The sequence below is a fragment of the Phalangium opilio genome, unplaced genomic scaffold, assembly GCF_054372755.1.
Source record: "Phalangium opilio isolate 3A_F unplaced genomic scaffold, DU_Popi_V2 ptg000060l_1, whole genome shotgun sequence".
Taxonomy (NCBI): Eukaryota; Metazoa; Arthropoda; class Arachnida; order Opiliones; family Phalangiidae; genus Phalangium; species Phalangium opilio.
In genome coordinates, this window is record NW_028324177.1 from 5,247,676 (window position 1) to 5,319,764 (window position 72,089).

The 72,089-nt window shown below is 38.1% G+C and overlaps 4 protein-coding genes across 5 annotated transcripts; 3 read left to right on the forward strand and 1 right to left on the reverse strand.

The window, feature by feature from the left end:
• Window positions 1–7,622: 7,622 nt before the first annotated feature.
• On the forward strand, window positions 7,623–31,562 carry LOC149666732 (uncharacterized). 2 transcript variants are annotated; one of them, XM_089841557.1, is made up of 3 exons: window positions 7,623–7,848; window positions 14,249–15,526; window positions 28,668–31,562. In XM_089841557.1, the coding sequence occupies exon 3, from the start codon at window positions 30,345–30,347 to the stop codon at window positions 30,864–30,866; it is 522 nt and encodes a 173-aa protein (XP_089697683.1). In that variant the 5' UTR covers window positions 7,623–7,848; window positions 14,249–15,526; window positions 28,668–30,344; the 3' UTR covers window positions 30,867–31,562. The 2 variants fall into 2 exon arrangements, with proteins under 2 accessions (XP_089697683.1, XP_089697682.1); XM_089841556.1 differs by having other exon boundaries at window positions 7,624–7,848.
• Window positions 31,563–31,655: 93 nt separating this feature from the next.
• Window positions 31,656–46,385, reverse strand: LOC149666733 (NFX1-type zinc finger-containing protein 1-like). The gene is made up of 9 exons (XM_089841553.1): window positions 46,108–46,385; window positions 42,169–42,759; window positions 41,076–41,701; window positions 39,996–40,564; window positions 39,636–39,911; window positions 37,753–38,351; window positions 34,668–37,109; window positions 33,948–34,505; window positions 31,656–32,661 (listed from the first exon to the last, which is right to left on the reverse strand). The coding sequence occupies exons 2-9, from the start codon at window positions 42,738–42,740 to the stop codon at window positions 32,124–32,126; spliced, it is 6,180 nt and encodes a 2,059-aa protein (XP_089697679.1). The 5' UTR covers window positions 42,741–42,759; window positions 46,108–46,385; the 3' UTR covers window positions 31,656–32,123.
• A 314-nt stretch (window positions 46,386–46,699) lies between these two features.
• LOC149666734 (uncharacterized) lies at window positions 46,700–49,193 on the forward strand. Its single transcript, XM_089841458.1, has 2 exons — window positions 46,700–48,680; window positions 48,763–49,193. Exon 1 carries the CDS (start codon window positions 46,700–46,702, stop codon window positions 47,456–47,458), a length of 759 nt encoding a protein of 252 aa, XP_089697584.1. The 3' UTR covers window positions 47,459–48,680; window positions 48,763–49,193.
• Window positions 49,194–49,521: 328 nt separating this feature from the next.
• LOC149666735 (uncharacterized) lies at window positions 49,522–50,335 on the forward strand. The gene is made up of 2 exons (XM_089841560.1): window positions 49,522–49,873; window positions 49,944–50,335. Exons 1-2 carry the CDS (start codon window positions 49,818–49,820, stop codon window positions 50,281–50,283), a joined length of 396 nt encoding a protein of 131 aa, XP_089697686.1. The 5' UTR covers window positions 49,522–49,817; the 3' UTR covers window positions 50,284–50,335.
• Window positions 50,336–72,089: the final 21,754 nt, after the last annotated feature.

The window sequence follows — 72,089 nt, forward strand, 5'->3', positions numbered from 1 at the left end:
ATTTGTTCTATGATAGGGGAAGCAGCATCTGGGAATAAAATTTTGTTTCAGGTTGCCATTATATCTTAAGTAGTAGTAATAGTTAATTGGCTATAGGTATGGTCCTCTGGAGGAAGGGGGTTATTCCACTCAATAGAAGAGGGTATATGGGATGAAAACAAGATTAATCGTTGGGATACTAAGCTTTCTCAAATGATAAAAATGAACAAAATTAAGGCAATAGTTGAAAGTATAGAGCCCAGGGAAGAAATTACGTTCCATGAAGTATAGGCATCTGGGTAATCCGAGTATCGTCGAGGTATTCCATTTAAACCTAAGAAGTGTTGGGGAAAAAATGTTAAATTAACTCCCAAAAATATAATTATAAAATGTGTTTTTAGTCATCGGGGGTTTATTGCGACTCCTAAAAATAGGGGGAATCAATGTGTGATACCCCCAATAATAGCAAATACCGCCCCTATAGATAAAACATAATGAAAATGAGCAACTACATAGTAGGTGTCATGAAGCACAATATCTAATGATGAGTTAGCTAAGATCACACCTGTTAATCCCCCAATAGTAAATAAGAATACAAATCCTAAAGCTCAATATAATGATGGATCTATATTTAGCTTTGCACCATGAATTGTGGCTAGTCATCTAAAAATCTTAATACCTGTTGGTACTGCAATAATTATTGTGGCTGCTGTAAAGTAAGCTCGTGTATCGACATCTATTCCTACTGTGAATATGTGGTGGGCTCATACAACAAAACCTAATACCCCAATTGCTAATATAGCATATATTATTCCTAAAGTTCCAAAAGGTTCTTTTTTCCTGTTTGGTGACTAATAATATGAGAGATTATTCCAAATCCAGGTAGTATAAGAATATAAACTTCTGGGTGCCCAAAAAATCAAAATAAATGCTGTAAAGAATAGGGTCTCCCCCTTCTGCGGGATCGAAGAAGGATGTATTAAAATTCCGATCTGTAAGAAGTATTGTGATAGCACCTGCTAAAACAGGCAAAGATAGAAGAAGTAAAATAGCTGTAATTTTTACTGATCAAACAAAAAGAGGTATTCCTTCTATAATTATTCCTTGTGTTCGTATATTGATAATTGTATTAATAAAATTGATAGCTCCTAGAATTGAGGATACACCTGCTAAGTGTAATGAAAAAATAGTTAAATCCACAGATGCTCCTGTATGAGCAATATTTCTTGATAAGGGGGGGTATACTGTTCATCCTGGTCCTGCCCCGTTTTCTACAATTGTTAATGATAGTAAGAGTAAAAAAGATGGGGGGAGTAACCAAAATCTTATATTATTAAGTCGGGGAAAAGCTATATCAGGGGCTCTTAGTATTAGGGGGACTAATCAGTTACCAAACCCCCCAATTATAATGGGTATTACTATAAAGAAAATTATAACAAAGGCATGAGCAGTTACAATAACATTATAAATTTGATCATCATTTATTATTGATCCTGGTTGTCCTAACTCGGCTCGGATTAATATACTAAGGGCTGTTCCAATTATTGCAGCCCATATCCCAAAAATTATGTATATTGTACCAATATCTTTATGGTTAGTAGAGAATATTCATAGCGGTAAAATGTCTGATAGATAAGAGATAAATTGTAAATTTATTTATGGCTTTAAAAGCCTTTTACTAAAAGTTTTGGCTTTATATTTTATTTAGAATTTAAAATTGCAAATTTTAAGGAGAGTTTTCTAAAGCTTAAAAAAATTTATTTTAAACTTTGAAGGTTTATAGTTTAGTTTAACTTAAAGCTTTAGTAAAATATGTTGATTACTGGCCCTCTTAATAAAATAATAATAAAATAAGGGGAGTATCTTGAGGAAATTTGAAAAATATTTTTTGTGAGAAAGAATTTAGTATTAGGGCTACATAGCTCAAGCGAATGTAGAAGAATAAATTTATTATAGCTCTTATAATAAGAATTATACTTAGGATTATTCAATTTAATTTGATTAATATTGATAGGACTATTAGCTTGGGGTAAAACACTAGTAAGGGGGGTATCCCTCCTATATTCAATATTAGAGTATAAATTAAGATTTTATTTTTTTTGTTGTAAATAAAGTAGTATTGATTGAGTTTATTTTTAAGGCCTTTATGGTTATAGAAGCAAAGATTAAGGATAAAGAATAAATTAAGAAATATATTATAACTATATTAGTTCTACATATTGTAGCACTAATTAGTCATCCTATATGTGCAATTGAAGAGAAAGCTAATATTTTCTTTGCTCTTGTTTGAAACAGCCCCCCAAATGACCCCCAAATAGTAGAGCTAATTAAGGTTAAGATAATTAGGCTGGATATTTTATTATGAATATTAAGAATTATTAAGGGTGCAAACTTTTGCCATGTTAAAAGTAATGTTATTATGTTCCAAGAAATATTTTCAGTGATAGAGGGCACTCAAAAATGAAAAGGTGCTGCCCCTAGTTTAGTTAAAAGAGCAATTGTGATAATATCTGTTCTTAGTATAAAAAAATTGTTTTGAATTGAAAATAAAAGTAGAGCAGAAGAACTAATTGATTGAATAGTAAAATACTTTAGTGCTCTTTCTGATGTTAAAATATTTTTTTTGTTAATAATTAAAGGAATGAACCCAATGATATTTATTTCTATTCCTAATCAAATTGGAAACCATGAGGTAGCTCTAATTGAAATTAGAGTACCTAATAATATTATTATAATAAAAGATAAAGATGAAGGTTTTATTAACATTTAAAAAAGGAGGTGTTCTCATCTTTAGGGTATGGGCCTAAAAGCTTTAATTAGCTTACTTTTTTAGTTTAGACTATTTATAAGTTTTAAGTTATTAGGTTAATATATTTTTAGTCATAACGTGTTTTATTTTTAGTCCTAAACAGTTTAATTTAGGCTTATATTCTTATTATTATTTTAAAGTTTTATCTAAAGTTTAGAGATAGTAAATTAATGAGGCCTTGGTTTTATATATTAAATGAATTATATGTAGATTAAATAATTAAATACCGGCGAAAAACGTGCCAGCCGCCGCGGTTAGACGAGAGGTGTAAAATAAGATTATTTTTGAGGTAAGAAATTTTATGTGTTTTAGTAAGTATTATTTTTATTTAGGTAAAATTTATAATTGTTTTATTTTACTAAAAAGTTTCTTGAAAGATTAGGTTTAAAAACTAGGATTAGATACCCTATTATTCTAATTTATTAAATCCCTTAAAGGATTAAACTAGGTAAATAAAATTAAAAATTTTGGCGGTGTTTTAACCAAGCAGAGGAACTTGCCCTTTAATTGATACCCCCCATAAAATCTTATTTTAGCTAATGTTCATATACCGTTGTTGTCAGTTTACTTTTTAAGAAAAATTGAGTTTTCAAAATAATTGTTTAATTATGACTTCAAATCAAGGTGTGGTAAATGCTAAAAGTTGAGGTGAGTTACATTAATTAAACTTGTGGATTAATTTTAATGAAATTAAATTATAAAAGTGGATTTGCTAGTAAATTACGAATAACATGCTTATTTGAAATAGGCTATAAAACATGTACATATCGCCCGTCACTCTGGTTCTTAAAGCTAGATAAGTCGTAACAAAGTAAGTTTAAGGGAACTTGAATCTAGATTAGCAAAATGAAGCTTTTATAGCAATTTATTTACACTAAGGAGATCTTCTTATTAAGAGGCATTTTGATTAGGTTAGTTTATTAATTAGGTTTTGTAGTTTTATTATTAAAAATATTTATTTTAAATACTTATTATTATTAAAGAAAAATTTTATTTGCTTGTTCTGTGAGGGAAAATAATTTTATGGTTATAGAATAAATGAAATGTAGTACCTTTTGTATCAGGGAATTTTAATATTTAAAATGTTTTTTTTTCCCGAAAAAATAAGAGTTATATAAATTTAATTAAAAAGTTAACTGTGACAAAAGTTAATTAAATTTTTATATAGTAGTGAGATGTTATCCGTTTTTTTTGATATCTGGTTTCTTTAAAAATTATTTTAGACAGGTGTTTAGATTTTATTATTTTTAAATATTTAATTTATTAGGGCTAAGCTTAGTATTTTAATAATTATATAACAATATTAATTATGGATATGTAGGCTTTAAAGTGGCTATTTGTTTAATAACATATGTTTATTAAATTTATATTAATTAAATAAAAAGAAGGTTAAAAAATTTAAAAATTTTTTTATAATGAGATTATTAGTAGAAAAATATTTAAGGGATTTTTAATAAGTTTAAAAGGTACCTTTTAAATAAAATTATATTTTTTTAAAGAACTTGGCAAAATATTTTTTCGACTGTTTATCAAAAACATTTTTTTAAGATATTAAATTAAAATAAGCCCTGCTCTATGATATTATTATTTATTAAATAGCCGCAGTATACTGACTGTGCAAAGGTAGCATAATCATTTGGTCCTTAATTGGGATCTTGTATGAAGGGGTTAACGAAAATTAGCTGTCTTAAAAAAATACTTTGAATTTTAATTTTTTGTAATAATGCAAAAATTTATTTAAGGGACGATAAGACCCTATAAAGCTTTATTTTAAGTAAAATCTAGTTTTAGGCATATTATTTTTTACTAAAAATTTTACTGGGGTGGTATGTTAAAGTTAAAAACTAATATATTTTAAAATTTTTGATCCAATTTTATTGAGAAGAAGATTAAGTTACTTTAGGGATAACAGCATAATCCATTTAGGGAGTTCAAATCGAAGAATGGGATTATGACCTCGATGTTGAATTAAAATTTCTTTAGGGTGCAGGAGCTTTAAAAGATAGTCTGTTCGACTAGTAATATTTTACATGATTTGAGTTCAAACCGGTGTAAGCCAGGTTGGTTTCTATCTTTAGTTAATTATTCATGGGTTAAATTAGTACGAAAGGATTTTTTAATCAAAATTATTTTAAAAAATTTTTATAATAAAAAAGTACCTTATAAAAAATAAAGGGTGGCTATGATAAAGCTAACAAAGTTTTACTCTTTTTTAGTCTCCATTTTGTCAGATTGATTGAGTTAAATTTAGAATTTAATTAGGGGTGAAATTTATAAAGCCCAAATGGGATCCTTGAAAAATGTTATCTTTGATAGTATACATTTTATTGTAAATAAAACTTATTTAAAATAAACTTTAATGTTTTTTAAGTATACCATGTTCACATGAAAATTAAACAAATTCCTTAGATAAAATATAAATTAACCCAAAAATTAAAAGTAGGCATTCTGACATTTCTAAAAATTGTCCTGAGGCTCTCCTTATTATAAATAAATACATTGTCATATTTAATACTAATTCAAAAGTTTACGTTATGACATTAAAATATTATTTATGTCTTTTACCCCTTAATTTTTAAGGGTTTTAAAAAAAAATTAAGGGTGTAAAAACTTCTTTTATTTTTAAACTATCTATTTATCTTTTATATTAAAGTGTATTAATAACGTGTGTTTATTAATTTGTAAAAATTATTATTGTAAAAAAATAAGGAATAATATATAATAAATCAAAGTTATTAAAATGAAATTTAAGGGATATAGGGCTGTTAGGGCCTGGCCCTAAGTTTTGGTGTTTTAGCACATTAAAATGAAATTTAAGGGATATAGGGCTGTTAGGGCCTGGCCCTAAGTTTTGGTGTTTTAGCACATTATTTTTTGAAAGTAAAAGAAATAAATTTACTTATTAGACTTAGTAGAAATTGAATAAGAATACTTAATTAATGTGGCAGATTAAGTGCGATGAATTTAAGCTTCATTAATAGAAGTTTTTCTCTTTAATAATAGTGTTATTGAGTTATGTATTTTTATTAGTTTGTATGTTAATTGGAGTAGCTTTTTATACTTTATTAGAGCGAAAAATTCTAGGGTATATCCAAATTCGAAAAGGTCCAAATAAAGTAGGGTTTATAGGATTATTACAACCATTTGCTGATGGTTTAAAGTTAATAGTTAAAGAGCAGGTATGACCTTATTTAAGAAATAAGGGTTTATTCTACTTAAGACCTATTTTAGGTTTATTTTTGGCTTTTATTTATTATAGTTTATTTTTATTTATTTGGGAGGGTTTTAATCTAGTTTGAGGAGTGGTTTTATTTTTAGTTATTTCTAGTCTAGGAGTTTATCCTCTATTAGGTTGTGGTTGGAGAAGAAATTCAGTCTATGCAATGCTAGGCTGTTATCGTGCTGTAGCCCAGACGGTTTCCTATGAAGTTAGATTAGCTTTAATTTTATTATCTCTAGTAATTTTACCTGGGGATTATAATCTCTTTACTTTTGATTCTTTTGGGTCTAGTAAGTTTGTGTTATATTTCTTATTATTATTCATTTGAGTAATTTCTTGTTTAGCTGAGACTAACCGTAGCCCCTTTGATTTTGCTGAAGGGGAATCAGAGCTTGTATCTGGTTTTAATATTGAATATGGCGCAGGAGGCTTTGCTTTAATTTTTATTGCAGAATATTCTAATATTATTTTTATGTGTATTTTTACTCTTTATTTATTTTTTGTTTTAAATTTAAGTTTTTCTTTATTAGTCTTATTTTTAATATTTGTTTTTTTATGAGTGCGTGGTTCTTTCCCTCGTTTCCGTTATGATAAGTTGATGATGCTAGCATGAAAGAGATTTTTACCCTTGGTTTTAGGTTTTTTCTTATTTGTGTTTGGGGTAGTATTAGTCTAGTTTCAAATTTTGAAAATCGTTAGGTGTTAACCTATTTAATGCTTTCAAAACAAATGCTTAAAATTAGCTAAACGATTAAATTTTTTTGATTAGGTTGTCTTGCATTAAGGCAAGCAAAGGGTTAACAATAAAATAAGAAAAATATAATCCCGTAAGAACTTGCCCTATTATTAGGTATGGATCTTCAACAGGGGAAGCTCCAATTCAGGTTAACAAAATTAGGATGTTAGCTCATGACCAAAATAGAATTTGGTTTAGAGGGTAAAACTGTAGTGTTTGAAAATTTCTTTTTATTAAAGGTATAACTATTAGGATAGCAATAGATAATACTAAAGCTAAGACACCCCCTAGTTTATTAGGAATAGATCGCAAGATTGCGTAGGGGAATAAGAAGTATCATTCTGGTTGGATATGTAAAGGGGTTACTAAGCTATTTGCAGGGTTGAAATTTTCAGGATCCCCTAGAAGGTTAGGAGAAATTAAAACTAGGGAGATGAATAAAGTTAGTACGATTGAGTATCCTAAAACATCTTTAATAGTGAAGTAGGGGTGGAAAGGGATTTTGTCAATATTTCTTTTTAAACCTAAGGGATTATTAGAACCATTCTGGTGAAGAAAAACGATATGAATAAAGATTATTGCTGCTAAGATAAAAGGAAGTATAAAATGTAGAGTGAAGAATCGTGTTAGAGTGGGGTTATCAACTGAGAAACCCCCTCATAACCATGTAACTAAGCTTCTTCCGATATAAGGAATGGCAGAGAATAGGTTAGTAATTACTGTGGCCCCCCAAAAAGATATTTGTCCCCAAGGTAACACATAACCTAGGAATGCTGTAGCCATTAAAATGAATAGGATAATAACTCCTGTTATTCAAACAGTAGAAGACTTATAAGACCCATAATGTAACATGGCTGCCAGACTCATGTAGTTTCTACTCCTTGAGTCTGGCAGGGTGTTCTACCTCCATGTTGCATGACCCTCCTCCCTTCTTAATCTCTGTGATAAAACAGTCACTAGTCAGCTCTCAACTAGAGAGGTTGATTCTTTTTTTGTAATACTGTCGAGAGTACGGTAAACTTGTAAAGTCGGGTAAATCCCTTTTTTCTTTTGGAGTTCAATAATAAAATTAAGAAGACTTGTCTTCTAGCTTGAATTATTAAAGTAAGTTGTCTTTATTTCTTTTTATGGCCCTCGGGAGTCTTTCTCCCTTAGTTAAATTATTCTACGGAGGGTTACATAAAATTGGCGCCCGAACAGGGACCCGACTAAGCCTCGGTCAGTCCCACAGAAATACTGTTTATCATTGTCGGTTAGGATATCCGCCCCCCATGTGGCTCTAAGCCTTGGCTTCCACATTGATAGATAGTTAATAAGATAATTGTATTAAATTAAATCTAACTTAATCAGAATTAAATTAAATAACAAATTGAAAATAAAATTATCTTAGTAATAAAATCATTGAATTTAGATGACTTACTATTTATATTGTATAAATTTGACCTAACTTGATTGATGTAAATTGTTTTGATTACTGTAAACTAATTAAATAAATCATGGCTTACTCGGACGCTAACAATCAAACATGGAGATCGCCTCAGACATCTGAGGATGAGGACGAGAATTTAATCTTAGGGAAAAGGGAAGATAAATCAAAAGAAGATCTGGTTGCGTCTATGGAAGACGACGGCGACATGCTAGCACCGCCTGAAACAGATGATACCTTGGAGGACTTTAACCGGAAGCTTCGTATTGAGGAAGAGAGAGACGAAGAAGATTCAAAAAAGAGAGCTGCAGCCTCTTCAGAACCTAACTTCTCTCCTTACTTACTATTCCCTCATAAGAGTATTCCTGCCCCTAAGGGATGTTTAACTCCCTCTAATTTCCCTCCTCAAACTGGGATAAATTCCCTTGATCCTCCTAAATCAGAGTCCACAATTGTTAAGCCTAAAATTAGTTCTGCTAATGTTTTGCCTAAACCAGAAACTAGAACTATCCAATATTCTCCGTCCCGACAAATTCCTCAATTAGGACCAGACACTCCCGAAGAGGAATTAAAAGCTTTTATATTGCCCTTGCTCCAAACACTGGCAGATAATTCAACCCAAAATGTAGCAATACAAAAAGTTCTTGCTACTAGTTTTGATAGGTTAGTTAAGGATTTACCCATGTTAATAAATAGAGGTTCAACTCCTCAAACGGGAAAAGCCCCTATTGAACCGCCAGAAAGGTTAGCCTTTATGGGATCGTCTAACGATAATGCCGCTGAATTTTTAGCTGCTTTTGAGGATTATGCTAAATTTCACAAGCTATCAAATGAAGAAAGATTAGCTGCTTCGCTTTTCTTTTTAATAGGACGTGCCTTGTATTGGTACAGGGATTTAGTCCGTCAATATGACGAAATGTGTAGCTTAAGACCTTCCCATCCTCATTTAACTTGGAATACGTTTAAGAGACATTTTAAGGTTCAGTTTAGAGATTCCGAAGCTGATTCTAAACTTAAGATAGAAATTAACCATAGAAGTCAGAAGGATAAGGAGTCGGTGGAGGATTTCTTCGGGGAAGTAATGAAGCTGAATCTAGGGATGACCCATCCCCTTTCCGAGAAGGAGTTAGTTCCAATTATTAAGAGCAACTTGAAAGATGAACTTAGAACTCCCCTCCTTTTCTTACAATTTACCACTATGGAACAGTTAAGGAATTCCTGTAAAACCATAGAAAAGGATATTGAAGTCAGGAAAAAGAATGCTGAGAAAAGGGAAAAGAGGAAATCTCCCCCAAAACCTAAGGTTAAAGCTGAGTCCTCTTGCCCAGCCAATAAAGGCTCAGCCCATAGTCAGTGTTCCCCCGGGCATTGTCAAAGCCCTTGTCCTACTTCCCCATCACATCCTAAATGGGAATATCCCTTGAAACCCTTAGACTCTAGGTCTCAAGCTAGATCTCAAAACTTTTCAAATAGAGGTCAAAGATCTTATAATAGATATTATAATCAGAGATCTAAATCTCCAGGTCGTCAGTTGGCCTTGTCTTACCCCTCTACACGCACGATCACCTGTTACAGTTGTCAGGAACCTGGTCATCTTGCACCCGATTGTCCAAATAAAAATATGATCCAGTCGGGGGAAGCCCAGACGGGAGAGGTCCCTCGTGGTCCCTCTCCCGGTGCCCAATAAACTCTCCTAATAAGAAGCGTGTCGCGTTTCCCTTGAGGATTGAATCCGTCCGGAAGGGTTCAGTCTATAAAAGGGTTACTATTCCCGTTACTTTTGAACACGCGACAGTTCACGCTAAATTAGATAGCGGGGCCGATGCCTCTTTTGTTAGTCTTGACCAGTTTACAAAAAATTTGTAAACATAGAAATTCTTCAGAATTACCTGAAGATGAAGAATTAGATTGTGTAGTTTGGGGCGACGGTCGTTATACGTTCACAAAAGGTTCTCACGAGTTAGAATTTACTCTTAAGTCAATTGACAGTGAGAAACAATTCAAATTTAAATTTTACATAGTTCCTTCCCTAAATAGTGACTTCATATTGGGTCAAGATTTTCTTGAGGAAAATAGGGTCAAGTTAGATTTTGAGTCAGCTCAATGTTTAGTGGGTAACTTAAGGATCCCTTTTTCATTACCATCTGAAAAGGATCCTATAGATAAGGAGATTGTAAATAGTACTAGGGACGCAGTTTCCGCAGCCCCTATTTCTGAGGAACAGCGTCATCAACTAGAAACCCTTTTATTAAAATTTCCAGAGTTGTTTTCTGATAAAGTAGGAAGAACAGGACTAGTCTTCCACGAAATTCATACGGGTACTAGTCCGCCCATAAAATCCCAGCCTTATCGAGTTAATGACCAGAAAAGGAAAATTATTGAACAACATGTAAAGGAAATGTTAGATGACGGGATAATCAGACCTTCAGTTTCTCCTTGGGCTTCGCCCGTAGTTTTAGTTGATCAAACAAAACGGGGTAAACCCTATCGGTTTTGTATTGATTACAGAAAACTTAATCAGGTTACCATTAAGGACCCTTATCCTTTACCTAATATAGAGGACATGTTAGCTAGGGTTGGAAGACCTAAATATATAACAGCACTTGACCTTAAATCAGGGTATTGGCAAGTGGAAATGCACCCTAAAAGTAGAGAAAAAACTGCTTTTGTGACTCATATGGGAAAGTATGAGTTTAATGTACTTCCTTTTGGGCTTTGTAACGCCCCTAGCTCCTTTCAGCGTCTAATCGACGAGATTTTTAGGGACGCAGATTACTTCCAATTAATCGATTATCTAGATGATTTAATCTCGCTTAGCGAAGATTGGGACCAACACTTAACGTGTTTAGAATATGTCCTCAATAGATTAAAGGAAGCGGGTCTCACCCTACAGTTAAAAAAATGTCGTTTCGCTCAAAAAGAAGCTACCATATTTGGTCACATTGTAAATGAAAAAGGGGTGCATATAGATCCTTCTAAGATAGAAGCCATTCAAAAATTTCCTCCTCCTAAAAATATTAAGGAAGTTCAAAGATTTTTAGGGATGGCAGGTTGGCACAACCGTTTTATTAATCACTACTCTCAAATAGTAGCACCCATTAATAGACTTAAACGGAAGGATCAAAAATTTGTTTGGGGATTCGAACAGCAACAGGCGTTCGAAAAAATTAAGGAAGCCATTTGTAAGGCTCACCCCTTAGCTTTATTTAGAAGGGATTCCCCGTGCATCTTAACTACCGATGCTAGTGATGCAGGGTTAGGTGCCCTTCTTTCCCAATTACAGGATAATATAGAAGTCCCTATAGCTTATGCTAGTACAGGGCTTAAAGATGCAGAAACGAGGTACTCAACTAGTGAGAAAGAGTGTTTAGCCATATGTTGGGCAGTTAAAAAGTTTAGGCCCTTTTTAGAAGGTCGTAAATTCACTGTCCTCACGGACCATCAGGCTTTACAATGGTTGTTTAACATTAGGGAACCAAATTCTCGGCTAGTTAAATGGGCTATGTACCTTCAAACCTTTGACTTTACTATTAAACATAAGAAAGGAGTAGAGAACGTAGTAGCAGACGCTTTATCGAGAGCTCCGATAAATGTCTTAAGTATCCATCTTAGTTCCTCTACTTCCAATACTACTAGTAATTTGGATCCAACTAGTAGTAGTACTAGTCAAAATTCTACCGGTAGTAGTAATAGTACAACATCCTCTAGGGACACTGTTGAAGGCCAATTACGTCCCCCAGGTCCTAGAGCCCTATATTCAGTCTTCACCATAGAAGACGTAAGAAAGTCTCAGAGGGAAGATCCTTTCGCTTCCCCAATTATTAATTCCTTGCAAGGACCTAACCGAGTTAGGAATAAAATGTTTGAAATAAAGAATGATCTTCTTTATAGAAGACCATACAGGAATCATCCTGAAAAGATTTATTTACCTCCTCGATTAAGGCTAGAAGCTATGAGGTTGTTACACGACCACCCTTTATCAGCTCACAGGGGCAAAGATAAGACCCTTAGTAAGGTTACTTATAGATATTGGTGGCCCACTGTAATTAGTGACGTCCAGGATTATGTCCGAGGTTGCTCTTTATGCCAACAATTTAAGGCTAGAAATAGGAAAAAGCCAGGGCTAATGCAACCCTCAGAAATAACTAGTCCTTGGGACCAAATAAGTGTCGACATTATGGGACCTTTCCCTTCTAGTAGACACCACTACAAATATCTAATAGTTTTTGTCGATTACATGACAAAATTCGTGGAAATGATACCACTAAAAACTATTACTGCTAAGACCTGTGTTCAGGCATTTAAGTCTATTATCACTAGGTGGGGAGCTCCTAAAGCTATTCTTAGTGATAGAGGGGTTCAGTTTACTTCAAAACTTTGGCTGCAGACGTGCAGAGCATTTAAAATAAACCCAAAGTTTACCACCCCCTATACTCCTAAGGGAAATCCCACCGAAAGAGTTAATAGAGTAATAGACGAACTAATCTCGTTTTATGTAGGGAATCACCATGATAGATGGGATGAATCCCTTGACCTTCTTCAATTCGCTATAAATTCCGCACCCCATGAAACAACGGGCAGATCCCCGTTTTTCTTGAATTTAGGGCGGGAGCCACGTCTCCCTTGGGATTTAGATATTGAGGAACCCATTCAGGACAATGATGACCCCAGTCGTGATAAGGCTTTGAAGGTTCTTAAGGAACAATTAGCATTCAGCAATGAATTGTCCAAGTTAGCAAAGGCCCACGAGAAAAAATACTACGACCTCCGCCATGACCCGTTAGAGTTTGCGGTAGGAACCTTAGTATGGATGGAAACTCATCCTTTATCCAGTACGACAGGTCAGCTCATGAAAAAGCTTAGTCCTAAATGGGCAGGTCCCTTCAAGATAGTTGCAAAGCACTCTCCCGTTGTTTACGAGTTAGAAGACGCTAACTCTGGGCAGAACGTAGGGAAAGTTAACCTAGAACATCTTAAACTTTATTGGACTAACGTAGCTGTCTTCGAAAACGCCGAAAATACCCCCGTTTCTCAATCCGAAGTCGCTGATGAAATCGAAGGTAGTCCTCCTACGAATGGTGGAAGCATGCACCACCAATCTGCGGAGACTTCTTCAACTACTTCATCTGAAGCATCATCATCTTCTACATCACCGTCATCTCCGGACGGTCAGGAAGTCCGTCAACCGATTCTTCCTGCAATTACCGATGTCCCTCCAACCACGACATCAAGTTCAGTAGAAGAGCAAGCAGCGGATCAACCGATCCTTCCTGCAGTTCGGGATGGTTCACTTCAGCCTACAGATTCTGATAGTGAACCGGGCATGGCCCTTTTTGAAGACCCTCCTCTCCTCCTTTTTACCTATCATGATATGAGGGCTTTTCAGCTCGATCATCCCTCTGACGATAGCCCGCCTTCTGCGGCAGGGGAGGCTTCCCCGTCTGATCAAGAATCAGTCGTGGAAAATGAGCTACATACACCAACTTCCAGTTTCACAGAAGAAATCGTAACGCCAGACGACAAATCAACGTCTTCTGAGCGATCCATACCGGAACCTGCGTTACAGCATTCTCCCTCTTCTGGTTTTTCGGAGGAAATAGTACCTCCCGAACCGATTTCTATTTCTACCGAAGAAATAGCACATCCTGAACAGAATTCTACTCTGTCGGAAGAAACGTCAACACCTACACCACCTTCTCAATCGAAATCCCAATCGTTACGTGTGTCTGATAGTTCTTCAACCACGTTATCGGAGTCAATGAGAACGCCTCGTTTGAATAGGGCTACATTACCCGATATTTATCTAGAACCTTTTAAATTGGGATGGCGTCGAGAGGTATGTAAGAGGGCGACGGTTCAGCCCGGAGGTAACGAAGTAGACATTTACTACCGACCTCCTGATGATGATGACAAACGGTTAAGGTCTCCTTAGGAAGTCCAAGTGTACCTCAATAATAATAACATCCGGAACTTAAAAAGGGAATACTTCTGCTTCTCCCGAGAGCTAATTTCCGTCTTCCCTTGGGAATTTATTTCCCAAGCGACAAAGAGAAAATACTAATAAACTTATATTTCTAGATGGCCGAAGGTGGACCAGATCCCAAGCGACCTATTTACTTTGAGCCTCCAAAAGGTTTTTCTAAACCAAAACCTTACTTGCGCACCCGTCCAACTATAGTGGACGAATCATTAAACGTCTTGGAAAAACTTCAAGGCCCAAAGTGCCAAAAAATATGCTGTCTATGCAAGCAAGAAGGCCACAGCCATCAAGATTGCTTTGTCCCTCCTGAACACCTCAAATATTATATGAGCAAGGCGAAACCTACTATTGCTAAAGACGAAATAAGTGTATCCTGCAACCTGTGCAGAAGAGAAGGGCATACTGCCCGAGAATGTAATTTCATACACGACCTAACGGCAGACACAGAAGAATTAAAAACTAAGGGGCCTCTTACGGCGTACGCCCGGGTCAAAGAACAATTGAGAAGAAAGGAACAGAATGAAAATTCTGAACCCATCCCAGCGAGCCTAAGTCCAAGTAATCAAAGTTCGCCTCTATTCCACATTCAATGGCCTAACCCCCCAGAACGATTTCCAGTCCCTCCCGCTACTACCCAACAAACCCCTCAGTCGGAAGAAGAAGAGGAGCCGCAGTGGGAGCGGTTCGGGACCATGGGGTGGATTCCCAGGAGCTCGTTGGCGAATGCTAAAGCAGCCCGCACGATCCTTCCCAAGAAAACTCCAATGGAGAAGAAGCTAATCCGCTCTAAAGTTCCCGGAGCCTCAAAACAGTATATCTGGTCAACCGCTGAGTGCCTTCGGTGCCACAAGATTGGCCATCATTTGGTGACTGATTGCCCCTTCCCTAGGAGCACTGCCGCCTACGAGCGCCGGGATAAAAGATCTAAATTCGCCCTTCTGCCGAAACTTATGGATAATTGAAAAAAAAAACAAAAAAAAAAATTTTTTTGTGCTAACATCTATAAATCTTACCCCTGCTAATAAGTTAAGGGTTCCTCGGGGTAACCCCTTTTTTTCTCTCTCTTCTCAATTTAATTTTTTTGTCAGGATAAATAGAGTTCCTAATGAGGGGGGATGTAACATGGCTGCCAGACTCATGTAGTTTCTACTCCTTGAGTCTGGCAGGGTGTTCTACCTCCATGTTGCATGACCCTCCTCCCTTCTTAATCTCTGTGATAAAACAGTCACTAGTCAGCTCTCAACTAGAGAGGTTGATTCTTTTTTTGTAATACTGTCGAGAGTACGGTAAACTTGTAAAGTCGGGTAAATCCCTTTTTTCTTTTGGAGTTCAATAATAAAATTAAGAAGACTTGTCTTCTAGCTTGAATTATTAAAGTAAGTTGTCTTTATTTCTTTTTATGGCCCTCGGGAGTCTTTCTCCCTTAGTTAAATTATTCTACGGAGGGTTACATAAAATTGGCGCCCGAACAGGGACCCGACTAAGCCTCGGTCAGTCCCACAGAAATACTGTTTATCATTGTCGGTTAGGATATCCGCCCCCCATGTGGCTCTAAGCCTTGGCTTCCACATTGATAGATAGTTAATAAGATAATTGTATTAAATTAAATCTAACTTAATCAGAATTAAATTAAATAACAAATTGAAAATAAAATTATCTTAGTAATAAAATCATTGAATTTAGATGACTTACTATTTATATTGTATAAATTTGACCTAACTTGATTGATGTAAATTGTTTTGATTACTGTAAACTAATTAAATAAATCATGGCTTACTCGGACGCTAACAATCAAACATGAAAATCGCCTCAGACATCTGAGGATGAGGACGAGAATTTAATCTTAGGGAAAAGGGAAGATAAATCAAAAGTAGATCTGGTTGCGTCTATGGAAGACGACGGCGACATGCTAGCACCGCCTGAAACAGATGATACCTTGGAGGACTTTAACCGGAAGCTTCGTATTGAGGAAGAGAGAGACGAAGAAGATTCAAAAAAGAGAGCTGCAGCCTCTTCAGAACCTAACTTCTCTCCTTACTTACTATTCCCTCATAAGAGTATTCCTGCCCCTAAGGGATGTTTAACTCCCTCTAATTTCCCTCCTCAAACTGGGATAAATTCCCTTGATCCTCCTAAATCAGAGTCCACAATTGTTAAGCCTAAAATTAGTTCTGCTAATGTTTTGCCTAAACCAGAAACTAGAACTATCGGAACCCGTTATTCTCCGTCCCGACAAATTCCTCAATTAGGACCAGACACTCCCGAAGAGGAATTAAAAGCTTTTATATTGCCCTTGCTCCAAACACTGGCAGATAATTCAACCCCAAATGTAGCAATACAAAAAGTTCTTGCTACTAGTTTTGATAGGTTAGTTAAGGATTTACCCATGTTAATAAATAGAGGTTCAACTCCTCAAACGGGAAAAGCCCCTATTGAACCGCCAGAAAGGTTAGCCTTTATGGGATCGTCTAACGATAATGCCGCTGAATTTTTAGCTGCTTTTGAGGAGTATGCTAAATTTCACAAGCTATCAAATGAAGAAAGATTAGCTGCATTGCCTCTCCTTTTAAGAGGACGTGCCTTGTATTGGTACAGGGATTTAGTCTCCCCAAAAACCTAAGGTTAAAGCTGAGTCTTCTTGCCCAGCCAATAAAGGCTCAGCCCATAGTCAGTGTTCCCCCGGGCATTGTCAAAGCCCGTCCTACTTCCCCATCACATCCTAAATGGGAATATCCCTTGAAACCCTTAGACTCTAGGTCTCAAGCTAGATCTCAAAACTTTTCAAATAGAGGTCAAAGATCTTATAATAGATATTATAATCAGAGATCTAAATCTCCAGGTCGTCAGTTGGCCTTGTCTTACCCCTCTACACGCACGATCACCTGTTACAGTTGTCAGGAACCTGGTCATCTTGCACCCGATTGTCCAAATAAAAATATGATCCAGTCGGGGGAAGCCCAGACGGGAGAGGTCCCTCGTGGTCCCTCTCCCGGTGCCCAATAAATTCTCCTAATAAGAAGCGTGTCGCGTTTCCCTTGAGGATTGAATCCGTCCGGAAGGGTTCAGTCTATAAAAGGGTTACTATTCCCGTTACTTTTGAACACGCGACAGTTCACGCTAAATTAGATAGCGGGGCCGATGCCTCTTTTGTTAGTCTTGACCAGTGGCAAAAAATTTGTAAACATAGAAATTCTTCAGAATTACCTGAAGATGAAGAATTAGATTGCGAAGTTTGGGGCGACGGCCGTTATACGTTCACAAAAGGTTCTCACGAGTTAGAATTTACTCTTAAGTCAATTGACAGTGAGAAACAATTCAAATTTAAATTTTACATAGTTCCTTCCCTAAATAGTGACTTCATATTGGGTCAAGATTTTCTTGAGGAAAATAGGGTCAAGTTAGATTTTGAGTCAGCTCAATGTTTAGTGGGTAACTTAGAGTCCGACGCCGCGAAAAATAAGTCGGCGGCGGCGTTTGCACAGTTTAGGCATATGGGCGACGGCGCGCCGCCGGCGCGCCGTTCTATAAACCGGCGGCGGCGTTGCATACAATTTTATTGGCGGCGGCGGCGTTAGAGGCGTGTAAGTTCACAACGAGTGATTAATGTCGTATGTAGTTCTCAGTTGTGAAGTGGTGGTGTTCACAAGATCAGTCCATGTTCGAAAATACTGGTTGAAATCTCTTGAAACTTTAATGTGATTCGCAAAATAATGTTTGGTATTTTTGTGGGAAGTTTAAAATGTTTCTCTTTCCTGGCTTTTTGTAAGAACATTAGAACGAAAATTAAGCATAATTTAATGGCTTAGTCTCAAACAGTTTAAATTTATTTCCTTCAGCTTCACTGGTTCGAATCTCTTGAAATTTTAGTGAGAGGCATATTGAAAGGTTTTAAATTATCGTGCAAAATTTCAAAGTTTTGAAACGAATAGTTGTTTTCGTAAAATTTTCCTAAGCGACTAAATAGGTTGTAGGATTATGCACAAACAAAATTTTTTGGAAGTGAATTGTTCGTTTAAAAATTTTGAAACTTTGCATCATAATTTAAAACCCTTCAATATGCCTCTCACTAAAATTTCAAGAGATTCGATCAAGTGAAACGGAAGAAACCTTTAAACCGTTCGAAGACCAAGCCCTTTAATTAGGGCTAATTTTTGTTTTAATATTTATTAAAAACTATAAAAAGGAAATGATTTGAAAATTTCCAAAAAATAGCAAACGTTGTTTTGCACATCTCTTTAAAATTTCAAGAGATTTGAACCAGTTGTTTCAACATTCTGCCTAAATAACTGTGTTCCTCCCATAGCCGGCCTATGGCTCCTTCGATTTTTCGAGCGATAAAGCCCAAAATTACCAACACGCGCTTTTACATAGGAAAAACATTGGCGTGTGAAGCCAAAGAGTGATCCAGTGGGCTGTGGTTGTAGCAAGGAAGGCAGAAATGAGAACCAGTCAAGGATAGGAGTCTAGATCCGTGGAGTACAAATTTATTATGACTAGAATTTTTAAACTGGTCCCTCCTCAACTTTCTTAAAAGTTCTCAATTAATAAACTGATCCCAAGGACCTGTAAACCCCGGATTTAGAATAAAAAAAAAACTGGTCAGAGCAATTATTAAACTGGTTTTGGACCTGTGGACCTGTGCTATTTCCAAGACTGGTTGGCACGCCCATGGAATACTGAAGGACCGATGGCAGCCCATAGAGCCCCATACTAAGCGACTAAACGACCAACGTTAAAGGCCGGGAAACGGCGAAAAGGGTTCTTGTCAAACTGAAAACCGTGCATCGAACTAACAATGGGCGACCGTGCTTCAAACTTTTTAGGGGTTCTTGTCAAACTGAAAGCCGTGCAAAGCGGTTCTTGTCAAACTGAAGGTAAACAATGGACAGTCTCTTAAATTTTGTTTCCCCGACTTTTTGCATCCCCCATTTAAGAGACTGTCCATTGTTTATCTTCAGTTTGACAAGAACCGCTTTGCACGGCTTTCAGTTTGACAAGAACCCCTAAAAAGTTTGAAGCACGGTCGCCCATTGTTAGTTCGATGCACGGTTTTCAGTTTGACAAGAACCCTACTCGCCGTTTCCCGGCCTTTAAGCTTACTTCCCCCTTTTCAGCCCCAAAATGGAGGGGGGTTATGAAAAATGAAAATACCGAGTCAAATCCCCGAAAAAGCTAGCGCCATCTAGAAAAAATGAGACGTTAGATGCTTCCCTCTTTAGAACGTTAATTCCCCCATATGTCCCCACTATCAGGTTTGCTACTATTTGCCGCTAGAAGGCGAATTAACAAGTATTTTTCAACTTTCTCCCCCTGCCATCCGTCCTTCAGTATTGGTTCGTCCATGGCACGCCGGCGTACGCCGGTGATATTTCGGCGTCGCGGCGGGGCGGCGCGCTGTTTAAAAGTACGTACGGCGGCGGCGGGGTTAAATACTGGAAATGTGGCGGCGCGCCGGCGTACTATCGGCGGCGTCGGACTCTAGGGTAACTTAAGGATCCCTTTTTCATTACCATCTGAAAAGGATACTATAGATAAGGAGATTGTAAATAGTATTAGGGACGCAGTTTCCGCAGCCCCTATTTCTGAGGAACAGCGTCATCAACTAGAAACCCTTTTATTAAAATTTCCAGAGTTGTTTTCTGATAAAGTAGGAAGAACAGGACTAGTCTTCCACGAAATTCATACGGGTACTAGTCCGCCCATAAAATCCCAGCCTTATCGAGTTAATGACCAGAAAAGGAAAATTATTGAACAACATGTAAGGGAAATGTTAGATGACGGGATAATCAGACCTTCAGTTTCTCCTTGGGCTTCGCCCGTAGTTTTAGTTGATCAAACAAAACGGGGTAAACCCTATCGGTTTTGTATTGATTACAGAAAACTTAATCAGGTTACCATTAAGGACCCTTATCCTTTACCTAATATAGAGGACATGTTAGCTAGGGTTGGAAGACCTAAATATATAACAACACTTGACCTTAAATCAGGGTACTGGCAAGTGGAAATGCACCCTAAAAGTAGAGAAAAAACTGCTTTTGTGACTCATATGGGAAAGTATGAGTTTAATGTACTTCCTTTTGGGCTTTGTAACGCCCCTAGCTCCTTTCAGCGTCTAATCGACGAGATTTTTAGGGACGCAGATTACTTCCAATTAATCGATTATCTAGATGATTTAATCTCGCTTAGCGAAGATTGGGACCAACACTTAACGTGTTTAGAATATGTCCTCAATAGATTAAAGGAAGCGGGTCTCACCCTACAGTTAAAAAAATGTCGTTTCGCTCAAAAAGAAGCTACCATATTTGGTCACATTGTAAATGAAAAAGGGGTGCATATAGATCCTTCTAAGATAGAAGCCATTCAAAAATTTCCTCCTCCTAAAAATATTAAGGAATTTCAAAGATTTTTAGGGATGGCAGGTTGGCACAACCATTTTATTAATCACTACTCTCAAATAGTAGCACCCATTAATAGACTTAAACGGAAGGATCAAAAATTTGTTTGGGGATTCGAACAGCAACAGGCGTTCGAAAAAATTAAGGAAGCCATTTGTAAGGCTCACCCCTTAGCTTCCTTTAGAAGGGATTCCCCGTGCATCTTAACTACCGATGCTAGTGATGCAGGGTTAGGTGCCCTTCTTTCCCAAATACAGGATAATATAGAAGTCCCTATAGCTTATGCTAGTACAGGGCTTAAAGATGCAGAAACGAGGTACTCAACTAGTGAGATTCGTCCACTATAGTTGGACGGGTGCGCAAGTAAGGTTTTGGTTTAGAAAAACCTTTTGGAGGCTCAAAGTAAATAGGTCGCTTGGGATCTGGTCCACCTTCGGCCATCTAGAAATATAAGTTTATTAGTATTTTCTCTTTGTCGCTTGGGAAATAAATTCCCAAGGGAAGACGGAAATTGGCTCTCGGGAGAAGCAGAAGTATTCCCTTTTTAAGTTCCGGATGTTATTATTATTGAGGTACACTTGGACTTCATAAGGAGACCTTAACCGTTTGTCATCATCATCAGGAGGTCGGTAGTAAATGTCTACTTCGTTACCTCCGGGCTGAACCGTCGCCCTCTTACATACCTCTCGACGCCATCCCAATTTAAAAGGTTCTAGATAAATATCGGGTAATGTAGCCCTATTCAAACGAGGCGTTCTCATTGACTCCGATAACGTGGTTGAAGAACTATCAGACACACGTAACGATTGGGATTTCGATTGAGAAGGTGGTGTAGGTGTTGACGTTTCTTCCGACAGAGTAGAATTCTGTTCAGGATGTGCTATTTCTTCGGTAGAAATAGAAATCGGTTCGGGAGGTACTATTTCCTCCGAAAAACCAGAAGAGGGAGAATGCTGTAACGCAGGTTCCGGTATGGATCGCTCAGAAGACGTTGATTTGTCGTCTGGCGTTACGATTTCTTCTGTGAAACTGGAAGTTGGTGTATGTAGCTCATTTTCCACGACTGATTCTTGATCAGACGGGGAAGCCTCCCCTGCCGCAGAAGGCGGGCTATCGTTAGAGGGATGATCGAGCTGAAAAGCCCTCATATCATGATAGGTAAAAAGGAGGAGAGGAGGGTCTTCAAAAAGGGCCATGCCCGGTTCACTATCAGAATCTGTAGGCTGAAGTGAACCATCCCGAACTGCAGGAAGGATCGGTTGATCCGCTGCTTGCTCTTCTACTGAACTTGATGTCGTGGTTGGAGGGACATCGGTAATTGCAGGAAGAATCGGTTTACGGACTTCCTGACCGTCCGGAGATGACGGTGATGTAGAAGATGATGATGCTTCAGATGAAGTAGTTGAAGAAGTCTCCGCAGATTGGTGGTGCATGCTTCCACCATTCGTAGGAGGACTACCTTCGATTTCATCAGCGACGTCGGATTGAGAAACGGGGGTATTTTCGGCGTTTTCGAAGACAGCTACGTTAGTCCAATAAAGTTTAAGATGTTCTAGGTTAACTTTCCCTACGTTCTGCCCAGAGTTAGCGTCTTCTAACTCGTAAACAACGGGAGAGTGCTTTGCAACTATCTTGAAGGGACCTGCCCATTTAGGACTAAGCTTTTTCATGAGCTGACCTGTCGTACTGGATAAAGGATGAGTTTCCATCCATACTAAGGTTCCTACCGCAAACTCTAACGGGTCATGGCGGAGGTCGTAGTATTTTTTCTGGTGGGCCTTTGCTAACTTGGACAATTCATTGCTGAATGCTAATTGTTCCTTAAGAACCTTCAAAGCCTTATCACGACTGGGGTCATCATTGTCCTGAATGGGTTCCTCAATATCTAAATCCCAAGGGAGACGTGGCTCCCGCCCTAAATTCAAGAAAAACGGGGATCTGCCCGTTGTTTCATGGGGTGCGGAATTTATAGCGAATTGAAGAAGGTCAAGGGATTCATCCCATCTATCATGGTGATTCCCTACATAAAACGAGATTAGTTCGCCTATTACTCTATTAACTCTTTCGGTGGGATTTCCCTTAGGAGTATAGGGGGTGGTAAACTTTGGGTTTATTTTAAATGCTCTGCACGTCTGCAGCCAAAGTTTTGAAGTAAACTGAACCCCTCTATCACTAAGAATAGCTTTAGGAGCTCCCCACCTAGTGATAATAGACTTAAATGCCTGAACACAGGTCTTAGCAGTAATAGTTTTTAGTGGTATCATTTCCTCGAATTTTGTCATGTAATCGACAAAAACTATTAGATATTTGTAGTGGTGTCTACTAGAAGGGAAAGGTCCCATAATGTCGACACTTATTTGGTCCCAAGGACTAGTTATTTCTGAGGGTTGCATTAGCCCTGGCTTTTTCCTATTTCTAGCATTAAATTGTTGGCATAAAGAGCAACCTCGGACATAATCCTGGACGTCACTAATTACAGTGGGCCACCAATATCTATAAGTAACCTTACTAAGGGTCTTATCTTTGCCCCTGTGAGCTGATAAAGGGTGGTCGTGTAACAACCTCATAGCTTCTAGCCTTAATCGAGGAGGTAAATAAATCTTTTCAGGATGATTCCTGTATGGTCTTCTATAAAGAAGATCATTCTTTATTTCAAACATTTTATTCCTAACTGGGTTAGGTCCTTGCAAGGAATTAATAATTGGGGAAGCGAAAGGATCTTCCCTCTGAGACTTTCTTACGTCTTCTATGGTGAAGACTGAATATAGGGCTCTAGGACCTGGGGGACGTAATCGGCCTTCAACAGTGTCCCTAGAGGATGTTGTACTATTACTACTACCGGTAGAATTTTGACTAGTACTACTACTAGTTGGTTCCAAATTACTAGTAGTATTGGAAGTAGAGGAACTAAGATGGATACTTAAGACATTTATCGGAGCTCTCGATAAAGCGTCTGCTACTACGTTCTCTACTCCTTTCTTATGTTTAATAGTAAAGTCAAAGGTTTGAAGGTACATAGCCCATTTAACTAGCCGAGAATTTGGTTCCCTAATGTTAAACAACCATTGTAAAGCCTGATGGTCCGTGAGGACAGTGAATTTACGACCTTCTAAAAAGAGCCTAAACTTTTTAACTGCCCAACATATGGCTAAACACTCTTTCTCACTAGTTGAGTACCTCGTTTCTGCATCTTTAAGCCCTGTACTAGCATAAGCTATAGGGACTTCTATATTATCCTGTATTTGGGAAAGAAGGGCACCTAACCCTGCATCACTAGCATCGGTAGTTAAGATGCACGGGGAATCCCTTCTAAAGGAAGCTAAGGGGTGAGCCTTACAAATGGCTTCCTTAATTTTTTCGAACGCCTGTTGCTGTTCGAATCCCCAAACAAATTTTTGATCCTTCCGTTTAAGTCTATTAATGGGTGCTACTATTTGAGAGTAGTGATTAATAAAACGGTTGTGCCAACCTGCCATCCCTAAAAATCTTTGAACTTCCTTAATATTTTTAGGAGGAGGAAATTTTTGAATGGCTTCTATCTTAGAAGGATCTATATGCACCCCTTTTTCATTTACAATGTGACCAAATATGGTAGCTTCTTTTTGAGCGAAACGACATTTTTTTAACTGTAGGGTGAGACCCGCTTCCTTTAATCTATTGAGGACATATTCTAAACACGTTAAGTGTTGGTCCCAATCTTCGCTAAGCGAGATTAAATCATCTAGATAATCGATTAATTGGAAGTAATCTGCGTCCCTAAAAATCTCGTCGATTAGACGCTGAAAGGAGCTAGGGGCGTTACAAAGCCCAAAAGGAAGTACATTAAACTCATACTTTCCCATATGAGTCACAAAAGCAGTTTTTTCTCTACTTTTAGGGTGCATTTCCACTTGCCAATACCCTGATTTAAGGTCAAGTGCTGTTATATATTTAGGTCTTCCAACCCTAGCTAACATGTCCTCTATATTAGGTAAAGGATAAGGGTCCTTAATGGTAACCTGATTAAGTTTTCTGTAATCAATACAAAACCGATAGGGTTTACCCCGTTTTGTTTGATCAACTAAAACTACGGGCGAAGCCCAAGGAGAAACTGAAGGTCTGATTATCCCGTCATCTAACATTTCCTTTACATGTTGTTCAATAATTTTCCTTTTCTGGTCATTAACTCGATAAGGCTGGGATTTTATGGGCGGACTAGTACCCGTATGAATTTCGTGGAAGACTAGTCCTGTTCTTCCTACTTTATCAGAAAACAACTCTGGAAATTTTAATAAAAGGGTTTCTAGTTGATGACGCTGTTCCTCAGAAATAGGGGCCGCGGAAACTGCGTCCCTAATACTATTTACAATCTCCTTATCTATAGGATCCTTTTCAGATGGTAATGAAAAAGGGATCCTTAAGTTACCCACTAAACATTGAGCTGACTCAAAATCTAACTTGACCCTATTTTCCTCAAGAAAATCTTGACCCAACATGAAGTCACTATTTAGGGAAGGAACTATGTAAAATTTAAATTTGAATTGTTTCTCACTGTCAATTGACTTAAGAGTAAATTCTAACTCGTGAGAACCTTTTGTGAACGTATAACGGCCGTCGCCCCAAACTACACAATCTAATTCTTCATCTCCAGGTAATTCGGAAGAATTTCTATGTTTACAAATTTTTTGCCACTGGTCAAGACTAACAAAAGAGGCATCGGCCCCGCTATCTAATTTAGCGTGAACTGTCGCGTGTTCAAAAGTAACGGGAATAGTAACCCTTTTATAGACTGAACCCTTCCGGACGGATTCAATCCTCAAGGGAAACGCGACACGCTTCTTATTAGGAGAATTTATTGGGCACCGGGAGAGGGACCACGAGGGACCTCTCCCGTCTGGGCTTCCCCCGACTGGATCATATTTTTATTTGGACAATCGGGTGCAAGATGACCAGGTTCCTGACAACTGTAACAGGTGATCGTGCGTGTAGAGGGGTAAAACAAGGCCAACTGACGACCTGGAGATTTAGATCTCTGATTATAATATCTATTATAAGATCTTTGACCTCTATTTGAAAAGTTTTGAGATCTAGCTTGAGACCTAGAGTCTAAGGGTTTCAAGGGATATTCCCATTTAGGATGTGATGGGGAAGTAGGACAAGGGCTTTGACAATGCCCGGGGGAACACTGACTATGGGCCGTTATACGTTCACAAAAGGTTCTCACGAGTTAGAATTTACTCTTAAGTCAATTGACAGTGAGAAACAATTCAAATTTAAATTTTACATAGTTCCTTCCCTAAATAGTGACTTCATATTGGGTCAAGATTTTCTTGGGGAAAATAGGGTCAAGTTAGATTTTGAGTCAGCTCAATGTTTAGTGGGTAACTTAAGGATCACTTTTTCATTACCATCTGAAAAGGATCCTATAGATAAGGAGATTGTAAATAGTATTAGGGACGCAGTTTCCGCAGCCCCTATTTCTGAGGAACAGCGTCATCAACTAGAAACCCTTTTATTAAAATTTCCAGAGTTGTTTTCTGATAAAGTAGGAAGAACAGGACTAGTCTTCCACGAAATTCATACGGGTACTAGTCCGCCCATAAAATCCCAGCCTTATCGAGTTAATGACCAGAAAAGGAAAATTATTGAACAACATGTAAGGGAAATGTTAGATGACGGGATAATCAGACCTTCAGTTTCTCCTTGGGCTTCGCCCGTAGTTTTAGTTGATCAAACAAAACGGGGTAAACCCTATCGGTTTTGTATTGATTACAGAAAACTTAATCAGGTTACCATTAAGGACCCTTATCCTTTACCTAATATAGAGGACATGTTAGCTAGGGTTGGAAGACCTAAATATATAACAACACTTGACCTTAAATCAGGGTACTGGCAAGTGGAAATGCACCCTAAAAGTAGAGAAAAAACTGCTTTTGTGACTCATATGGGAAAGTATGAGTTTAATGTACTTCCTTTTGGGCTTTGTAACGCCCCAAGCTCCTTTCAGCGTCTAATCGACGAGATTTTTAGGGACGCAGATTACTTCCAATTAATCGATTATCTAGATGATTTAATCTCGCTTAGCGAAGATTGGGACCAACACTTAACGTGTTTAGAATATGTCCTCAATAGATTAAAGGAAGCGGGTCTCACCCTACAGTTAAAAAAATGTCGTTTCGCTCAAAAAGAAGCTACCATATTTGGTCACATTGTAAATGAAAAAGGGGTGCATATAGATCCTTCTAAGATAGAAGCCATTCAAAAATTTCCTCCTCCTAAAAATATTAAGGAAGTTCAAAGATTTTTAGGGATGGCAGGTTGGCACAACCGTTTTATTAATCACTACTCTCAAATAGTAGCACCCATTAATAGACTTAAACGGAAGGATCAAAAATTTGTTTGGGGATTCGAACAGCAACAGGCGTTCGAAAAAATTAAGGAAGCCATTTGTAAGGCTCACCCCTTAGCTTCCTTTAGAAGGGATTCCCCGTGCATCTTAACTACCGATGCTAGTGATGCAGGGTTAGGTGCCCTTCTTTCCCAAATACAGGATAATATAGAAGTCCCTATAGCTTATGCTAGTACAGGGCTTAAAGATGCAGAAACGAGGTACTCAACTAGTGAGATTCGTCCACTATAGTTGGACGGGTGCGCAAGTAAGGTTTTGGTTTAGAAAAACCTTTTGGAGGCTCAAAGTAAATAGGTCGCTTGGGATCTGGTCCACCTTCGGCCATCTAGAAATATAAGTTTATTAGTATTTTCTCTTTGTCGCTTGGGAAATAAATTCCCAAGGGAAGACGGAAATTGGCTCTCGGGAGAAGCAGAAGTATTCTCTTTTTAAGTTCCGGATGTTATTATTATTGAGGTACACTTGGACTTCATAAGGAGACCTTAACCGTTTGTCATCATCATCAGGAGCTCGGTAGTAAATGTCTACTTCGTTACCTCCGGGCTGAACCGTCGCCCTCTTACATACCTCTCGACGCCATCCCAATTTAAAAGGTTCTAGATAAATATCGGGTAATGTAGCCCTATTCAAACGAGGCGTTCTCATTGACTCCGATAACGTGGTTGAAGAACTATCAGACACACGTAACGATTGGGATTTCGATTGAGAAGGTGGTGTAGGTGTTGACGTTTCTTCCGACAGAGTAGAATTCTGTTCAGGATGTGCTATTTCTTCGGTAGAAATAGAAATCGGTTCGGGAGGTACTATTTCCTCCGAAAAACCCGAAGAGGGAGAATGCTGTAACGCAGGTTCCGGTATGGATCGCTCAGAAGACGTTGATTTGTCGTCTGGCGTTACGATTTCTTCTGTGAAACTGGAAGTTGGTGTATGTAGCTCATTTTCCACGACTGATTCTTGATCAGACGGGGAAGCCTCCCCTGCCGCAGAAGGCGGGCTATCGTTAGAGGGATGATCGAGCTGAAAAGCCCTCATATCATGATAGGTAAAAAGGAGGAGAGGAGGGTCTTCAAAAAGGGCCATGCCCGGTTCACTATCAGAATCTGTAGGCTGAAGTGAACCATCCCGAACTGCAGGAAGGATCGCTTGATCCGCTGCTTGCTCTTCTACTGAACTTGATGTCGTGGTTGGAGGGACATCGGTAATTGCAGGAAGAATCGGTTGACGGACTTCCTGACCGTCCGGAGATGACGGTGATGTAGAAGATGATGATGCTTCAGATGAAGTAGTTGAAGAAGTCTCCGCAGATTGGTGGTGCATGCTTCCACCATTCGTAGGAGGACTACCTTCGATTTCATCAGCGACTTCGGATTGAGAAACGGGGGTATTTTCGGCGTTTTCGAAGACAGCTACGTTAGTCCAATAAAGTTTAAGATGTTCTAGGTTAACTTTCCCTATGTTCTGCCCAGAGTTAGCGTCTTCTAACTCGTAAGAGGTATGTAAGAGGGCGACGGTTCAGCCCGGAGGTAACGAAGTAGACATTTACTACCGACCTCCTGATGATGATGACAAACGGTTAAGGTCTCCTTATGAAGTCCAAGTGTACCTCAATAATAATAACATCCGGAACTTAAAAAGGGAATACTTCTGCTTCTCCCGAGAGCCAATTTCCGTCTTCCCTTGGGAATTTATTTCCCAAGCGACAAAGAGAAAATACTAATAAACTTATATTTCTAGATGGCCGAAGGTGGACCAGATCCCAAGCGACCTATTTACTTTGAGCCTCCAAAAGGTTTTTCTAAACCAAAACCTTACTTGCGCACCCGTCCAACTATAGTGGACGAATCATTAAACGTCTTGGAAAAACTTCAAGGCCCAAAGTGCCAAAAAATATGCTGTCTATGCAAGCAAGAAGGCCACAGCCATCAAGATTGCTTTGTCCCTCCTGAACACCTCAAATATTATATGAGCAAGGCGAAACCTACTATTGCTAAAGACGAAATAAGTGTATCCTGCAACCTGTGCAGAAGAGAAGGGCATACTGCCCGAGAATGTAATTTCATACACGACCTAACGGCAGACACAGAAGAATTAAAAACTAAGGGGCCTCTTACGGCGTACGCCCGGGTCAAAGAACAATTGAGAAGAAAGGAACAGAATGAAAATTCTGAACCCATCCTAGCGAGCCTAAGTCCAAGTAATCAAAGTTCGCCTCTATTCCACATTCAATGGCCTAACCCCCCAGAACGATTTCCGGTCCCTCCCGCTACTACCCAACAAACCCCTCAGTCGGAAGAAGAAGAGGAGCCGCAGTGGGAGCGGTTCGGGACCATGGGGTGGATTACCAGGAGCCCGTTGGCGAATGCTAAAGCAGCCCGCACGATCCTTCCCAAGAAAACTCCAATGGAGAAGAAGCTAATCCGCTCTAAAGTTCCCGGAGCCTCAAAACAGTATATCTGGTCAACCGCTGAGTGCCTTCGGTGCCACAAGATTGGCCATCATTTGGTGACTGATTGCCCCTTCCCTAGGAGCACTGCCGCCTACGAGCGCCGGGATAAAAGATCTAAATTCGCCCTTCTGCCGAAACTTATGGATAATTGAAAAAAAAAACCAAAAAGAAAAAAAACATTTTTTTGTGCTAACATCTATAAATCTTACCCCTGCTAATAAGTTAAGGGTTCCTCGGGGTAACCCCTTTTTTCTCTCTCTTCTCAATTTAATTTTTTTTGTCAGGATAAATAGAGTTCCTAATGAGGGGGGGATGTAACATGGCTGCCAGACTCATGTAGTTTCTACTCCTTGAGTCTGGCAGGGTGTTCTACCTCCATGTTGCATGACCCTCCTCCCTTCTTAATCTCTGTGATAAAACAGTCACTAGTCAGCTCTCAACTAGAGAGGTTGATTCTTTTTTGGTAATACTGTCGAGAGTACGGTAAACTTGTAAAGTCGGGTAAATCCCTTTTTTCTTTTGGAGTTCAATAATAAAATTAAGAAGACTTGTCTTCTAGTTTGAATTATTAAAGTAAGTTGTCTTTATTTCTTTTTATGGCCCTCGGGAGTCTTTCTCCCTTAGTTAAATTATTCTACGGAGGGTTACATAAAATTGGCGCCCGAACAGGGACCCGACTAAGCCTCGGTCAGTCCCACAGAAATACTGTTTATCATTGTCGGTTAGGATATCCGCCCCCCATGTGGCTCTAAGCCTTGGCTTCCACATTGATAGATAGTTAATAAGATAATTGTATTAAATTAAATCTAACTTAATCAGAATTAAATTAAATAACAAATTGAAAATAAAATTATCTTAGTAATAAAATCATTGAATTTAGATGACTTAATATTTATATTGTATAAATTTGACCTAACTTGATTGATGTAAATTGTTTTGATTACTGTAAACTAATTAAATAAATCATGGCTTACTCGGACGCTAACAATCAAACATGGAGATCGCCTCAGACATCTGAGGATGAGGACGAGAATTTAATCTTAGGGAAAAGGGAAGATAAATCAAAAGAAGATCTTGTTGCGTCTATGGAAGACGACGGCGACATGCTAGCACCGCCTGAAACAGATGATACCTTGGAGGACTTTAACCGGAAGCTTCGTATTGAGGAAGAGAGAGACGAAGAAGATTCAAAAAAGAGAGCTGCAGCCTCTTCAGAACCTAACTTCTCTCCTTACTTACTATTCCCTCATAAGAGTATTCCTGCCCCTAAGGGATGTTTAACTCCCTCTAATTTCCCTCCTCAAACTGGGATAAATTCCCTTGATCCTCCTAAATCAGAGTCCACAATTGTTAAGCCTAAAATTAGTTCTGCTAATGTTTTGCCTAAACCAGAAACTAGAACTATCGGAACCCAATATTCTCCGTCCCGACAAATTCCTCAATTAGGACCAGACACTCCCGAAGAGGAATTAAAAGCTTTTATATAACCCTTGCTCCAAACACTGGCAGATAATTCAACCCAAAATGTAGCAATACAAAAAGTTCTTGCTACTAGTTTTGATAGGTTAGTTAAGGATTTACCCATGTTAATAAATAGAGGTTCAACTCCTCAAACGGGAAAAGCCCCTATTGAACCGCCAGAAAGGTTAGCCTTTATGGGATCGTCTAACGATAATGCCGCTGAATTTTTAGCTGCTTTTGAGGAGTATGCTAAATTTCACAAGCTATCAAATGAAGAAAGATTAGCTGCATTGCCTCTCCTTTTAAGAGGACGTGCCTTGTATTGGTACAGGGATTTAGTCCGTCAATATGACGAAATGTGTAGCTTAAGACCTTCCCATCCTCATTTAACTTGGAATACGTTTAAGAGACATTTTAAGGTTCAGTTTAGAGATTCCGAAGCTGATTCTAAACTTAAGATAGAAATTAACCATAGAAGTCAGAAGGATAAGGAGTCGGTGGAGGATTTCTTCGGGGAAGTAATGAAGCTGAATCTAGGGATGACCCATCCCCTTTCCGAGAAGGAGTTAGTTCCAATTATTAAGAGCAACTTGAAAGATGAACTTAGAACTCCCCTCCTTTTCTTACAATTTACCACTATGGAACAGTTAAGGAATTAATATTTCATAATATAAAGTTGAAAATCCACAAACCGGAAATACTTCAAACCTGTACACCAATCAGCTTCACCTTTCGTCTTAATGGCGGGAAAATTTAAATACTTCGTAAACACGTGTAGATTTAGGAATTTTAGGCCTTGTCAAATTTTACCTAGAAATTTTTGAAAATATCTTTATTCTACGTTAATAGTACAACAAATTTCTCAACTAATTTAACATTTTTTTGGCATTTATTAAAATTGAGGAACCATTTTGAATGAACACTTTCTTTTTTAGTGTTATTTTTAATCAGTGAAAACTTTCTTTGGCAATTTTTTTAATTTTAAAAAACTTCTTTGGTTGTGAATTACTAATTTAGGAAGCATTTAAAATTAATTAACACTTTCTAAGCAACTATTTAACGCTAGAACATGGGGGAACCCTTTTCGATAAGATTATAATATAAAATTTCATCACAAAAAAAAACCCTAAGCCTTGGCCTTACTCAAAACAAAGAAACTACAAAAATCAAAGTCGTTGATTTAATAAAATTGAAGAAAAATTAGAGATAAGTAAAAAGATTAATATGTCACTGAAGACAAGTATAATAATAAAAATGGAATTATGTTAGTAAAAATAAAGTATTTAGTCAAAATCAGCCTCATCTTCTAATCGGTAATTGGCCATATCAGCTTGCGCGGACCAAGCCGAATGTCTGGCTCCATCCATGGCCCTAGCGACTCTATTATCTTCCCTGAGTCTATGTGACCCACCACCAATTGTGGCACCGCATTCGTTGCAACGACCTTGAACCATGGCCCCTCCACACTCGGTGATACAATAAACGTGTCCATTGGGACAAGTGTACCAATGTCCCTGAGAGAGACCCATGGCTTTAAGTATTTGTAACTTTTCTTCCTGGCTAACCCCAATTACGGCTCCTTCGCTGAGGACAACCAGTTTTTGTTTCATAATGTTTAGTTCCTTGAAGTCAGCTTCCGTCATGGCCTTATTAACCAGTAACTTCTCCAGTATGACGTCGAAGAATTCTTTGGCTCTCAATGAACCGTTTACACGAATTTTGCCAAAATCTTTGAAGAAATTGTGTAAGGATTGCAAACGACGCGTTTCGTTTGACAAGTCCTGGATTAGCTGGTTCGTTTGGCGACCTGACCTTCGCATTCTGGGTACAGATTTAAACGATATTTTTAACTTTCAAGGAGTGTCTAAGGTCATTTTCCATCAACACTTTTAATTGCATAAATGTCAGAATGTTGTGGGTTTAAAAATAACTAGTACCACTAACATAAGACATGTTCCTTCCATAAGCATAACGCTACTGAGAGACTTACAGCTTGAGTTAGTTCGAGAACGACGAGTGAGAATTGAAGTCCTACACTCGGTGGAGTCGGTGGTTAATTTTGCAGGGCTTCCATCTAGGTCCTATTTAGTCTATACTAAGCCTTTGACAACAGCGCTTTACCTCGAATCTATGACCTACCACACTCACTTCATGACAAGCTCCAGTTTGTAACCAGAATTTACAAACTTATGGAATGAACATATCTTATCAACTTATGCACTAACTCCAAAAAAGGTTGGTAGAACAGAAGTGCATTGGGATAGTTCCATTTATGGAATTTTGAGCTAACTCATCGCTAAAACACTCCAAATCATACCGAGTTTAGGGTGTCCCTTGTGGCAATATTTCAAACAACATTTTCCACTCAAAATCGCCCATGGAACCCACTATACTTTGGTCAAAAATGAAACACCATGCCTGAACAGTGTCGGACTCGGATCAACACCCCCGGGGGCCTCTATGCACTGGACGTTCATGGGCCAATGTGATATGAGACCTGAGAGCTTAAGGCTGACCATCGGGGGCCCCTATGCACGAGACATTCATGGGCCCACTATGATATGACAGCTGAGAGCTTAAGGCTGATCATCGGGGGCCCCCTATGCACGAGACATTCATGGGCCCACTGAGATATGACAGCTGAGAGCTTAAGGCTGATCATCGGGGGCCCCCTATGCACGAGACATTCATGGGCCCACTGTGATATGACAGCTGAGAGCTTAAGGCTGATCATCGGGGGCCCCCTATGCACGAGACATTCATGGGCCCACTGTGATATGACAGCTGAGAGCTTAAGGCTGATCATCGGGGGCCCCCTATGCACGAGACATTCATGGGCCCACTGTGATATGACAGCTGAGAGCTTAAGGCTGATCATCGGGGGCCCTCTGAGCACTGGGGACTCTAGGCACGCGCTTAGAGGATACTAATCCGGCACTGTGCAGCGTAAACTTCCACGAAAATTACCCAACCAATATGAAATTCCCTGACGTGTATGACAATTCTAAAATTCCCTGAAGCTCGTTTTCAAAATCCCAACGGACAACCCGGTAACCCTCCATTATCTTCCCTGGCCCTTTCCCTGACATAATTTGATAGGCACTTACTTTTGCGTCATTCTTTCAATCGTGTACGAGGTAAATTCCAAGGCCTTTTGATACAAAGACTTCAGGTCCGAGTTTAACGCCTTGAGGACACTATCATCCAAGCCGTTCTCAACGTTCTCCACCTCTTTCAAGATACTCAAGTAATTTCGAAATCTGATCAAACTATCCTGATCGAAGGTGTTTACCGCAAAGATGGCCATCAAGTATTTCAGGTACTCCTTGTACTTGACACTTTGCGGATTCAGGTACGTGGTGAAGACCACTCGGTTCTTGCTTCTCGTCTTCAAATCGTGATCAAAATGGCTGACATCCGCTTCCAGAATGGACTGATCGCGTTTATTCTTCTCTAATTCCCCAAAGGCTTTTCGCTTAACGGTTTCTATTCGAGCTAGGGCCGACTTAACCTCGTTCCCGAACCTTAGGTTGCGTCTGATTGATGTTTTACATTTGGGACACGAGAGCATTTTGACTTCGCTAGTCTTTTCGTTCTGGGCTTGAATCCATTTGGTTAAACCATAGATTTCGATGACGTGTTCGCAGTCTTCCAATTCAATAAATCTGTAACGCGAGAATTCACAGCTCTTAGATCTGTGTTCCATAATTTCCCTTGATATTATCAAAGGTCCCACAAAGTACAACGCGTTGTATGTAGGTGGCGTTAAACCATTAAGTCCTAAGTGCTTCTAATGTCGGTGGACATAATTGTAGAGAGACACTTACCTGGCCTTTGGATGGTCCTCCTCCCCAAAGAATATCGTTTCCAACTCTTCCTTATTGCACGTTCGGCAAAGCTTCGGACACGGCTCTCCGCACATTCCAACGCAAATATGTCCGCATTTTAGTTTCCTGGTGCACGTAAACTTGCACGGGGGTCTGTTGCAAATCTCGCCGCATTTGGCAAGACATTTTTCGTGTTTACAGCTCCATTTACACTTTTCCAAACAAGGCAGACAAGGATAACCGCACGTCTGTTGACATAGACTATGAGGACACCTATTGTCGCAACGGTACCCGCACGGTGGGCAACTATTGGAACAAGGCGCCCGACAAGCGTGGCCGCAAACCAGAATCTTCTTGCAAGGCATATTGCAAGGAGCGTGAAGTCTCCCTTGAAAACACTCTCCGCAACTGCCGGAACAAGTGTGTTCGCAATTCAACTTCGCGTTGCATTTTGCGGCGCAATTTTCTTGTAAATTGACGCGATCCTTGGATTTATAGCAACTGGATTTGACTACGTGCCCGCAATCTAATTGCACATTCACTTTGACGACGCAATTAGTTTGGCAAGGCTTACCGCATTTTTTATCGCATTTATGGCCGCAACTCAAAACCTTGGGACAATTACCATTGCAAGCGTCGATGAGTTCAGCGTTATCCTTGGAAAAAAGGCACTGTATTCGGATATCGTGTCCGCATGGTCCAGTAACGGTGACGAGTTTCCTGCAATCGCCACAACGTTCCCCGCATGGTCTGGGGCATTTATGACCGCATGTTAGCAACTTGGGACAAGGCAGTGTACATTTATGTGACTTTTCGTCAACGTGGCATGGCAGGAATACTTCATGGCCACATTTGGGAACAGTTTTCATAACCCTAACCACGCAATCTCCACAAGGCTCGTGGCACTTTTTGCGACATCGATGTTTTAAAGGACAGTTGACGCGTTCGCAAGGTTTAGGACATTTAACGTCAACATGTTCCCTATTGAATGGGTGACACTTTTTCTCGCAGACATGTCCGCAAGGCAACCGAAAATCACAAGGTTCAGCGCAACCTCCATCCGGTACTTGGCTGAAATCGAATGAAGAGGCGACTTCAACGACATTTCCGTGATTCTGGCATTTCAATTGTAACCTGGGACCAATAGCCTTGGTTGTCTCCAAGGTTTTTGTTATATTGGACCATAGCGGACTTTTTTGGGCGAATAAATCAAAATTGCCAATACAAAAGAGTCCCTTCTTAGCCCTGGACAACGCGACGCAAACACGGTTCTCAGTCTTCAAAAAGCCTATATAACCATCCTCGTTACTTCTGACAAAGGACAGCAAGATAATGTCATTCTCCTCCCCTTGAAAATTGTCAACCACCGTGGCTCTAACCTCCTTCAGGGACCCGGTCAACAAACGTTTGATGGTAAATAACTGTCCCAAGTAGGTCGTTAAAATAGTGATTTTAGTGGGTTCGTAACCTTGCTGCAAGATATACCGGACCAAAGACACGAGAAATTGCGCTTCGTGGTTATTGACTCGCGATGTACTATCGGCTTCCTGGAGCTCATTGTGAGAGTGTTTTACAAAGTAGACGCTTTTGTTGAAACCCTCGATTTCTTCGTACTCAAAAACGGACTCGTGGTCCTCAAGATCGCTGTAGATATGAGGGACAAGTAGTCGCGATATGTCCGGTTTCATTCTGTGTTGAATACCCAATCGGACAAACTGTACCCCATTGTTGATCAAGCGTTCGAAGAGCGATATTTCCAGATTGTATTTCTTAGCCAAGTCGTAGACGACAGGGTTGGGTCGCAACTGTTGATGGTCACCAATAAGGACCAAGTGTTTCGTGTACTTACTGAGCGACGTTACAATCTGGGCTTCGAGTACTTCGGCCGCTTCTTCGACGATGACGATCTTGGAACGTATATTACGAACCAAGTGTCGATACTTCGCGGCACCCGTTGTGGTCATACCAATGACCAAGGCGGCTTTGGCGACGATAATCTCTTCTTCCGTTTTGGCTTCTCCGATGGTGGCCAGCTTCCTCTCGTACTCTCGTTTCAAGTCGTCGACATCAGTTTGGATGGTTGTGGTGTATAAGTTAATCCACGTCTTGTACAAACGCCATTTTTCGTCCATTTCGAGGCTCCAAACGTTGCGGCGTTTCAGGATCTCGTCTTCAGTTAGAACCTGGGACGATTTCATCTTGGACATTAAGTATTTTTGACGCGATTTCTTGCCGCCTTGCGTCTGCCATTGACCAGCATTAGCGCCGTTTCTCGGTTGCGGAACTTGATTCGCGGTATCATCGTCGGAATCGGAATCATTTACGTCAACGACAACGCGATTGCGATTTTCTACTCGGTCCTCTTGGCGTTGGGCCATGAGGTACTCTACGTCCTCTTCGTCAGACAATTCCTCATCTTCGCCATTAGGTAATTGCGCTTGTCTGTCATGGTAAATTAAAATTTGTGCTTTGTATCATGCGCAAGCAGCTAGGGTTTGGACGAAATTTTGATATTGAAAATCCCCGACTTTTCCAGCTTAACCCTGAAGATATTTTTCCAATATCCCTGGGACCATTTTAAGATGACACTTTAGCCCATATTTATCTTTGCTCGAAGCAATCATGGTTTGATATACCAAACATAATCCCTGACATATCCCCGAGTTTCTAGAACGAAACTTTAAATCCCTGACGTATTCCCCCATTTTCCAAATCCCTCGTACGAACCCTGGCAAATGTAACCCTTCTTGACGAAAAACCATATTTGCAAAGACAGGCGCAAAAACATGGGATTTTATAGGAATTACTGGACACCGTTTCATGCAAGCGGAAGTATTTCAAGTACTTATGCCTCAGCTAAAAATCGGGTTTTCAATGGTATTCAAAGGGATGTTCACCAACGCGGGATTTTATGGGAATTACTGGACACCGTTTCATGCAAGCGGAAGTATTTCAAGTACTTATGCCTCAGCTGAAAATCGCGTTTTCAATGGTATTCAAAGAGATGTTCATCAACGCGGTATTTTATAGGAATTACAGGACACTAATAAAGGAGATTACCAAGCGGAAGTATTCAAGTACTTACCCGTTAGCCGCGGCGCCGGCTTCTCGTGGAAGTTGTACAGGTGGTGGTGGTACATCCTCATATTCACCAGCATCCAAGTCCAACTCTTCCTCAACCGCTTCCTCCGCATCGGACACGTTCAAGTCTTCAACCTCGATTTCGCGATAGTCTGGCACAATTAGCGCATTTTCATTTGGGACGTTCCAAACGTGTTCCGGTATTTGAAGACCCAACCAATATTGCATAATGGAACCAAGGTGTTTGCTGGACAACCTTAAGTTCTTGGGGGCATCGTACAAAAAGCTTTGGTAATGGATATCGTGCATGACGTCTCTCAAAGCCACTTCCGACTGAATATCCTTATTGATTGACTTAAGGGTACGTTCTTTTGATTTTATGTCGTGCAACATTCGCTCCAATTCCCTTTTCATGTCGCGAAAATGTCTGCCCATTTGGTTACCGCCTGGCATACTGCGAGAGTAGACTCGTTTAAGGTGGTTCATTGCGAAGGGTTTCAGGGCATCGCTGCCGCTTCTACCGCCCATGCGTACGATTTTGTCAGTTAGTTTAAGTACCCCTTCCAGGAACTGGTCCAAAGCGTGATTTGTGTAGCAGACGATCTGAATTAAGTCAAGTGTGGGTATGATTTTAGGCTACGCGCACTTGAAGCCCAACTTTGGAACCCCATAACTCTAGTTTAAACAAATTTCCAGGAAAATCCCTTGAGTATGTGTTCGCCCTAATTGTCCTCTACGCAACCATACTAATTACTTGGCCCTATCTTAATCAGGACTCGAGATATACAGGTTTGAAATCAAACACCTTATTCTGAACAATGGAGCTATACCCGAACATCCGACTTTGGAATGCCATAACTCTAGTGTAACAAAATTTCCTGGAAAATCCCTTGAGTATGTGTTCGCCCTAATTGTCCTCTACGCAACCATACTAATTACTTGGCCCTATATTATTCAGGACTCGAGATATACAGGTTTGAAATCAAACACCTTATTCTGGCCAATGGAGCTATACCCGAACATCCGACTTTGGAATGCCATAACTCTAGTGTAACAAAATTTCCAGGAAAATCCCTTGAGTATGTGTTCGCCCTAATTGTCCTCTACGCAACCATACTAATTACTTGGCCCTATCTTAATCAGGACTCGAGATATACAGGTTTGAAATGAAACACCTTATTCTGACCAATGGAGCTATACCCGAACATCCGACTTTGGAATGCCATAACTCTAGTGTAACAAAATTTCCAGGAAAATCCCTTGAGTATGTGTTCGCCCTAATTGTCCTCTACGCAACCATACTAATTACTTGGCCCTATATTATTCAGGACTCGAGATATACAGGTTTGAAATCAAACACCTTATTCTGGCCAATGGAGCTATACCCGAACATCCGACTTTGGAATGCCATAACTCTAGTGTAACAAAATTTCCAGGAAAATCCCTTGAGTATGTGTTCGCCCTAATTGTCCTCTACGCAACCATACTAATTACTTGGCCCTATCTTAATCAGGACTCGAGATATACAGGTTTGAAATGAAACACCTTATTCTGACCAATGGAGCTATACCCGAACATCCGACTTTGGAATGCCATAACTCTAGTGTAACAAAATTTCCAGGAAAATCCCTTGAGTATGTGTTCGCCATAATTACCCTCTATGCAAAAATACTAATTACTTGGCAATCAATCAGTACTCGAGATGCACAGCCTTAAGTTAAAAAGCCTCATTCTTGACCCTAAGAGCTAAAGCAAAACTTTCAGAAGTTCATGTCTCTAGAATGTTCCAGGAAAAACCTTCGAATGTGTGATAGCCCTAACTGTCCTCTACCCAGCCCTACTAAACACAGGGGTCCAGATAAAACCCCTAAATTTGCAATTACTTACCAGAATGGGATTGCGTTCTTCGCCCTCAAGTTCCTTCCAAGCTTTTTGATTATGTAACAAGGCTTCCATTATCTTCAGTCCCACGAAAGTCTTTCCGGTCCCAGGTGGTCCCTGAATTATGCTAAGTTTCTGTCTAAGGGCCGATTTCAACGCTTTGTACTGCGATGGGTCCAAATTGAAATCCTTCGCGGTAAGACAAGCACTATCGTCGCACAATATAATGGGTACTTGTCTGGTAGACATTTTGCAAGGACAAGTTAAGTCCTTAAGTCCAATCTATATAAGTCACGAAAAACATTGTTGCGCGGGTACTGTGACAACCCTGATGACTAGTCAAGTCGGGATTGATAACCAACTTACCTTAAATCGAACCTTCAAGCTGGCTATCCGACACAGATCCTCATGCGTATCCATCTGTACCAAAGTCCGCAAGCAATACACCGTATCGTCATTCAAGTAATCTGGTCTGTCCATTTTCTTTTGCAACTCCACGATGTACTCCTTGAGTGGGAAACTGTCCTCCTCAATATCTTGCAGGGCCGTCAAGACGTGTCGACTGGCTTCGAAGTAGGCCTCGGTTTCGACCATGGTAAAGCTTTCACCCTGGACATTCATAATCTCGTCCTGTTTTTCGAACTTGATCCCCAGTTGTCCGTTTTTCAATTTCTCCACGTCACGTTCGGACACGGTTCCGAAGTAAATCGTTTCGAAGTTGTCAAAGGTTAAGCAAACGAGGGACCCGTACAGCAGACGCTTACTCTTTTCCCATTGGACTCGTCTTCCGTTAGCGACTTCGAATTTAACCGAGTGTACCACCCCGTCATCCGTCAAGATTATTTGACTGATTTTAACGTTCACATACACTTTGATATCTTGCAAGCGTTGCTTGGTTTTGTTGTTTTTGATTTGTTCCAAATACATCGTAATTCCTTTAAGGATGTGTAAGTACAGTGTAAGTATCTCGCGTCGCGGTGTAACATGTCATTAGGGGTTGCCTTCATGAAATCGCTATAGCTCAGTTTTAAACTCTGTATTTGGAACGTCGTAACTAAATTTCCAGGGAAATCCCTTGAGTGTATGATAGCTCTAATTGTAGGCTATCCAACCGTACTAAATCCTTGGCCCTATCTCAACTGGGCTACGGGTGTACAGCCTCGAGTTCGAGGTGTCCGTGATAGTTCAAATAGGCTTATGCAAAAATCTTGGGTGACTTACCTGAATTAGGTCGCGTTCTTTACCCCTATAAGCCCATTGCAACCTTTTTGATCATGTACCAAACATATCAAACACAAACAAGTATGATTTGATCTTCCCTGACCTATTTAGGTCAAACAAAAGCTAGTTGTTAAGGTTAAGAGGGATATTTTCCAACCCATCCATTTTCTCCCTGACCAATGGCAACCCTGTAGATCTTATAGCATTTACAAGACACCAACTGACCTTCTCTCAAGGGCCTGATGAAATCCTCCCTAAGCAACCTAAACTGGACATCCAAATAATGTTCTACATTCTTGTAGCGTCCTTCCACTATATTTGCCCTCAGGAACGGTCTGGCATTGGTAATTAAGTCGTGTTTATCAGGGAAAATTGGGATATCCCTAAAGTAATTGGGTACTTCATCTTCGGGCAGTTTCTTGGTGGCGTGTACAACGCTAAAATTATCAACCAAGCTGTTCTTGACCGCGTCCAAGGTCTCCAAACGTTCTAAATAGCGCCTTTGTTCCCCTAGGACGTTGGTCAAACGTTTAATGGTGTCCCCGGCTAAGGGCAATAGTATTTGCGTGGTCATAAGTGATTCTTGAGGATGGAACTTTTGTAATGTTTCAATCAAGTCCAAGAGATGACCCATTGATACGAGACGATAGGCGTTTGGGGGACTGTTCTGGGTTTCGAGCAAGTACTTTATGAGGTGACTTGTAAGGAATTTCTCATTCTCCTTCAATAGATTTATAAGGAATTGGGAACGATTTTCCTTATGCTCGCATTGGCAACCCAAGGATATGACTTGAAGACATTTACCAATCTTATCGTTAGTGAGGAAATTTTCATTCAATAGTTCTTTGAACCTTAATTTTGAACGTAACACTTAATCAATACTTTTTTATACACGGTGTCCCAAAAAAAGTAACGCAGTGAGGTGGTTCTATAGGAAATAAATTTTGAGTCAACATGTTCTATGATGACACATGATCATCGGAGTGTTTTAATTTAATTAGCATTGTGTGTTCAGTTTCATGCTTAAATTTAAGGAGATCATCCATAAAGCACTGCTCTAATCGTAACTTGTACTTAGGGGGTGCATCCCTTGTGGGGGCAAAATCGGTGGTCTTAGAAGTATAGAACATTTTCGACTCAAAATTGATGATTTCCCATAGAACCATCCTATTCTACTATGGCCCACCACAATTTTTCGAACACCATACATATTTCATATTGAAATTGAAGCAATTTTGCAACAAATCGCGTCATTGTAACCCATTATAACATTAAGATACCATAGGTTCCACTTTAAGACATGTCAGGAGTGACTTACCCGCTACGATTCGAATTGACGGTGAAGACGACTTCCGCCGGTGACTTGGTCTCCAATTCTTCAAGTTTTCGGAATCCCATTGGGTATAATTGTTTAGCTTGACGTTGTAATCCACCAATGGCATTCTCTTCACGACCATCATTACCATTCCTAGGTGGTCTTTCGTCATGGTTTACCACACCAATCACAGGGTGTTCACCAGCGCCTCTACCATCACCTCCCTGGTTGCGTCTGTTATCTCCGGGACCATTTCCACCACGTCTTCTACGGTTTTGGTTTTGAGGGCCACGAGGTTGGGCGCCTCCGAAGCCATCATGGTCGTCTTGGTCGCGTCTGTTACCTCCGGGAGCATTTCCACCATGTCCTCTACGCTCTTGGTTTTGAGGGCCACGAGGACCTCCGTTTTCTTGACGGTTTCCTCGACGTCCACGACCTTCGTTATGTCCACCACGCGGTCCTCTGTTCCCTTGAGGACCATTCGCGTTAAATTGTTCCCGAGCAATTTCGAAGAGATCTCTTTGGTCCGCGTCATTGTTTTGGTTACGGCGTCCACGAAAAGGTCGCCGGTTCATTTTAACGGTAGAATAGTTGCTGCAAATGAATTTGCGGTAGATCCATTGAATAGGAGCGTGATATGTTACCAGCGTTGCCACACATTTAATTATTTTATTAATTTCAAAATATTAAATTGACATTTTACATTTTAAACTGGTTTTCCCTGAAGGTTCAAAGTAATTTTTTCCGTAACAAATTTTGATTTCCACTTTCATTTCAATTTTATATTAAGAAGAGTCAAAAACAATGTCGTGGGTTTAAAAATGACTAGCGTCGTGAACAATAGTTCATGCAAGAAGCGATATCTAGTTTATTAGGGAGAAGGAATAAGATGCCTAAGTATTCGCGCGCCATAGTCCTGCAGTCCCCCTTCGATAATACAAAGGGGGGGACGACGTAAAAGGAGGTCCCGGGCTATTTCGCCTCTCCTCAATACGGAAAATACGGAATTCTATAGTCATTCGCGTCGCCCTGACGTGAGTTTCAAGAACCAATGAGATGCTGGTTGTAATTTAGAGGTGGGGCGGGTATTAACTCCGGACAGGCAACGTAATGTTTGGACTGGAGATAAAGAGCTAGAAATGTGCAGACGCGAATTTATACCTTCTCCCTAATAAACTAGATATCACTTCTTGGTTCACGCTAAAATAGAAGGAAGTTCAAGTTACCCAAACCAATATGAAATTCCCAGACAACAGTTTTCACATTAGAGAGAGAAAAACCCCGATATGACGCGCAAATTCTAGGTCTACATGTACTTAAGTTGACTCGTTCCAAACGAATAATATTTGAAATTTTGCCAACAAAGAATGTTTAAATACCTAGGTGAGTAATCATTACGAAATAATTTTACATCAACAAATTTCAACAACAAAATAAAATAACAAAAACTTTGACGGTACGGTAGTGAGGCTCTGTAAAGGGCAGTTCATTTTCGAGGGGACACTCACTCTGGGCAGTGATAGATTTAATTTTAGAAGTAGGAATGGAGAACAGTTAGTATTTACTTTAGTCCGACTCATAGACACCCAGTATAGAGTCCCTCCCTTCAACGCGTAACGAAAAATTTAAATTATCTACGTTTTGATGACGTTGCTGACGGGGACGGCGAAAAGTACGTAATACCATTTTACCTCTATCGCTATGACCCTCCCGCCTCTTCTTTCATACCCCCCCCCCTTCCCGTGGACTTTGACGCGCGCAAGACTTCATGACAAGCTCCAGTTTGTAACCAGTGACAAACTTATGGAACATATCTTATGAATTTATGATTTTACTTATGTAAAATGTAATAAAAATTAGTGTATCTTATTTTTTTTTTAGTTTAGAATTTATTGCAAATAAAATACTAGAGATAAGAATTTAAAATCAATCAGTGATAAAAGTTTTATCGCCTATTTTATCTCTATTCTGGGCATGCATTTTGATAACCGACCCAGGGCCATTTTATTATAATAATTATTATTTGGTATTCGGCAAATAATCCCCGAATACGGCGTGTGAAATTTTCCATTTCATTGTCAATCGATAAAACAGTAAACGGGCGGTATATTTGTAATACGCAATTCAAAACCGCCATCAAATTTCGATTAGCGTATAAATAAAACTAAGCACACGCCGTTTTTGTGTTAGCCCTTCAGTTGGGTACTATGGAGCAATAAAAGACGGGAGAAGTTTGTCTGCTATTATCCTTAAAGGCAGGGCGTTACGCGATTGGTCGGAGGGGCTTATTTCAAATTAACCATGAAATCTGAACCTAATTTGAATTTAAAAATCATTCGGAGACTGTATTTCTTTACATATTTTCATTATGCAGACTGGTCTTATAATTAGAAGAAGAATTGATAGAATAAATCACTTAAAGACTGCTTAGGCAGCATTAGGGTCTCCCGTGTTTATACCTCCATGTCGCCACTATGCCCCTCCCCTTTTTGAGCGGGCTTATAATTCCGCTACAGCGTCTGCTTAGTTTAGAGTTCAATATTTGCTTATCGGTGTAGATTATTTTTATCCAATCAAATATTTAAACACTTCACAATACACTTCGCAGATAACAACGTTTGATTAAATTTGTTTAAAAGATATTTTTAGATATTACAAGTAGTAGGAAACGCCCTATAATCAAATTAATTGAAAGTTTAATTACTTTTTAAAATTTGAGCCTTGAGTTATTAATTAATGGGCAGTTAATCTTAATTAATTACCATAATTAACTAATGTCTGGTTAATTCTAAAACTCATTCCATAAATATAAATAATACACTGTACTTTGTACCCAAAGTGTACAGGCTGAGTCGTTATAAATTCAAAGAAGGTAATGACACCCCATGACTTTAATTCTACTACAATACACGCGTAGATATGTACACTGACACTACCTGATGATAAAATTTCAACGCCCACCTAAATTACAACTAGGCTACATGATCAAATTAACAACAATCGGGACCGTCCATAAACTACGTCACACTATTATGGGGGGGAGGGGGTTTCTAAATTTGTGACGGTCCGTGACAAGGGGGAGGGAGGGGTTCTACCATGCGTGACGTCACATTTTGCATTGATTTTGTTACGAAGTCAGTAAGAGGCCGATTGGCTCTCTTATGTTATAGAAGAAGAAAGACAACGTTCCATAGTCCACCGTTACAATAATTTACCAAAATTGTTATTCCATCATCACTTAAATAGTAGAAAATTTAAGCAATTATCTACTATTTACACATTTATATAGCCAATTTAAATAGCGCATTTAAAATAAACAGCGTAAACTCTCTTATGTCTCTGTTTATTCGCCCCCATTATTTGTGAGGATGAATCAAATCCCCTGCCGATTGAAATGGTTTCGATTCTTGGGCAAATTTTCTAAATCTCAAGCTCGATTAGTCGAAACCTAAAATTGTGCCCCTTTAACTAAGCTTTATGGAACTTTTTTGAAGCTTATAAAAAGCACATCCAGACATTAAAATTATAAACGTCAATCAGAGGGAAAAAGGTTAAAAGGGAAGAGAACTTGAATTTTCAGCCGAGCAAAATATTTCTGATAGGGCGGCATATCACTCAAGAAATTAATCAAATTAAATTTGTAAATTAAGACAAATCATAGTGCGGAGGGGGGGGGGTTAAAGAAATACGACGTGGTTTTTAGGAGAGGGGTCTGAGAAAAGCGTGATGAAGCGTGATCTGGGGGGACGGGGGGGTCAGAAAATGCTTTTTTTCGCGTGACGTAGTTTATGGACGGTCCCTACCTTACCTAACCTTAAAATTTCATTAAAGAATGAAGACACTAACATGTTTATCGTTAATTTTAAACCCAATCTGAAGTATTTAAATTAAATGCAAATAACCCGTAAAATATTTAAATAAAAAAAAAGAACAAAAACTTACAAATATTCGTTGTTTCGTTTTCGCTAAGCCTTGGTCAATTTCCGGTGTTTCTTTAAGAACAATGCATTTCAACGTAAATTAGAATGTTATTTGAACGCCGCCTTTGCGACGGTTGGCTTTGGATATGATTGTATTCACCACCGCATTTTCACACAGCGCTACAAATCGACAACCGAGAAAACCGAAACTAAAACTTAAACCGAGAGTACTACCTCTGTACCTGTCTGTCAGCAAAAATCCAAATTTACCGTCTGCAAGCCGCCGGCGTTCAACATGTATTAAAAACCAAGACAAAGTCGTCTGCTCGTAAGCGTGTCGGCACATTTGCTCCACAGTTCTGTTATTTTGGAAATATTTAACTTAATTATTAACTAATTATTACTTAAATTAGTTTTAAATTGAGTGTTATTTATGCTTTTCAAGATTTAGATGTTGTCATAGTTTAGTATTTTTTGAAGGATAATGATTTTGGTCTTCTTAACCAAGGCTTAACTCTAGTTTAGTTTTCCAAGTTGGTCTACGCCAGCCTCAGTACTACCGGTTTTTCGAGTGCTATTTCAATGGTTTTGGTGCCGTCATAGATCAACTCACTATGCCTACCCTACCGCGTACACCTACTAAGGTGCCGGTACACTCTGTGATCACCGATCTTTCGGACAATTGTCAACCCGTTACTCCAACTCCTCCGCAGCTTGTTGGCACTTCTTCAACCCCTTCACCGACATCTCCGTCTTCTGGACAGCCCCGCTTTAAATTGTCTACTTGCTCGACATGCAACCATAGTTTTCTCATCTCTGCGACTTCGGTCATATTGCCTTGTCCCCTTTGTGTACTGGCCCAAACCTTGGATTCTCTAAAAACTGATGTTCGTAAACTTCAAGACACTGTGTCACAAATAAGTGACCACACTGCTACTAACGGAATTGATCTATTGACCTTATCAAGTAATATCAAGGCAGTTGATGCCTCGCTGTCCACTATCACTTGCAACCTGGTCAACCATTCTGACCTTGACTCTCATCCTGTTATTAAAACTATACACTCTGATTTACAAACTCATGATGCCGCTATTTCATCCATAACTACCAAACTCGAAGACTGTCTCACTACCTCTTCTACAGTAAGTTCTCAACCTGCCTTATCTGATATCGTGAGTCAAGTACACGATGAAACTGCCTCCATGTTCAACAGACAATGCAACATCCTTATCTTTGGTCTCCCTGAATCTGGCCAAAATGATGAAGCCGATCAAATCGCGTCGATCATGTCCAACTGTAATATTAAGTCTTTTGTACGTTTCTTTAGACTTGGTCGTGTTCCCCCCCTCAAGGTGCGCGTCCCCGCCCAGTAAAGGTGATTCTTCTTTCCCCTGGTCATAAGGGCTTGATCTATCATTACTTTCGCTTGCGTAAAACCGAAGATCCTAACTTTTCGCTTGAAGCGCGACCCGATTACACTCCGTCTCAGCGTACCAAGCTGGCCGCCGCCAGAGCTGAACTCTCCCGTCGACTTGCTAATGGTGAAACTGATATTCAAATTCGTAACTGTAAAATAGTTAATAGACCTCAACGCCCCACACCTCTCCCACGTTCTACAAACAGTTCTTCTGTGGGCAGGTCTACTACTCCCTCTCATAGTGTCTCATCTAGTACTGTGCCGAAAATGTTTGCCTTTAACGCACCTCCAAACTCTCCGCCAGCTCCTTTCGCCACTGGTCCACCTCTATCCTTCCCCAATAATCTTCCAGTTGGTGCCCCATCTCTCCCTGGTGCTGTTGGACACCCTCCGTACCCTCCCCCAGTACCGTGGTCCCCTTACATATGTCCTCCGCCGTTCGCCACTCATCGTCCCCCGGCATTTCTTGCCGTGTGATACCACTGTAATATCAACCCTAAACTCTCGTGCCGCTGTTTTTCGACCTACTTTGTCTACATATTTACATTGTTATGCCTCGTCAATTTTACCCACTGGCTCCCCGAGTGCCATTGACCGTGTTTCCCTCTCATCTTCTTGTGATTCTCGCGCGTTACTGACCAATGTTCGTAGCCTTAACAATCGTTATAAACTGGATGAGCTTACTACTCTAGTCGCTACGTATCATCTCTCCCTGATAGCCGTTACCGAAATTTGGTGGTCACCCGAAGTTCAGGACTGTGAATATCCCCTACCGGGATTAACTCATCAAGATCGCCTTAAGCTGACCGAACACGTATCAACAATTTTAGCCAATGTCAATCACATCGGTAGTTGACGTTGATGTCAAGCGCGAACACGCAGTCCTCTATCTCATCAATATTGATGCTGTTTGTTTATAGCTCTGATATCGACAACTGTAAAATGGCGGCGCAAGTTATGACCCATATGTGGACGCGGAAGAGAAAGGCGGCTTCTATGATTATAATATCTTTGTTAGATGAAGAATTTGAAGAAGACGACTATTATCATAAAAGGTTTTCTCGTTTGGGAAAAGCGTGGTGCAATGAATCGATACTACAAAAGAGAAACATTGGCCAACACAGTCATTATTACGACAGCGTTCGAGATCTTCGGCTATCTGACAAGTACAGATCTAGGTTTGAAATGATTACTATTTGGCTGCCTTTGTGGAAAGGCAGTATAACGCATAAGCACTACCTTTGTTTCATTTGTTTTTAGGCTTTGGTTACCAATGGACGAAGATACATTTCGTCTTATTCTTAACAAAGTACGATCATTCATTACAAAGAAGGACACACACATGCGAAAAGCTATACCGGCTGATGAGCGATTAGCAATGACCTTGAGATATATAGCTACTGGTAAAACATTCGCCTCTCTTTTCTACTCTTATTCCGTCAGCGACAGGGGAATATCGAGGATTGTATTTGAAACTTGTGCCGCAATATATGCTGTTCTAAGCAAGGAGTACATGACGTTCCCCCAAATCATGGACGATTGGCTTGCCATTGCAAAAACATTTGAGAACAGATGGAACTTTCTGCACTGCATTGGGTCGCTGGACGGAAAGCACATAGCTATACAGAGGCCAGCACACTCCTCTCATTATTACAATTAGCATGGTTTTTATTCAATTCTTCTCCTGGCCATAGTGGACACATCTCAAATTTACTTATATAGATGTTAATAAATATTAAACTTTACTTTTGCCATGGTAAAAATATTAAGATAAAAGACTAGTTTACGAAGAAATACTCATGGTAGACAATGAAACTTTATTAGGTGTAAAAATTTCTAATAAAGGTGGAGAGCTTTCGACCCGAGGGTCTTCATCAGTCCAAGCCAACTGTTGGCTCTAAATTATCACAGGAATAAAACATCTTAGCCGTAAGAGGGCGCAATCTGATTAACAAAAAAAACCGAGATGACGTAATAGGTTTTATTCCTGTGATAATTTAGAGCCAACAGTTGGCTTGGACTGATGAAGACCCTCGGGTCGAAAGCTCTCCACCTTTATTAGAAATTTTTACACCTAATAAAGTTTCATTGTCTACCATGAGTATTTCTTCGTAAACTAGTCTTTTATCTTATATAGATGTTGGTAAAAATGGAAGAGTGAGTGACTCTGGAGTATACAACATGTGCACCTTCTTCAAGAAATTGCAAGACAACTCCTTACATTTGCCAGATCCGAAACTCCTGCCAAATTCGGACAAAATGGCCCCCTATATGTTTTAGTAGCAGATGAAATACTTGGCCTGCATACCAATTTAATGAAGCCATATCCAAATGAACACCTATATCCCGAAACCCAAATATTCAATTACAGGTTAGTTATAGAATCAGCGGTAATATAAGATGACTTCTGATTCTGTTTGTTTCTGCTTCACTTTCGACAGATTATCTAGGGCACGTTCGTGTGTGGAAAATACATTTGGAATACTATCAAATCGCTGGAGGCTGTTGCACACGACAATTATAGCTTCACCTTACAAGGCGTCTGTTTTCGTTCTTGCAGTCTGTGTCCTTCATAATCTTTTAAGAACAAGAACCCTAGCCTTGTGCACTGCTGACTCTCAGGACCCTGATTACGGCTTCCTTTCTGCCAATGAAGGCTCAAGTTGGGCTGGTCTTCAAAGACCAAGTGTAATAATGTCACAAACAGTGCAAAACGAACCAGAGATTTATTTAAGTCTTATTTCAACAATGAAGGCGCTGTTGAATGGCAACATAGGATAATTAATTAAAAGATTAAAATATCGTTTCGAAAAAAAGTAACTGTCTGATTAAAGATACAAAATATGACATATTTTATTGGTTTGATTCACTTATCATTTGGCAAAGCCTCTAATAATATTTTTGGGTTGTTTAATTTCACTAGTTCCCTCTTGTAAAGACTCGGAATGGCTTTAAGCACTTGTGCCACATGCTGCCCAAACGCGTCCTCTGCTGAAGCATTCTTTTCCTGTGATGGAATTGTTGGCAACGGCGCCTTTAATACTTTTATGCACTCAGCGAACATTTCATCCCTGGTGTTTGGTTTATCGCCCTGAACCTTTCTTTTTTTAGTGTTACCACTAGTGTTTGTACTACTGCTTATGTGGGTTGACGAAGAACCAGCAATACTGTTGCTGCTTGGATCTGCAGTTGCGTTATTTAACATCTGAAAATAAATTTAACATCAATATATCGTTTTCCTTAGCGACGTTTCTGAGCAGTTATTGTACTTCACAATTATCATCATTATGAGCTGTTGTCGGCTCCTGAACTGTTTCAGTATCTGTGGTGCTTTGGTTATTTCCACTGATTATATCCTAGAGATGAAACACTTCAATGTAGTGAACATAACACACAATTCACGAGAAATGTTCATTACATTAAAGATTGAATCAGTAGTAACACTTTGGTCCACGTTATCTGTGGATTTATCTGGAGATGGTCCATCATTGACAAATAATAAATCCTTGTAAAAACTCCACTTTGGTTGATACACAGCATCAGCAGATGCACCTGATCTCTTGCTGTCTTGTACCTTTTTGTGTTCCCTTTGAAACGTGGTTTCAAAGTTGGTAAATTTCCGATGTATGCTCTCGGCTACAATATGGCTAAACGATAGTAATATTATGCTTCATATGTCATGCATAGTATAGTATAAAGATAAAATAAAGCATTTGTGGTACCTGTATACGGCTGGTCTTTTGCATCTAGCCCCAGCAATTGTACCAAGTTTCTTAAACTAGTTTGTTTTAGAACTCTATTGAAATGCCCTTCACACTTGGGATCCCAAAGTGGCCTCTGATCTAAATATTCATGTGGTATTAATTATACACATATCTCATAAAAAAGGATTGCTTTTAATTTTTTATAGAGCAAAAGATCTAACTCAAAGCAAGAAAAACAAGAGAACAGTGCGTTTTTATGTTACTATCTAAATAATAGCCAAGACTTGCTGCCACCCAATACGAGCTATAGTTACTATCTACACAATAGTTATGAACTTTGGTGCTTATCTCTATAAAATTCTAAAACAATTTTTTCATGCTCCTTCTTCCACTCATTCCTTATTTTCTCTTCTTTGTTTTTGCCCATGTTGTTATTTTAATATCAAACCGAACTTGAAAACTACGAGTTATTAAGACACATTAAGAGTTCGCCATATTGGTACCTCAGCAGTCAGTATCTAGGCACGTGATTAGACGCATCCTGATTGGCTAGTTGTCTCATCAATCGAAGTTGATCCTCAAATTAGTTGATATCAACGAATAAAGCGTCAATTTGAGCAAAGATTGATACGTGCTCGGTCAGCTTTATCGCCAAATTAAAAACGACGAAAGTGATATGATTCCTCTTGATTCCCAACTAAAAAACCGCTTGTGACCAACTCTTTTACTGCCTTTAAAACAGAATGCTATTGGCGTTTTATTTTTTATAAAGCGCATAGCCTATTATTCTGTTAAAGGTATCCACCATGCAAATGTAAGGATTCCCTATAATGGTTCTGAAATCCCATTTGCCGACAAGAATATGCGCTCAACAATAACTTGACATGGCTTAAATATCCCACACCTTTATTAAGTTTATTTAAAATAATGGGGACGCAAAATATCGAATGTTATTGGCACTTCATTTGTTACCGTGGTTATGTTTTATAAAAATCTGTATATTTGAGACTAAAAACTTCTATTTTCAGTTAAATGAGGGCATTTGAAACTTAAGGTCAGCCGGGCATATAGTGTATTACTGTAGGCTCAAAGTCTAATTATCCTCGGTTAACGGTCAGAAGACGACAAAGGTGTAAAAACCGACACTGAAACCTAAATAACCGTGCAGAAATGCCCCACCGTAAAACGGGCGTAGATGATTCAATCAAATTCGACTAAATTATACTTTAAATTTATGATGTACGTTACGATTTTGCGAATATGAAGTATGAAAATGGTTTTCGATAAATGCGCAAACGTTTTAAATTAAGTATCGGGGAATATAATGTTTTAAGAATGGCTAAAATTGTAATTTGTAACACCTACCGGGTAGGAGACGATAAAACGCCCTAGAAACGACTCCGACACCAAAACGTATTCTGCGGCACCTGCCCGGAAAGATAAAGAATATCTTGTGTTACTAGGGAATTAGCGTGAATTTGCAATTTCGCAGCAAAGTTCGTACGCTGCTAAACAACTTTGTTTTGAGTAAGCAAAATCCAGTTTTTGGCGGGTTGAATACCAATCTCGAGGTTTACCTCACTACCACATGCTATTGTGGGCCAAGGACGCTCCAAAGATCGGAACTTCTTCGACCGAGACTATTTTGGATTCTGTTTAAAAACACGTCACGTGTTCAATGCCAAGCGCATCGGTAAGTCCGGAACTGCACCGGCTGTTAAAAAAATTCCAAACTCACTAATGCACCTCCAGTTGTTATAAGGTCAAAAATACTAAAAAGGGATTGAAAGTGTGTCGTTACGGTTTCCCTCGAACGTAACAGACGTTGCCACTATGAATGCCGTTAGTTCAGTTACTCGTCAACGTAAAATCAAAAAGGTGCAGAAACGACTGTACGACAGCACGAAGTTTTAATCAATGATTATAATCCCGCGCTACTTTTGGCTTTCAAAGCCAACATGGATTTGCAATTTGTCACAGACATATCGGAAATAGTGGCAAACTATGTCACCGCGTACGTCACAAAGGGAGACCGGACTGACATGGACCAAACTTTTGCCAAGTTAGGCAATAAAAGTTTGTCCAAAAAATTATTTGCCTATAGACTGAAATCTAGGACGTGCAAGCAAATAGGTGTTTATGGAGCTCTCGATATGATGCTGGGCCAATACCTTTACAACAAGTCGGACAGCACTAGATTTATAAACACTTACTTGAAATTAACCGATCGAGAGTTTTAAATGGTTACAAGGAACTCGCACGTTTGAGGGAAACTGACCCCGAAAGCAAGGACACTTGCCAAAAAGGATACGTCGACGACAAGTATCCGAATTATCCTGACAGTTTGGAAAATCTTAGTTTGCGGGAATTTGGACAGTTTTACGATTATGCGATGCACTCTGAGGGTGTCAAGAAAAATGCGAATGTAATCCAGTTGAAAAACAATATGGGTTTTATGAGAAAAAGAATTAAGCCCTACATAATAGAGCACTTTATTCACGACCCGATAGTGGATAAGAAAAATATTGTCATGCTCTACTGATCCTCTTCAAACCGTGGCGTGACGAAAATGAGCTATTAGGCGAGTTTGAAACATACGCCGATGCTTTCGAAAACTCGCTTTCGGTGTTGAAGGACATGAGACAATATCACGAGAAACTCTCGGTTTCCAAAGAAGTTGAAAAGAAACGGGAGGCTTCTAAAACGGCGAAAGACCAAGAAACCATAATTTCGGAGGGAGAATGTGACGACGATGAAAATGCAAGGGAAAGAAATTGTTATCGAAACTGAACACGCGATGGCTGATGTGGAAGCCGCCATGGAAATGAATTACTTACCATTAGTTTCATAAATACTACTAAAACATTTCTTGATCGTGTTATTTCCTATATTCAATGATAAATCTAAGCACATTTCCACTGCCAGACTCCCGTAGTACGCTGGCTAATCATTTGTCATGTATCCCAATGGCTAAATCCAATTAAAATTGTACTTAAGGACAGAGCAAAAAATAAAATATGCCAAACTACCACACTATACGGAAGAGAAAATCTTTTTAAAACGCGTTAAAGGAGGGGCCCTTTGCATTAAAACTGGATGGCTAAATGTATTCTTGTTATTGTGTCTATACTACAAAATTGTATTTCTCTTCCCCCGAAATATTGCCAAATTATTGCTAGTTGACTTATTTAATGTCATTTTTAACAAAAAAAATTACTATTTTAGTTTCTTAAATTAGGTTAACGTTAGAGCACCACAAAAGATGGTATTCTATATGTTGAATCTCGTGTAAAGGTTAAGAGAAATATCCGTTCTGAATAAGATCTTGTTGACACAATGACATTGGAAATGGGGTTCAAAATTATCGTGAAAGCAACTGGTATATTCTGGTCTGGGTTCATCAGAAATAGTCGAACTAAAATCTTTGTCATGACATCACACCCTAGTATATATCTTATTTCATCAGCTCAAATTAAGATTAAAAATATTGATGTGACGTCCCCTTAGCTGCTAACTCTGTCCATTGAATGACAAACTATTTCCTTTTCTGCAGCATGCGGGAATGAGCACTGAAATAATTAATCACCACCACATGTACGCAAAATTAATAAAAATTAAGACCGAAGTAACAGATATTAATCAAAACGCGTCTTGGATTTAACCAAGACCTAAAAAGAATCGATAAGAACAAGGTTAATCACTTGACTGAATGCGCAGATATTGAAACTTTTTTTAATTAAAACTTACATGCTTAAGAAAGTAATGTTCCATCACCCTATTCCATAGAATAAACTTATTTTACTGGTAGTAAATTTTTTCCCTCTCAATAATTTGAAAAATTTACTTATTTCGGGTTTTGGAGCACAGTTCCATTCCCCGAAAACATTTTATAACTACATTTATTATCACTTTTAAGAGTTTTCGTGTGGAAAATACCATATAACCAGACTAGGAAATAAGACAGGTTTGCAGGTCAAAAACCAGTTTATTAATAGCTTGGACCACTTTTTTATTCTAAACGTGAGGGTCACTGGTCCCAATGACTAGTTTATTAATTGCAAATCTATAGGAGAACAAGGGTGGGGACCAGTCTGGAGACCAGTTTATTATTTCGGAAACTAGGGGGTCACTGGTCCCAAGGACTAGTTTAAAAATTATGCTTATTTCCCAGCCTGCATATAACTACAACATAACAATGACAAAGCGATTTAGTCGTAGTCTGCTTTAGCCTCTGCTGCGCCCGATACGAACAAGGAGGATGTATAGTTGTATACCCCCCTTGATAGAAGTACGCCTTGTGCCATTCTCAATTTCTTATGCCTTGTCTTTCGCTGGCCTCGCTACCAAGGCAATAGCCCACTCAATTACGCATTAAACTGCTCGAGAATTCTGTGTGAATTACTTTTTAAGGTATTCGTCAGCAAATAGTAATTGTTTATGAGAGCATTCCTCGCCTTGAAATAGGACAACTACGAAATAATTCGACCAAATTGAAGTTTAAATATTCGAACAAATTTTATTTTATAAATATCTTCTACCATTTCAATATCTATAAAACTGTTCTACCAAATGCATACAGAGTGCTACTAGAAGTCTCTGGGGCTACTAGAAATACTACATTTTCTATAGGAAGATTCGCAGCGACAAGTTTAGAAATCCCATTTTCCTTTAAAAACCGTTAATACATGTTCCTTGCTCCTGAAGATTTACAGACTAAGTAGCGGAGTCGAGCCACAGCGTCCTAGATCACGCGACTCGGTGAAAGCAGGCTATATTGCAAAATAACCAAGTCAGAATTTTCAGGCTACGACCGCGCTTAAGTTAGCAATTGCAACAAAGAAAATCAAAAAATTACGAATATCATGGACGACCCTACTCCTTGCGAACCATAGAAACGCCATGGCATAGAACCGTGTGATCATTGTCTGTCGTACCGTTGCTATAGACCCTTTCTACGTAAAAAAAGAGATGCCAATCCTCAGTATCGGGACATACGGGGGGGTTTGACCCCTCGCCGTCTCTGCTCTATTTATGATCTTTCCATTGAGCGAGTTTGAAGGCTAAGTTTTACCCCCAGTGTCTTTCCCTCTAAGATATGTCAAAGTGATCTATTACATAATTCAGTTTAACCAAGAGCAAAAATCATAACGTCCCCATTGAATGTGCTGCCATTGTTGAAATTTGCACTAAAATTAACAAAAAGTTTCACTATGGAGCGTACAGGGCATGAACGGGGGGATATGTTAGCAACCTATTAACGACACAATGTCATACACGTACTCTCTTAAAAGTGATAATAAATGTAGTTATAAAATGTTTTCAGGGAATGGAATTGTGCTCGAAAACCCGAGATAAGTAAATTTTTAAAATTATTGAGAGGGAAAATATTTACTACCAGCAAATGTGGATGAGAGGAAAAGTATGAAAATGGCCAAAAGTCGCGAGCCATCAGAGTTTCGCCGTAGTTGACCGTTTTATTGGCGTAGCTATACTGGGCCTGTTCACTCCCTTAAAATAGGTCTTGTGTACGTCGTGTTAATTCGCGGTTACGCGGTTACCGTCGTCTGCTATTGTGTATGCTAGAACTTCCTCGACTTGTGCTTGTAGTCCGGACCAGTCTGGGAAATAAGGATATTTTTTAAACTAGTCCTTGGGACCAGTGACCCCCTAGTCCCCGAAATAATTAACTGGTCTCCGGACTGGTCCCAGCCTTTGTTCTCCTAAAGATTTGCAATTAATAAACTGGTCCTGAGGACCAGTAACCCTCACTTCTTGAATTAAAAAACTAGTCCAAGCAATTAATAAACTGGTTTTGGACCAGAGGAAGTGTGCTATTTCCCAGACTGGTCAGGACAGAGTAGCTGGTCGTGTTTTAAAAGGTATTTCAAGGTAAAATATGGATTTTAGTAAGGTTAGTGAAGCAATAGAAGAGCACATAAAACTTGATACGTTTAAAACAAATCTCGGTAATTTAGCTATAGCGCGAGCAGCTTGCGGCGTGATGCGCGTGATCAAGTGGGCTATGGTTAAACCAAGGAGTATAAATGTCTGAACTACTTTCAGTCGCGAGTTTGCAAGTCCATCAGTCACTAGTAGGCTAAATAGTTATTGGCGAAACTTTATGTCCGCGTTTTTTAACACAGGCTCTATGGCCATTGTCATACTTTCCCTCTCATCCACATTTGCTACCAGTAAAGTAAGTTTATTCAATGGAATAGGGTGATGGAACATTACTTTCTTAAGCATGTAAGATTTAATTAAAAAAAGTTTCAATATCTGCTCATTCAGTCAAGTGATTAACCATGTTCTTATCGATACTTTTTAGGTCTTGGTTAAATCCAAGACGCGTTTTGATTAATGATATCTAGACTTGATCGTTTTCCTTGTGTGTTGACTTGTTTCAACATATCTCAAAATTCTGTAATCAATATAAACGTCATCATGATTAAACATCAATTATTACAAATTTAAAAGTAGTAGATCTAGTATCTTCCTTCGTGAAATGAAGCTGGGCTTATACTTTCTCGACGCACAATCTCTCATTAATGGGATTTTAGGAAAAATAAATTATGGTTCAGGCATAAAAAATACATTTCGCATGATAGTGCGTGGCATTATATGTAAAAAACATTGTCGTGTGCAGGTAGATAATAGAATATAGCGGCTGATACCAAAATTTGCAGAACAATGACGAGAATTCGAAAATGGAAGGTACGAGTTTGGGGGATGCAACCGGTGGGCGCTAGCTCACGTAATAGGGTTTTTTTTGTTTTAAATTTTTGACTAATTAAAATTTAAATGTAAAAACTAAGAAATGATTTACTACGAACCTATACTCTGTACTCAACACCTTAGTTAGCGAAATCTAACTAACCTACCATATTAAAGTTAGAGGGTGCAACTAACTGTTGAGGTCACTAATTTTCTATATAATTCCATAGACAAAAAACGCAAAGCACTTGGCATATTCTCAGACCTAAAAAAGGCTTTCGATACTGTTTCACATGATTATCTACTTGCCAAACTCGATAGGGCCGGAATAAGAGGTGTAACTTTAAAATGTTTTAAGAGCTACCTTCAATCAATAGTTAAAATAGATGACACCTACAGCAACCCTGAATATATAACGTACGGTATACCGCAAGGTACTATAATTGGCCCAGTCTTATTTTTAATTTACAGGAATGGTATTTGTAATTGTGAATCGCTGGGAAAATTAATAGCCTTCGCGGACGATACAACTATTCTCTTTGAGGGTATCTCGTGGCCAGAAGTTTTCCATAAGGCAAAAAATGGACTAAACAGCATCTGTAGGCTACTGAATGATAATCTATTAACCCTAAATATAAGCAAAACGAAATATATCTGTTTCTCTGCCAGAGGTTCAATAGAAACGACTAATACCTTACATAGTCATAACTGTACAAGTTATGATAATCGTAACAGAGACTGCTATAAACTAGAAAATGTAAAATCAATAAGATTCTTAGGAATAACCTTAAACCAAAACTTAAAATGGAATATACATACCCTAAACCTCTGCAGAAAGCTACAGTGCTGTTTGCATAAATTTTATGATCTACGAAATTTTTTGTCTACCACCTGGCTGAGAACAGTTTATTTCGCTCTAGTCCAATCGATCATTTCCTATGCTATAGTCAGCTGGGGCTGTACTTTTTACACTAGCATTGAACCATTAGAAATTCTACAAAGGAAAATTATTCGTATTTGTCTAAGAAGAATTAATTTTGAATCACGCGCTAGACTACATAATGATTTTAAAGTTTTCACTGTAAGGCAATTATACGCCAAAACGATTCTATTCAATCTTCATCTCTTCAAATAATACAAATGGAAACCTTCCATAAACGGCGTCACACTCTTAAGGGGGGGGGGGGAGTTTCTGAATTTGTGACAGTCGTAACAAGGGGGAGGTTGGCGTAATGCTATTCGTGGCGTAACATTCAACTTTAATTTTGTTAGGAAGTCGGTGAATAAGAGGGGCGGATTGGCTCTCTTTCGTGTAAAATAATAAAAACAAAATTCTAAATTCCACCGTGGGAAACAAACTCAACAATATACAATAATAGCTAATGGTGTTTAGCCTATTTGTCTGTCCATAATTTAACAAAATTTATTTTCCTTGCCTTAATTAGTTATACATATAGCTAATGTAAGTTATAGCTATATAGTTAATGTTGATATCTCCGGTTTTGATATCGGTTAAATTCCGGATTTGGTGTCGGTGTAATTTTGGTTTTGATTCCGAAATTGAAGCCGGTTTGATTCCAGAATTGAAGCCGGTTTGATTCCGGAATTGAAACCGTTTTGATTCCGGAATTGAAACCGTTTTGATTCCGGAATTGAAACCGTTTTGATTCCGGAATTGAAACCGTTTTGATTCCGGAATTGAAACCGTTTTGATTCCGGAATTGAAACCGTTTTGATTCCGGAATTGAAACCGTTTTGATTCCGGAATTGAAACCGTTTTGATTCCGGAATTGAAACCGTTTTGATTCCGGAATTGAAACCGTTTTGATTCCGGAATTGAAACCGTTTTGATTCCGGAATTGAAACCGTTTTGATTCCGGAATTGAAACCGTTTTGATTCCGAAATTGAAACCGGATTGATTCCGGAATCAATACGGTTTGGTTCCGGAATTATAACCGGATTGATTCCGGAATTCCGGTAAATTCCGGATTTGACATCGCCAAATACCGGTTTCGGAATTTTCTGAAAACCGCCATCCTCTACCGTCAAAACAAGATCTTTGGTAATTTTTAAAGTGTAACTCATAATAAACTCTTTGCAACGTGAATTACATTTATTTGCCTATATTTCGAGACTTTTATGAACTTTACAATATTACAACCTCATAATTGCTGAGTAGCGTTAATCTCACCAGCAACATCTGCCGAAAGTTACAAAACATTTTGCACATATTTCTAGTATAAATTTTCAACAATCGTTAATCCTTCCGAAAAAAGAATTTTAACTGCTAGACTTAACATCGTTAACCCGAACAAAGTTGCTATTTATTATACATTTCAGTTGCTGAATGTTTTCCGAAAATTGCAATGCAATTGAGTTGAAAATTGAACCGCTTTCAGTGTCATTAAGTAATTAAGGCTGATACTATACTCGTTCAACACTATTATACAAAAATTTCCGTTATATATTCAAGTTTTTATCAGTTCTACAAATTTCGAGTGTCTAGACAATGTTTTATAAATTGGAATTGTTATATATTTGAAAAATTTGTAAAAATTCTTTTGCAATTGAGTTCTAGAGCTATTATTATAAATAGTAAGATTTTTATTTTCTACGCGTAGAAACATGGTTTTTTATTCACAACCAATAATAATATGAACGGAACTCAGATCGTTAATCCTTCCTAACTGTAACTCGAGAAAAACAGATTCCTGAAATTGTATTTTTTTTAATATCTACTTAAAACATGTTTCGCTGTGGGTATTATGTTAATTGCACATGAGCAGAACATGGTATTTCAACGCTAGATACTGTCTACCATATTGTATTTTCTGCACGTGTAATAACACGCAAGCTAGAAGTAAATGAGCGTACGTTTCGATTGTTATCCATATCAAGAAAATTAAACTTAATTTTAAAATAGTTTAACCAAAACAACAATATTAAAAGATTATCAGTACGCAAGCCCGTGGGGAAAAATTGTTTAGCATAACACTGTATCCTTTAAGTCATAAATAAAAGTTATCCTTAAACAGGTCAGATAACTCTTAAACTAAATAAGAAACTTAATCCAGAAGTCTAATCTAAGTATTTAAGAAGGGATATCTTCTCTAAGCCTCTCTAACTTATCAGAGGTGTTGCCTCTTTTGCAATTCAAAGAGGGGAGTGGGTAGACTTGTCTTCCACAAATAAATTACAATGCAGTTTACCAATTATTACCGTTAGCCTTAGAATGTTATATAGGAAATATAAAGTATATCGTTGTAAATAATAAATTCCATTGTTTGACAGAGGTGATAATATGTTTAACTTTGGAAAGTCGGGTTATGTAGAAAAGATATTTACAAATTCCTTGGACGAGTTAAAGATAAATATCTCTTCATAAAAAAATGTCAAATACTTCGCATTTTATTATAAAAAAGTCGAAATATTAAATTGAAATGATTAGTTTTTAGACGGCATGTCCTAATACAAAACTTTTTGAAAGAAGAGTCGAAATGCCTTGAAGCTGCGCAATTGTACTAGTGTTTATCTCGAAAATTCGGAAATTGTGAATTACTAGGCTTTCAAAAGATTTTCAACGTATATTTCAACGACCTTATTAATATATTGGCTAACAGAATTGTCAGCAAAATACGTCAAATTGAAGTTTCGAAATGAAATTAATTGATGTCACGAGCGGATAGTTACCTAATATAAAAGATCGGTAACGTGTAAGCTGTTTCATGTTAAAATATCTTTAAAGCAAATTGAATTTTTTTAAAAACGATAAGAGCAGAACACGCTTGTGGAAATTTCTACCACTTGCATCTTTTACAAATAATCGTTCATTATAACACAGTGCAACTGCTATTTATCAATATAAATATGTTCACATTTTTGAAACAGGGTATAATTTACTTCAAATATTAACTTTGAGAAAGTTTTATGAAAGTAGTTCAAAAATTAATGAGAAAAACTGGTAATAATAAGATTTACTCTCTAAAGTAAGTTTAACAAGTATGTAAAAGATGTGGTCTTTTTAATTTTATGAAGATTGAATTGAATGAAGTTATAGACATTCAAATTTGTAGATTTAAGGAGACAATTATAAAACACAGAAAACTTGAAAATGATTTAAATCATCATTAAGGATGAACTATGTATATTTTATATTTGCTTAATGAAATAGTGAAATACAACTAAAGTATATATTTCAGTATTAATGTGGATAAATAATAAAATATAACTATATTTCAGTATTAATGTGGATAAATAATAAAATATAACTATATTTCAGTATTTATGTGGATAAGTAATAAAATTGAAGTTTATAGAGAGACAACGTTGAATGGATAAGGAAAAAAATACCACGTTAATATGTAATTTTTCGCAAAAGATATGGACAAATTCATAGAGTCAAATATGATCCAGATCTCATACATGAAATTGAATGCTCCAATAATCATACAATGACAATGATTAATGATCAAGTAAGTGTATTAAGTATGAAACTATTCTGCATATTTTATCGACGTTCGAAAAGGCATTTACGTGACTTCTTGGGCTTGGAATAGCAAGTGAAGTTGATGAATATTTCGACGAACAGCACGACTGATGACAAAGAGAGCCCAATGAGAATGATCATAAAGCCTTCAGTTAGAAATCCAGCAGACAATGGTCTAAATTCTTGAAGCTGAGACTTTTCTTGAAGCATTTTCTCCATACGCCAAGCATTACGTCTTTCTCTTGGTTCGTTTAGCCTTGATTCAACAAATCTTAAAATTCTAAAATAGAATAAAAATAATTTTTATAAACATATGTAATTTTCAAGGTTTCAGTACTTGGGTTCTTCCTTAGTTGTAATTTATACTGGGGCATTACATGCGATTTCAACCAGTGATGTCACCATGGGTGAAATGATTTTATTCCAAATTTATTACAACATTAAAAAATTTTAGTTTCTTGATGGTATCTAACTTCAATGCGCCCAATAATTAGAAAATGTAATGCTGCCTATGTGTGAAAGCTTAAAAATAAAGTGTTCCTCTATAGTTTTTCAGTTCTCCCTTCCTCTCATCCGTTTCCCATGTCTAGGAAAAACCTGCAGTTGTCTTACTTCTTCGTTTCTTTATTTTCCCTCTTGCAAGTTGTTTTTTTAGGGGGATTTCCTTCCTACTGCGCTCTTTTTCCCTCTAGCCAAAGCTAGATTTGGATTTCGGTCTTTGAAATGAAAACTAAGAAATTCCGTATGAAGTTTAAGATCTAGTTTTAAAGATCTATTCAAGAGGTACATAACGATGGAAAATATTGAAATACATCACTTGTCCATATGACCAAAACTCGCCTTGAATGAACCCCAACCCCCCGAAAATATGTGTTATAATAACTTGACAATGCTTCGTTATACAACCGTGCTGATTTCACCATTGAATAGCCCTTTCTTTACTGCACAGGGCTGCTAAATTGTGTTAAGAATAAATAAACAGTAGTTATGTCACATTTAGTAAAAGGGTACAGAAATGAAATTTTTCTACAAATGGCGAGTTTTTGAAAAATTCGCATTTTCAAAAAATTCTCAATATTTTAAGCTAATAACTTTAGTCTCTTAATGGTATCCAATAAATTTTTTAAAATTTATTAAAAAATCGATTGACCCATGGTGACATCACTGGTTGAAAGTGCATGGAATTCCTCTACTAAGTTAAGTAAAAAATACGTTTTTAACAGTACAACCGAAGGATAGGAACAAATTTCCTACTTTTGTTTTTCGTGAATACTAGGGGTACGTTCAGTAACGAAAATCTATAATAAATCTCTATTTTCTTGATGTTTGGTTGATGGGCTCGACACGCCACAGTGACGTAAAAGGTTGTTGAACGAGAAAGTGACATTTTAAAGTTACCTCTGTTTTGCAAAATGCAATCGGGCAAAGTCTTACTGGCCCTGGTCTTTTTTCAATTATTAACGAGCTCACAAATAATGAAATTGTTAAAGAAAATTGATTCCATTTGAATGGTAGAAGTAATTTTGTAAAAAATAAATTAATACAATTACTGTAGAAATAGCATTATTGGAAAGCCCCTTGCCAACTTTTCGTCTGTCAAGTGTTCAAAAGTCAAGCGCTACATCACGCCATTAAAAAAACCATCTCTTCGATATGGTTTTAATTATTGTCAAACGCTTAGAATCATGACGTCAAAACCGAAAAAAGCGTAGAGTGGTGAAATTCTGACATTGCTTAGTGAGCGCGGTCATCAAAGAGGGTTACTAAATGTACCCTAGATTGGCTAACTAGGTGGCTATCGAATTATTAGAGATTGAAGTGTGCATTTCATTTAACTCACAGGTAATTCACTCGTTCGAGAACGTTGTCAGGAAGCTGCTTGTTGAAATAAAAAAATTCATATGTTTCTGCATAAGCCTTTTTCCCAATGTGTGCTTTTCGGTTCAATTTTTCTAATTTATCTTTGTTTTTCCATAGAGTATAGGATATCGACTCGTCGCCGACAAATAGCGCTCCGCTTCCATTCACGAAAAGGTTATAAATTTCACTGTAGTTTTCGAAGAAAATTCCGTTCTCTCTCATCCGTTTTGAAAGCCGGGAATATTCCATAGTCACTTCGTTCTTGAAAAAGATCATGAGAAAATCAATAATGTTTTTTCGACGTTTCACTTTATGGGTCGTAGTATTCATTCGACTGTGGTTTAAAGAATGCTTAATACAATCCTAAATTTAGGTCCATAAATCACTTAATTTAGATGACGCTCTAGTGGGATGGAGTGATTTACAATGATGATGAAGGTACTTGTGGGTGCTTGCACCGGGTACTTGTGGGTGCTTGCCCCGGGTACTTGTGGGTGCTTGCCCCGGGTACTTGTGGGTGCTTGCCCCGGGTACTTGTGGGTGCTTGCCCCGGGTACTTGTGGGTGTTTGTAGGTACTTGTGGGTGCTTGTAGGTACTTGTAGCTACTTCTGGGTGCTTTTAGGTACTTGTGGGTGCTTGTAGGTGCTTATGGGTGTTTGAAGGTACTTGTGGGTGCTTGTAATGACAAAATGTTTTCGGGGAATGGAATTGTGGTCGAAAAGCCGAGATAAGTAAATTTTTGAAATTGATTACCAGTAAAATAATTTATTTCAACGGAAAACGGTAATGGAGCGTTGTTTTTTCTTAAGCATGCATTTAAGTTTCAATTAAAAAGAAAAATTAATATCTGACCCTTCAGACAAGTGATAACCTCAGTCTTATCGATACTATTTAGGTCTTGATTCTAATCAAGACATTTTTGATTAATTACGACAAAGATTCGATACTCGATTATGAATTATCGCCATTCTAACCAGGTTTGCCATATTTTAAATAAAGGCTGATTACTAGTGACCTATTCATCCGAATTGAATTTGGTGAAAACTTTTCAAATATGAATATAGTAAAATATGTGCGAAAAACGCAACGCGCAAAGACTTTTTTAACAGTCTGTACGCGCGATCGGCTACGGTTACGAGAAACGTCTAGCCTCCCAATGGCAGGGCTTCCACCAAATGCTCACGCAATTGCTCTCATTCTTATCATTTGTGAATGAATCGCCTTATATACCCTAAATTTCCAAAAATTGTGAAAACGCTGTACGCTAGAAGTCGAACGTCAACAATAGCTATTTTTAAATTCATTTTAAGAATAATGTTTCTTAAAAGGGCTTAACTAGAATTAAGGTAAAATGCTGACGATTAAAAAAATTAATATCAGTTATATTTATTTAATTATTTAAGATAATCTTCTTTTCTTCGGAACGAAGTGAAAGTTTATATAGAACGAGTAATGAAGATTGCATATGAAAAGAAACACAAGGTTAATATAAAGCGAGTAGGATGACATGATCTCTTACAAAATCATAACTGTTGAATATTAAATGAAAATATCTTTGATATGTTTCGGCATTACAATTCCTTTAGTAGTTTTGTAGCTATAAAGCCAGTGGCGTTGCTAGGCCAATTTTGGGGGGCTATAGCCCCCCCCCAAATTCCAAACTTAGCCCCCCCCCCAAATATCCGTAAACCCTTTAAAAAAATTGCTGTTAGCATCCTAACATTCTGTAGCAATATAAAAAAATTTATAATGATAGATTCTTTAAGTTTCATCATGTCTTGATTAGAATCAAGACCTAAATAGTATCGATAAGACTGAGGTTATCACTTGTCTGAAGGATCAGATATTAATTTTTCTTTTTAATTGAAACTTAAATGCATGCTTAAGAAAAAACAACGCTCCATTACCGTTTTCCGTTGAAATAAATTATTTTACTGGTAATCAATTTCAAAAATTTACTTATCTCGGCTTTTCGACCACAATTCCATTCCCCGAAAACATTTTGTCATTACAAGCACCCACAAGTACCTTCAAACACCCATAAGCACCTACAAGCACCCCCAAGTACCTAAAAGCACCCAGAAGTAGCTACAAGTACCTACAAGCACCCACAAGTACCTACAAACACCCACAAGTACCTACAAACACCCACAAGTACCCGGGGCAAGCACCCACAAGTACCTACAAACACCCACAAGTACCCGGGGCAAGCACCCACAAGTACCCGGGGCAAGCACCCACAAGTACCCGGTGCAAGCACCCACAAGTACCTTCAAGCACCCACAAGTACCTTCAAGCACCCACAAGTACCTTCAAGCACCCACAAGTACCTGGGGCAAGTACCCACAAGTACCTGCAAGCCCCCACAAGTACCTGCAAGCACCCACAAGTACCTACAAGTATCCACAAGCACCCACAAGCACCTACAGCACCCACAAGCACCTACAGCACCCAAAAGTACCCACAAGTATCCACAAGCACCCACAAGCACCCACAAGCACCTACAGCACCCACAAGCACCTTCAGCACCCACAAGCACGTACAAGTACCCACAAGCAGGTACAAGTACCCACAAGCACCTACAAGCACCCGGGCAAGGCACCTAAAAGAGCTCAAACGCCATGATTTTCTTGCTTAATATCCCTCTAACGGCATGAATCACGACAAAAACGCCGTAAGTCCAATATAAAAAATTAGGGCTAAAATGCGTGTCTCTAACAGTGGTGAAACGCCGTAACTTCAATACCCAAAATATCGTAACTAGAAGTACGAGTTTATAATGATAAAAATCAATACTTGAACTTAATTGATCTTAATGAAACTACGAAAAGGCGCGACAATAAACTGTTCTCTTTCATTTAAGATGGTTCCGAAACGTATCGAATAAATAGTTTTCCTTATATCTCTGCGGGGTTGACCCCCACTTTCCATAAAATTCCCATGTTATGTCTATGGAAAAATATAGTATTTTTCACCGAATGTCTGATTAATTTTATGGGTTCTAAAACCACCCTTAACTACTTTATAGAATTAACTATTTGTTGGATCTCTTTGAAATTTTAACCACATAATTAGGGCCCAAATTGTAGTTCACTGGCAAAATTTCAAAGCCGCAAACACAATACGAAAAAAGTTACGGCCAATCAAAGAACCCTCCTTTAGCATTAGAGGCGGTATCAAGTCTTATCTAAGAGAGCGACCGCTCTCCTAGAATAATGCTTCTTAGATGTTATGGCACTTTATGCGTATATATATGCATATATATGATTGGTCTTGTGGCGCAATACTTTGAAACAAATCAGACGTTCATTAAAGGGATGGAGAATTGGAAAATAAAGTAATTTTTTATTGATTCTTCTATAAGACCAATTTGCATAGTGAAACATCCAGGAAATAACACCGAACGATTTTAAACGACAATTTGTTTGAAATTCCATGGATAATCTCCGACCAATCGCGTAGCGCCCTGCCTATTTATCAACAATTTTCTCTTGGCACGGTCCGTGTTGAATAAATTTATCGCGAGACTTGTAAAAAATTTGCCCGATGTGCCAATTGTGGCGCGAGACATGGACCATGCCACGAGAATTTTGTTAACAAAAAGGCACGGCGTTAAGGAATTGGTCGGAGTTCCTTTTTGGAAATTATTCTTTAAATCTTAACCTAATTTGAATATCAAAGTCAATGGGAGGTATTTACTGAATTTTTCATTATGCAGACAGGTCTCATGATTAGTAGAAGAATCCATAAAAAATTACTTTAATTTCCGCTTCCCACTCGCTTTAAGAGAAAACTCGCGTCTTTTGAAGAGGAGAAGCGGTTTGTATTTACTGTATTTACTTCCAAATGGAGTTGCCAGGCGCCAGCCAGAACTAAAAATCGTTAGTTAAAGATCGGATTAGAAAGGCTACGGCTGCCGCAAAATCATGTAAAGAACTTTATATAGTTCTCACAATTCAACGTTGTTGAAATTTTATTTACTGTAAGCACGTAAAATTTAAATTACCAAATTTGGTGATGAACTGTAATTTTGGTTTTCGCAAAATTTGAATCAGTAATTTACGGAGTAAATTACCGTTTTTACCTCTCCGAGTGACGTATGTCACGGAGAGGTTCTGTAACGATCGTGTGTGTCTGTTTGTTTGTGTGTGTGTTTATATGTGTTTATATGTGTTTCTTTGTGTTTCTATGTGCTTCTATGTGCTTCTATGTGTTTCTATGTGTTTCTATGACTTTCTATGTGTTTCTATGTGCTTCTATGTGTTTCTATGTGTTTCTATGTGTTTCTGTGTTTCTATGTGTTTCTATGTGTTTCTATGTGTTTCTTTGTGTTTGTGTGTGTTTCTATGTGTTTCTTTGTGTTTCTTTGTGTTTCTATGTGTTTCTATGACTTTCTATGTGTTTCTATGTGCTTCTATGTGCTTCTATGTGTTTCTATGTGTTTCTATGACTTTCTATGTGTTTCTATGTGCTTCTATGTGTTTCTATGTGTTTCTATGTGTTTCTTTGTGTTTCTTTGTGTTTCTATGTGTTTCTCTGTTTCTATGTGTTTCTATGTGTTTCTATGTGTTTCTATGACTTTCTATGAGTTTCTATGTCTTTCTATGTGTTTCTATGTGCTTCTATGTGCTTCTATGTGCTTCTATGTGTTTCTATGTTGTTCTGTGTTTCTATGTGTTTCTATGACTTTCTATGAGTTTATGTCTTTCTATGTGTTTATATGTGTTTCTATGAGTTTCTATGAGTTTCTATGTGTTTCTATGACTTTCTATGTGTTTCTATGTGCTTCTATGTGTTTCTATGTGTTTCTATGTGTTTCTGTGTTTCTATGTGTTTCTATGTTTTTCTATGTGTTTCTATGACTTTCTATGAGTTTCTATGTCTTTCTATGTGTTTCTATGTGCTTCTATGTGCTTCTATGTGTTTCTATGTGTGTGTGTGTTTCTATGTGTTTCTATGTGTTTCTATGACTTTCTATGAGTTTATGTCTTTCTATGTGTTTATATGTGTTTCTATGAGTTTCTATGAGTTTCTATGTGTTTCTATGACTTTCTATGTGTTTCTATGTGCTTCTATGTGTTTCTATGTGTTTCTATGTGTTTCTGTGTTTCTATGTGTTTCTATGTGTTTCTATGTGTTTCTATGTGTTTCTTTGTGTTTCTATGAGTTTCTATGTCTTTCTATGTGTTTCTATGACTTTCCATTGAGTTTTTATGTCTTTCTATGTGTTTATATGTGTTTCTATGTGTTTCTATGTGTTTCTATGTGTTTCTTTGAGTTTCTATGAGTTTCTAGGTCTTTCTAAGTGTTTATATGTGTTTATATGTGTTTCTATGGGTTTCTATGACTTTCTATGAGTTTCTATGTCTTTCTATGTGTTTCTATGTGTTTCTATGTCTTTCTATGTGTTTCTATGTGTTTCTATGAGTTTATGTCTTTCTATGTGTTTATATGTGTTTCTATGAGTTTCTATGTGTTTCTTTGTTTTTCTATGTGCTTCTATGTGTTTCTATGTGTTTCTATGTGTTTCTGTGTTTCTATGAGTTTCTATTTCTTTCTATGTGTTTATATGTGTTTATATGTGTTTCTATGAGTTTCTATGCGTTTACATTACTATACTTATGAGGACCGCGACGAGAAAACACACCAATCCTGTGGGGACCGTAGTCACTTATGGGGACGCACACCCCGGTCCCCATTAAACCCAAAAAAAACATATGCTCAAATTAATTATTTTTTGATTTTAATTGCTTAAAATTAGTTTTTAAAGTGGTCCCCACAAAGGTGGTAAATTACACATTGCCGATTTTGTGTCACACACGGACTGATAATAGCGCCCCCTTATCGGTCCTCGCAAGAACTAAAAAGCACACACTACTACTTCCGGTATGAGTGAAGGCCCCATAAAAGCGGTATTTTAACAATGATCATAAAAATTAAACACAAACGCACCGTTTTCTTTATTTTGAGAAGATAAGCACATGAATACTTGCTATCTTAACTAGCTCTTATATAAAACGACTAAACAATATTAGATACGACAACTTACGAAGTTTACTATTATTCATTTATATGAAAAATAATAATTCAAGGTTAAGAAAAGGGTCCCCATAGCGGATGTAGTAATTCAAATTTAAACACAAAATGTGATTTATTTCAAATTTCAATTTAACAGAAAGACATCAAAAACACGAAGATATTTCTACTTCTTTATACGATATCTAGATAAATCGCTTTATTTTCACCAAAAGCAAAAAACATGAAAAACCGTTGGCTCAAAGGTCCCCGTTAAGTATTTAAAAATCCAAAATTAGACACAAAATGGTGGAAATTTTAAATTACAAGTAAAAGGTTTTTTTTAAATCATTTTATACACGTCAACCTTCGAAGTTAACTTTTATTCATCCATATGAAAGATAATAAAAAAACGTTGGGAACGGGGTCCCCATAGCGGATGTAGTAATTAAAATTTAAACACAAAATGTGTATTATTACAAATTTTAATTTCACAGAAAGACATAAAAAACAAGAAGATATTTCTACTTCGTTATACGATATCTAGATAAATCGCATTTTTTTCACCAAAAGCAAAAAACATGAAAAACCGTTGGCTCAAAGGTCCCCGTTAAGTATTTAAAAATCCAAAATTAGACACAAAATGGTGTAAATTATAAATTTCAAGTAAAAGTTTTTTTTTAAATAAACACGACAACCTTCGAAGTTAACTTTTATTCATTCATATGAATGATAATAAAAAAATGTTGGGAATGGGGTCCCCATAACTTATGTATTAATTCAAACTTCAACACAAAATGTGATTTACTACAGATTTCAATTTAACAGAAAGAAATCAATAACACGAAGATATTTTTACTTCGTTATACGATATCTAGATAAATCGAATTATTTTCACCAAAAGCAAAAAACATTAAAAACCGTTGGCTCAAAGGTCCCCGTAAAGGGTTTAAAAATCCAAAATTAGACACAAAATGGTGTAAATTGTAAATTTCATTTATAAAGGTTTTTTAAATAATTTTAGATACGACAACTTACGAAGTTTACTATTATTCATTTATATGAAAAATAATAATACAACGTTAAGAAAAGGGTCCCCATAGCGGATGTAGTAATTCAAATTTAAACACAAAATGTGATTTATTACAAATTTCAATTTAACAGAAAGACATCAAAAACACGAAGATATTTCTACTTCGTGATACGATATGTAATTAAATCGCATTATTTTCACCAAAAGCAAAAAACATGAAAAACCGTTGGCTCAAAGGTCCCCATAAAGGATTTAAAAATCCAAAATTACACACAAAATGGTTTAAATTATAAATTTCAAGAAAAAGGTTTTTTTTAAAATAATTTTATACACGACAACCTTCGAAGTTAACTTTTATTCATCTCTTTGAAAGATAATAAAAAAACGTTGGGAATGGGGTCCCCATAGCGGATGTAGTAATTCAAATTTAAACACAAAATGTGATTTATTACAAATTTCAATTTAACAGTAAAACATCAAAAACACGAAGATATTTCTACTTCGTTATACAATATCTAGATAAATCGAATTATTTTCACTAAAAGCAAAAAACATGAAAAACCGTTGGCTCAAAGGTCCCCGTAAAGGATTTAAAAATCCAAAATTAGACACAAAATGGTGTAAATTATAAATTTCAAGTAAAAGTTTTTTTTTAAATAAACACGAAAACATTCCAAGTTAACTTTTATTCATCCATATGAATGATAATAAAAAATGTTGGGAATGGGGTCCCCATAACTTATGTATTAATTCAAATTTCAACACAAAATGTGATT

Excerpts from the sequence above, each read along its gene's own strand:
- LOC149666735 (XM_089841560.1), top strand. The coding sequence starts at position 49,818 with ATGAAGCCATATCCAAATGAACACCTATATCCCGAAACCCAAATATTC. Across the intron at positions 49,874-49,943 it reads ACCCAAATATTCAATTACAG|ATTATCTAGGGCACGTTCGT; the intron begins GTTAGTTATAGA and ends CACTTTCGACAG.
- LOC149666732 (XM_089841556.1), top strand. The coding sequence starts at position 28,668 with ATGGCCGAAGGTGGACCAGATCCCAAGCGACCTATTTACTTTGAGCCT.
- LOC149666734 (XM_089841458.1), top strand. The coding sequence starts at position 46,700 with ATGCCTACCCTACCGCGTACACCTACTAAGGTGCCGGTACACTCTGTG.
- LOC149666733 (XM_089841553.1), bottom strand. The coding sequence starts at position 42,740 with ATGAACCGGCGACCTTTTCGTGGACGCCGTAACCAAAACAATGACGCG. Across the intron at positions 41,702-42,168 it reads GTCAATTCGAATCGTAGCGG|GTTCAAAGAACTATTGAATG; the intron begins GTAAGTCACTCC and ends TTCAAAATTAAG. Across the intron at positions 34,506-34,667 it reads GAGGACCATCCAAAGGCCAG|ATTTATTGAATTGGAAGACT; the intron begins GTAAGTGTCTCT and ends CTCGCGTTACAG.